This window comes from Miscanthus floridulus, chromosome 10 (genome assembly GCF_019320115.1).
Source record: "Miscanthus floridulus cultivar M001 chromosome 10, ASM1932011v1, whole genome shotgun sequence".
In the NCBI taxonomy this organism is placed as follows: domain Eukaryota; kingdom Viridiplantae; phylum Streptophyta; class Magnoliopsida; order Poales; family Poaceae; genus Miscanthus; species Miscanthus floridulus.
This window is the reverse complement of record NC_089589.1, coordinates 71,093,790-71,165,878: the sequence shown is the minus strand read 5'-3', so window position 1 is coordinate 71,165,878 and position 72,089 is coordinate 71,093,790. Positions and strand designations below refer to the sequence as shown.

At 44.4% G+C, this 72,089-nt stretch overlaps 1 protein-coding gene and 1 long non-coding RNA gene across 3 annotated transcripts; both read right to left on the bottom strand.

Annotated features, from left to right (window-relative positions):
• Positions 1-41,147: 41,147 nt before the first annotated feature.
• On the bottom strand, positions 41,148-45,968 carry LOC136485581 (uncharacterized). Of its 2 annotated transcripts, none has more exons than XR_010766488.1 (3): positions 45,794-45,968; positions 45,500-45,607; positions 41,148-41,276 (listed from the first exon to the last, which is right to left on the bottom strand). It is a non-coding gene; the product is annotated as an uncharacterized lncRNA (long non-coding RNA). The 2 variants fall into 2 exon arrangements; XR_010766489.1 differs by lacking the exon at positions 41,148-41,276 and adding an exon at positions 44,679-44,867.
• A 2,454-nt stretch (positions 45,969-48,422) lies between these two features.
• LOC136486719 (la-related protein 6B-like) lies at positions 48,423-63,746 on the bottom strand. Its single transcript, XM_066483682.1, has 10 exons — positions 63,110-63,746; positions 60,314-60,395; positions 55,883-55,977; positions 55,602-55,673; positions 55,403-55,482; positions 55,197-55,293; positions 53,957-54,004; positions 53,810-53,878; positions 49,645-49,785; positions 48,423-49,159 (listed from the first exon to the last, which is right to left on the bottom strand). Exons 1-10 carry the CDS (start codon positions 63,467-63,469, stop codon positions 48,770-48,772), a joined length of 1,434 nt encoding a protein of 477 aa, XP_066339779.1. The 5' UTR covers positions 63,470-63,746; the 3' UTR covers positions 48,423-48,769.
• Positions 63,747-72,089: the final 8,343 nt, after the last annotated feature.

Here is a 72,089-nt window from a genome sequence, read left to right as displayed (position 1 = left end):
TCTGCTGATGAAGGGTTCGTCTCCCCTGGCCACCTTTTTGGCGCATCTAGAGATCTCTTTCAGGCGAGTTCGCTCGCTTGCTTCCACAAATTGAAGAGTCACGTACTGTCTTCCTTGGCAATTCAATCTAACGTTTTAAAACGAGGTTCCTTCAAACACAAACAAATTACATATACTCGTTAGGTAGTTCATTTCATATCATAACTTAGAATTGACCTGATTGTTAACAAAAAAGAAAGTGACAATTTCTTTAAAGTTTCAATAAATCTACAAAAAAAAAAATATCTACAATAACAAATAAACTCAATATGAAGTCATATTGTATGATGGAATTAATGAAACTTTTTATATTGAAGACTCGATGCAAGTTTTTATATACCTAGTAAAAAAGTTACAGAATTCTAACTTTGGACAAAACTAAAATAATCTATATATTTCCTAAAAGATGGAGTAGCCTATATAATAGAAAAGTAGTATCTTCGTTGTGGATTTATGTGATAGGGGTGACACTTCCATTATTTACTATAAAGTAGTTATCGAATTCTTTCTTTCCGGGCTTGATTATGGCCATCAAATTCCAAAACTAGAATTTTTTTGTCATAAAACTATCAAAATCAAAAAACTTTGGTCATAAGGCTAGTTTTAAAGGTAGTTTTGCCTATATATTTTTAAATAGTAGTAGTAGTAGTAATAAAGTAAGTGCATCTAGCCCTTTTGATGGGTTTTGGTAGATTCAATGACAATACAATTAAAGGTATAACAAGTTTAGAATTGGTACTATTGAATTTGGGGAAATCTAATTGAGGCATAGCAATATTGAATTGGAATCGGCTCTCATAGGGGACAGTATGGCTGAAATCGAATCCAGTAGGAAGAGTAGATAAATTTGCAGTCACGTTTTTGACCGAAGGTGGTTCGAGGGTGGTGACAACCCCCCAAACTATCACTCCGGTAGTGGTTGTCGTAGTCGTGGCCAACAGGCCCAAATGCCGCCTTCGAAGAGGACGCACCTAGACCTAGGTGGGCGGGCGACGGCATCTTGAGTGGCACAGATCCATCCTCGGGAGAGGCCTGAGAGAGGTTGAAGCAGTGGTTCAAATCGGCAACTTTTGTGTCGACTTGGGGCCGCAATCGCTCGAATTCGTCCTTGACCACCTTGAGATCCTCCATGGAGGCATGAACGTAGTTGAGGCGGCGATTCCCTCAGAGATCCCCTTCGAACGCTCCTCCAATTTGGTGAGAATCAAGGCGGATTGCTCCTCCACCTTCATGGTAACTTGTGGACACGTGTTGTGCTTGTTTTGCGCTAGGATCTAGACGACTAATACCAGATGTTACGGTACTAGGTCATGATACTATATGCCTAGAGTATATGAGGTCCGATGGATAAGAACTCAAGCCACAGCTCACCACCAACTTCGGCGCGTACCAAATCAAGTTTTTTTTTTTGAAAGGAATTTAGAATTCAATTTTGCTTCCTCTCCTCTCACAACTGTAACTACAAGTATATTCTAGATATAACTGGGCTTGGACTACTTGTTCTATTCTGGGCCGATGAATCGTTGGCTGGCCTTCTTGGCCCGCCTGCCTCTAGAGCTCTTTTCCGCTGCTTGCTTGCTGACAGCTCGAACCGTGACAGAATCCACACACTCCACCCCCCTCCTTCACAAGAAGGTTCAGTGCACCTGCATTATTCATGAATCAGGCAGTAGTAGGCCTTTGCCGGGAAAGCGCGCCAGGTGGTGGCCCGTCAGGCACGCCGCGCATCACCATCACGTACGCCACCGTGTCCGTGCTCCCGGACCCGGAGGAAGACGTCAGACGTCACCGCGCATTCTCCAGTCCAGCCGCCCGGCCGCGTTCTCGTATCTTACGATTTGGCAGGCAGGCAGCACGATCCCGTGGCTCGCGTGATTTGCCGGCGATCAGCGGGCCTGGTGGTGGTGGGACGACGGCGGCCGCCACCGGGACACGGCCACTGCCCACGGGTGTGCCTGCCTGCCAACGAGTCGAGGCCGAGACTTAAAAAAAAAAAGGAGAGACCGTGCAAACTGCAGGAGACAAGACCTCCGTACTACCGATCGGTTGGTTTTCTTCCGTAGAGAATATAGCTATATAACACATGTAGATAACGAAACCTAATAAAATAACATATATAGTAAATATTTCAATAATTAAATATATCAAAAATCAATAAAACCTTTAAATAAATAGTTTAAAATAATAAAAATACTCTGACCAATATATGAATAACTAAAGTACCTAAAATTAATATGACTAACCTTTACATATCATTAATAATTATAAAATTAATATAATGTTATTAGCCAGAAAGATAAGTTTTAAATAGTTTAAACTAGAAACATATCACCCGTGTTGCTGTGAGAATTGTGGGTGAATTACAATGAAATACACTAAATTACTTATATGAAGAAATAAACTATTATCAATTAATTGTAGTGGATGGTGTGACATATTAATGGTAATAATTAAATGTATGTGATAGTGGACCGCAAATGTTGACTGCTTGCATGTCGAGAAAAAAATAGCTAGTGGGGTTTAACATTATAAGAGATATAGATATAGATATAGATATATATATAGATATAGATGATGCATATAATTTATATATTAAAATTGATACCATTTACATTAGTAATTAGTCATAGATATAAGGTTTTACAGGGTACTTTATTATTTGACGATACAGATATATTGGATATTTCACATTTTTTTAATACGGAAGTGGAATCGGACATAGAAAATTAACAAAAAAAAAGTTATATCATAATCAAATACAAATGGATATTCATAGTAATATTAAAATAAATATGGATATCGGATCTTTCAAATCTTTTAATATTTTGCCTATTACATTCCTTCTCAATTAACCAGGGCCGAGGCCAAATTCCTCTAAGAGTTTGGTCAAGCGGTCGGCCTCATTTTTCCAAGTAAAATAGTTTGGGGATCTTGTAACACCCTCAGTGTTACATTATACAGTTTTTGCTAAAACGCTGCATGAGCATCATACTTATGTGTAAATGTGTGTAACATAAAGTATAAATCAATATACGGCATTTAAAACGTTCTTCTGAAACAAGAAACAAATGTAACGCTTCATGTCACTTAATATCGTTTAGTATTCTAAGCGAATTTTTATCGAACAAAAATGCTATAGAACGTTTATGCGAACTTTGATAAAGTTTGTAGTATGAACTTCGTAGGCGACGATGAAATGCGTGCGGTCGATGATGAGGTTCGCTAGCTAATATGTCAAGAAGCTCGGAATTGGAGTTCGACGCGAAACCGTTCGAGGTTTATTCATTTCGCGTTAAGTCTATAATTGGGTCGACGAAGCATGTTTGGTAATTTTTGTAGAGCGATCGGCTTAAGAAGTAGCGAGATGTCATGGCTTAGGTCGATAGCCCTACGTACCCTCTTGCGTATAGAAGAATTGGTTTGGCGTTTGGACCATAGGGTAGGATTTTTCAACAGCTTTAAAAAGCGTGCACATCACATAGTTTCAACCAAAGCAAGCGCTGGTCGCGATCACCGCCTCTGCCTAGCACCGCTACTGCCGCTGCTGGCCACCAGCGAGCACTGCCGAGCCGGCCGCATCGCCACTGTTGCGCTTGTGCGAGCACGCCACGCCCAGGCCGCCGCACTGGCCGGCCCGGCCACTGTCCTCACCCTACTGGCTGCACTACGTTGCTGCACTGGCACGCCATGTACACTCCCGCACCGACCACCGTCGCGCCTACGCGTGTACACCCGCGTGTTGGCCCTGTGCTACCGGCCTAGGTCTCTTGCTGTCGCGCGCTGGCACACGGCACGTGCGCGCGCTGGGCCTGGCCATGCCTGGCTACTCTGCTCCTCCTTCAGCGCATCCGCCCATGGCTGCTGCTCGCCATCGCGTCGCGTCGTGTCGCTTGCACTGCGCGTCGTCCAGCGCTGTCGTCCCGCTACTACTTCCGTTGACATCGGCTGTGTGCGCACGTGGGCTCGTCCTGCTTGCCTCGTTCTCACGCTTGCCTCGTTCTCACACTCGCGACGGTCCGCCATGGTCGCTAGAGCGGGCGCATGGGCAGAGCGTTGTGTGGTGCTTCGCCGTTTCAATTAGGTTGTGCCTTGAGTAATAGTTGACTTGGTTATCGCGCTCGTGCAGTGGTTTCACCGGTGGAGCCACGGGTCACTGGAGACGCCATCGCTGTGCTCGCTAGGAACCAGAGTCACCCCGTGTTCGTGGCCGGCCGTCTTGCCGAGCCTCGTGCCTTCGCCCAATCTATCCGTCACACCGCTGGTGAGGTCCTCTTGCTCCTAGGGTAACTGGTTGACTCAATTAGGGTCGGGGTTCGCCAGAGCGCGTAGCCATCCCCGGCAGACGTAGGTAGATGTTGTTTCCGTGGCCGACACGTTTGAAGGTAGTAGCGGACCAATTATGACTTCTACATTGTTTAACGCAGCCTGCAAATGGTCACCGTGTAGTAGTAGAGGCGTTCGAATAGGTGGATTCGCTGGCATCAGGCTACCGCGGCCAGACACCGCCGTGACACGTGGCCACGCCTGCGTGGTGCGCCATTCTGGGCATGTGTTATCTCAATCCGTTGCGTGTGGCACGAGGAAGCTCGTGGGGATACTGGTGTGTGCCGGAGTGGTCGGTGCTCGCTGGCGTTTGGCCGATGAGGTCGCGGCTCTGTTATGTCCGGCCAGGGACGTCGCGACGTGAATTTGAAGTAAACCAAGGGACTAAGTGCTAGAGTTAGTGAGAGGAGGGAATAGTGGAAAGGACTGCGTTGCCATTTGATGGGGATCCGAGGGCTCTTTTGCATGATGTGGCGCGTGCGTGGGTCTTTTCCCCCGTGGGCCGCTGGCGCGCGTGGGCTGTGCAAAGCTAGGCCGCGCCGGTGTGCTGCGTGAGTACGCATGCGGGAGTCGTGGGTTGGGCTGGAGCACTCACGTGGGCCGCAGAGTTAGAAATCAGTTTTCTTTTTTCTGTAAATTCGTGCATATTTATTCAATATTAGTTTGAGCTGAACTTTAATAAATTGCAGTAAATCATGTAGATGTCCAAAAATAGTAAAACCAATTTTGTTAGGTTCACAAAATTACCATCTACTTGTTAGTACAGTTAGATTACAGTTAGCTATGACGATGGTAGTTTCATAAATTCAAACTAAAGAGCATAGTAATATTGTAGGAATACTTGTGGAAAATTGGTGATAGCTATAACTATGAAAATTTTACAGTAGCCTCACTAGATTATTATGTACTTGTTGTAAATTTTGTAGCCCTAGAATAGGTTGATAAATAGAGTAGCCATTATCCTTGCTTTATCATATATAGCATTGTCGGTGTTTTGAACAAACACCGGCTAGTAAATTTATAATTGATGCGCATTAGGCTCGGATGATGCGCTAAAGGACACAACGTTTATACTGGTTTGGGCTGAATGTCCATACATCCAGTCTGTTGCTGCTCGTGTTATTAGCACCAAAAAAAGGTTCATAGTAGGGGGTGTAAACGATCCAGAGAGGGATGGGTCCCAAGTCTCTGATGGAATGGTCGAAAGGGTTGCCGAGAGCTTAGGTCGTTGCTCAGCTGTGTGTGAAGTGTCCTATGTCAAGAGTCGATCTAGTCTTTTTGTGAGTTATCCGTCAAAAGTCAGCCCCCTTAGTGGAGGGCCCTGCCCTCCCTTTTATAGACCAAGGGAGGAGCAGGGGTTATAGATGGGAGAAAGGAGAAAAACCAGAGGCCAAGAAGCCCCTCTGAAGGTGTTGAGCCCTCCTTTTCCACTGAGCTAGCCTTGCTGAAATGGCCAGACGGTGTCAGGGATTGGCACGTTTGCCGGGTGCCCGTCTCCTAGTGACACCATGCCCTTATCGGATCAGCAAGTGGCCACATCCTGTCCCGCCCCTCCGGGCGGCATGTCAGACAAGGGTGTTGACCTGTGGCCCTGTGGGGAGCGGATGGCGTGATTACAGTACGTCCATCACTGTAGATGGCGTGAGTCTCTTCCTAGACCACAGCGGTTATCGTATGCTTGTGTTAGTATCCGCGCCCGAGGGCTGATGATGGCGCCTACAACACTATGGGACAAAAGTTGGCGCCTTCCTATAGGTGTGCAGGGCATGGTCCTTGGTATGGCGGTTGACTTGAATGTCATATCGCACCCTGTGCTTGTCAGCATAAAGGTGTAGGGTGCAGTCATCAGACGAGGCAGAGCCAATCCTCAGACGTCGGGTGAGGCGGAGCCCGCTCCTAGACATCGGGCGAGGTGGAGCCAGCCCTCAGGAGTCGGGCGAGACAGAGCCAGCCCTCGAGGGTCAGGTGAGGTGGAGCCAGCCCTTGGGGGTCGGGCGAGGCAGAGCCACCCCTCGGGGGTCGGGCGAGGCGGAGCCACCCCTCGAGGGTCGAACGAGGCGGAGCCAATCTTCTGTTGTTTAGGCAAGAAGTGTAGTAGCGTTCTTATCTGACCGAAAGCGTCAACGTTCAATGGTTATTAGTTCCACCTTATTGGGTACCCCGGTATTAGGTCCCCGACAGTAGCCCCGAGCCCCCGGGTGATTCGAGCAAAATCGCTTGGGGGGTATTTTGATTTGCTAGAGGGTGCACGCGAGCACACCCATCGGGTGTAGCCCCCGAGCCCCTGGGTGATTCAGGTAGAATTGCCCGAGGGTGTTCTGGTTCGCCAGAGGGAGCGCGCGAGTGCACCCGATGGGTGTAGCCCCTAAGCCCCCGAGTGATTTGAGCAGAATCGCCCGGGGGGTATTTCGATTTGCCAAAGGGTGCGCGCGAGCGCACCCATCGGGTGTAGCCCCCGAGCCCCTGGGTGATTCAGGAAGAATTGCCCGAGGGGTGTTCTGGTTCGCCAGAGGGTGCGCGCGAGCGCACCCGATGGGTGTAGCCCCTGAGCCCCTGGGTGATTTGGGTAAAATCACCCGGGGGTGCTTCGGACCCTTCACGGGTAAGGCTACAAGACTCGGTTTTTGTCAACTGGATGGTTTAAGGCGACGTCACTTGCCTCAATGGCTTGAGTGACGTGCTTCATGAGCTTGCTAACAGGGATGTTCGGGCAAAATCTGATACCGTCGCTTTGCGACAAAGTCGGCAAAGCCCTCGGGTGGCATTCTGTTGCTCCTTGCCCTGCCTTCCAATAGATTCCCCCTTAATGGGGTTTCTATGGGCTCAACTAGGGGCTAGATTGAACTAGAAGGTTGAGATGACCCTATCCACCTCAATGCAGGTTGGGCAAAGGCCACTAAGGCTCATCTGCATTTTCTTCCCTGGCTCTTGTTCGACACGGGGCGGCCTTAGACCCTTCATGGGTCAGCCTTCGAACCTCGGTCTCTCGATCTTGGATCGATCGGCTCGAGCCCCCAAGCCCTTTAGGGTCTGATAGGGGTCGGCCGTGTGTTTCGCATGTTACCCCATCTTTGGTTTCCGCAATCAGAGGGGCTAAGTTGACGACACTTGCCTCGATGGCTCTAGTGTCGTGCTCAATGAGCTCGCTAATGGGTATGTTCGTGTGGAATTCAGATCCATCATTCGCTGACGGGGTTGGCAGAGCCCTTATGTGGCATTCCACTAGTTCTTAACCTACCTCCTGATAGATGCCTGAGCCGTTCGTTGGGCTCAAGTGGCCCGTTGGCCTCTCCTCGATGGAGATTCTATGGGTCTGGCTCGGGGTTAGAATTGAACAAGAAAGGTCGAGATGTCCCTATCCGCTTCTGAGCGAGGTCGGGCAAGGCCGCTGGGGCTCATCTCTATTTTTCTTCCATGGCTCTGTTTGACGCGAGCCCTTTGCAGGCCGGCCTTCGAACCTCAGTCGATCGCCGCTCATATTGAATGAGGCAGCTGCCGCTTCATGATGCGACCCGAAGCGTTGAGATGTAAGGATTTGCATATGCAATGTTTAGAGGTTTTGGATTTAGTGTATCACTTAATTGAAACAAAAGGTAACGTTACCTTGGTGATATGAGTGATGGGAAGCTCCTACCAGACATGTCCGTGCGGGGTCTGGGCCTGATGTCTGTGATGGGGTCGGCATAACCTGCATAAGCATCGCTATTTTTTGTTATTTTCTCTCAGCGGCAATCCAAGCCGCCCGATTGATTTAGTCGACCTGACAGCTTCTCCTCGAAGGAGGTTCTGTAGGGGGACCCCTCCAAACCCTTGTCAGGAAGGCGGGAGCCGAGGCTTGCGGTGTGGGGAACTATGAGTTCGATTTATGCTGGTGAACAAACGACACCGTAGCCGTCGAGGCGTAGGGTCTGGCGGTTCGTCCAGTTGTATTCAAAGTTTTATACCCACACACCGCGCTTTCGGTTTTAAATGTAAGGAGGGGTCAGGCGAAGAGGGTGATAGACACCCTCAATAGCCCCCTGAGCAATGTCCGTGCCTTTGCTATTGCTGGGGTCAGAGGCTCGGTAAAGAAATTAACACTCAAAGTAAGTAAACAGAGGTACTTATCTTTCAGCGGTCGTTCGTTCGTTGTTTTGCCTGGGCCGCCTGATCGACCCAGGAGGCCTATTGGGCTCCCTTTGGACGGGGGTTCTGTCGTTGGGTCATTCCATGGTCCTTCCTGGGGAAGCGGAGAGTTGCATGCATGTGAATTCAGAAGCTCCCTGGTTCTCGCGCCTGGGGTGCATTAGTGGCGGGCCACGCCCATGCGACGTTCTGTCTGACCAGGCGACATCTTGTCGACCAGAGCGTGTCCCGCCGGCTCCAGCGCATCCCCTCGGATTTCTGTCAGCATTGATTTCACATTTGCATTGAATAGGGGAAGGCAGAGAGTTTTTTGTCCCAACCTTTCACCTTTCCTCAACTGCTGAGCCCCTTCTTTAAATAGGGGGGGAAGAGGAGTTCTCGTCCCACCTCCTCGCTAGCCTTTGAGCCACCACCTCTTCTCCTTCCTTTCCACCAAATGCGGTGGTTCCTAAGTAAGAGAGGGTAATGCTTGGAAGAGAAGAACTCACAGATCCGCTCGTGAATCTGGAGCATGATGTCGAGCTGGAGGTTATCCAACATAGATGAGATGGTGCGGGTCGCCTATGCTGAGGAGGGGTCGCTGCTGCTGAAGGAGGAGGAGCGCTGGAGGGTGCCGAACGTCGTCGGTTTTGCTGTCGTGTGTTGCGGCCTTCCTTCGGCGGGAGGCGCCCCCCGCCCAGACACCATTGTTGGGGTTGTGGCTGATGACGATGGCGTAGTCCCTGGACACCCCGATGGAGGGGCACCACAGTCACCGGCGTGGTGCTCGACGTTGTAGATGACGACGCCTTCGAGGATCCCACGGAGCGGTAGGACGTCGCTAATGGAGAGCATGGCGCGGTGGTGGTAGTAGACGAACTAGCCCGTGTACATGCCCAGACATTGCCAATGGAGAGCATGGTGTGGTGGCCGTAGTAGATGAACTGGCCCTTGTACATGCCCAGACATTGCCGATGGAGAGTGTGGTGCGGCGGCCGCAGTAGTACTCATAGCAAAGCTAGGTAGAGACTGTAATTGAATAAGTTTGTGGGGGAGCCCCCGAGTGAACAGTCCTTTGAATTTTAAGAGTACATTAGTCCTTTTTGTGATGAAATCACTTTGTAAGTGGTGAATTTGTGCAAAAATGGATAAATTTTCATCTTTTGTTATGGCAAATAGCTTTTCAGCTTCCTCTTTTTGTAGAAGAGGTTTCAATGTCTTCCAACCCTTCCCATGGCTCAAGTTGCAAAAAACTAGGAGTGCGAACAAATTTTCATCTTTTGTTACGGCAAACAGCTTTTTAGCTTCCTCTTTTTGTAGAAGAGGTTTCGATGCCTTCCGACCCTTCCCATGGTTCAAGTTGCAAAAAACTAGGAGTGCAAGTGAATTAGTTCTGATTACGCTGGTGAGCAAAGAGGTTGTAGCCACTGGGGCGTGGGTCTCCCGTAGTCCTACCAGTTGTACTCAGAATTTGTTCCCGGAATCTTAGTCCTTAGGACTTGTTATGAGAAGAACGAAAAACTTAAAGAATGTTTGCAAAGATAACACAGGAAGTGTTTGCAAGATAAACGTACTTGTATCATTTGTATCAGCCCCCGAGTGAGGTTCGGCCCCTCGTAATTTGTAGGGGTCGGATGTCACTAAAGATCGGGGATTCGTAAAGACAAAAACTGATAAGAAAAAGCATGTGTTTATTTAAGGGTAAAAACGACATAGCTGTTCAATGTTCTAGGCGTTGGTGAATACATCGCCGTTGATGGTTTTCAACTTGTAGGCGCCTGGGTGGAGTACTTCCACGACAACATACGGCCCCTCCCAGGGTGGGGAGAGCTTGTGGCTGTCCTTGTTGCTCTACACGAGGCGGAGGACAAGGTCCCCGATGTTGAAGGCTTGGTCCCACACCCGTCGGCTGTGGTACCAACGCAACGCCTGCTGGTACTTGGCCAAATGGAGGAGGGTGATGTCGTGGGCTTCGTCTAGCTGGTCCATGGCGTCTTGGTGGGATGCCTTGGCCCCGTGTTCATCATATGCTCTGATTCTTGGTGCTCCATAGTCAAGGTCCGTTGGGAGAACGGCCTCAGAACCATAGACCATGAAGAAACGTGTGTAGCCGGTGGCCTAGCTAGGAGTTGTCCTTAGGCTCTAGAGCACCGTCGGGAGCTCGGTGACCCAGCGCGCGCCGAACTTGTTCAACCAGTTGAAGATCCTAGGCTTGAGGCCCTGTAGGAGCATGCCGGTTGCACGCACGACCTACCTGTTTGTTCGGGGGTGCGCGACGGCCGCTCAATCGATCTAGATGTGTTGTTCATCGCAGAATCGAATGAATTTCCTATTGGTGAACTGCGTGCCATTGTCTATGATGATGGAGTTTGGTACTCCAAAGCGGTGGATGATGTTGAGGAAGAACAGCACAGCTTGCTCGGATTTGATCGTGGAGATCGATCGAGCTTCGATCCATTTCGTAAACTTGTCTATGGTGACAAGCAGGTGGGTGAAACCCCCGGGTGCCTTTTTGAGTGGCCCAACTAGGTCGAGCCCCCAAACCACAAAGGGCCACTTGATGGGGATCATCTAGAGTGCCTAGGCCAGGAGGTGAGTCTGTCGAGCATAGTACTGACACCCTTCGTAGGTGCGTACGATTTGCTCGGCATTGACTACTGCAGTGGGTCAGTAGAAGCCCTATCGGAATGCATTTCCAACCAGGGTCCTCGGCACGGCATGGTGACCGCAAACCTCACCGTGGATGTCGCTCAGCAAAAGTCTTCATTATTCGCTGGGGATGCAGAGCTGCAGGATCCCCATGTGGCTCCATCTGTAGAGTTCACCCTCTATAAGAAAGAAAGACTTGGTGCGACGTGCGAGCCGTCGAGCTTCCGTCTTGTTCATTGGCAGTGTGTCATAGAGGAGGTAGTTGAGGTAGGGCGTTCTCTAGTTGTTCAGAGGGTTGGGCTCTCCAGTTGGATCCTCTTCAAGCTCCATGACATCGGGGTTGGGCGGAGCAGTCGATGGTTCAGCCCTCGAGGCCGGATCAGATGGGCCAACTTCAGCCCGTTCCAACCCTTCGTAGCGCATCGAGGGTTTGTGTTGGTCACTGGCGAAGACGCCCGTTGGCATCGGCTCTCATCCGGACACCGCCTTCGCGAGTGCGTCGGCTGCCTCGTTGAGGCACCTCGGGACATGATTAAGTTCGAGGCCATCAGACTTCTTGGCAGTATGTAGCCATCTTAGCGTCGTGGCAGCTAGACTCCTTCATGACTTGGTTCACGACTAGCTAATTGTCACCCTGAATGTCGAGGCATCGGATGCCCAGCTCGATGGCGATGCGTAGGCCATTAATGAGTGCCTCGTATTCGGCCACATTATTTAATGAGGGAAAATGGAGCCGAACCATGTACCTCATACGGATCCCGAGGGGTGATACGAAGACCAGCCCTATGCCAGCGCCCTTCTTCATCAGTGACCCATCGAAGTACATCATCCAGCACTCTTGATCGATGACCGCCAGTGGCATCTAGACCTCGGTCCACTTCATGATGAAGTCAGCCAGCACCTGGGACTTGATTACCATTCGAGGGCATATGCGATGCCTTGATCCATCAGCTCGAGTGCCCACTTTGTGGTTCTTCCTATGGTGTCCTGGCTATGGACAACCTCACCGAGGGGGAACGATGTCACGACGGTCATAGGGTGTGACTCGAAGTAATGGCGTAGCTTCCTCTTAGTGATGAGGATGGCGTATAGGAGTTTCTGGATTTGGGAGTAGCAGATTTTGGAGTCAGATAGTACCTCACTGATGAAGTACACCGGGCGCTAAACCTTGAGGGTGTGCCCCTCTTCTTCCCATTCTACCACCAGGGAGGCGCTGACCACTTGCGTGGTGGATGCTATGTACTGCAGGAGGGATTCTCCATCGCTTGGAGGAACTAGGACTGGGGGTTTTGTTAGAAGCAGCTTGACCATGTCAAGCGCCTCCTGGGCCTCGGCTGTCCACTCAAAGCGGTCGGCTTTCTTTAGGAGTCGATAAAGGGGAGTCCTTGTTCGCCGAGGCGCAAGATGAATCGGCTGAGGGCAGCGAGGCACCCTGTGATCTGCTGAACCCCTTTTATGTTCTGGATCGGGCCCATCTTTGTGATGGCTGAGATTTTCTCTAGGTTAGCTTCGATGCTACGCTCGGAGACGATGAAGCCAAGCAGCATGCCCCTCGGGACCCCGAAAACACACTTCTCGGGATTGAGTTTGATGCCATTTGCCTAGAGTTTCGCAAAGATTTGTTCAAGATCGACGATGAGGTGGCTAGCCCATTTGCACTTGACTACGATGTCGTCGACGTAGGCCTCAACGGTCCACCCGATGAGGTCCTCGAAGTAGTTGAGCATGCAGCACTGGTAAGTTGCCCCAGCGTTCTTTAGATCGAATGGCATTGAGATGTAGCAGAATGATTCGAAGGGGGTGATAAAAGACGTCGTGAGCTGGTCGGACTCTCTCATTGTGATTTGGTGGTAGCCAGAGTACGCGTCAAGGAAGCAAAGGGTTTTGCACCCTGAGGTAGAATCGACTATTTGGTCTATGCATGGTAAAGGAAATAGGTCCTTTGGGCATGCCTTGTTGAGACCCGTGTAGTCAACACACATCATCTATTTTCCACTCTTCTTTCGTACAAGAATGGGGTTTGCTAACCACTCTGGGTGGTGTACTTCCCTGATGAATCCGGTGGCCAACAGTTTTGCTATCTCTTCACTAATGGCCCTACGCTTTTCCTCGTCGAAGCGGTGCAGGTGTTACCTCTCTGGCTTGGAGCCTGGTGGATTTTCAAGGTATGCTCGGTGACCTCCCTTGGGATGCCTGGCATATCCGAGGGTTTCCACGCAAATATGTCTTTGTTGTCGCAGAGGAAGTCGATGAGCACGCTTTCCTATTTGGAGGAGAGTGCGGTACCAATGCATACCATTTTACCCTCGGAGCTGCTAGGGTCTATTAGGACCTCCTTGGAGCCCTCTACCAATTCAAATGACCTGGTTGATTTCCTCGCGTTGGGCGCCTCTTCAGCGACCTCCTCCTTGAGGGCGGTGAGTTCCCCGGAGGCGATGATTGTTGTGGCGTGGCCATAGCACTCGACCTCGTGCTCGTAGGCCCACTAGAAGGAGGTGCCGATGGTGATGACCTCGTGTGGGCCTAGCATCTTTAGCTTGAGGTATGTGTAGTTGGGGATGGCCATGAACTTCACGTAGCATGGTCATCCCAAGATGGTGTGGAAGGTTCTAGGGAACCCTACTACCTCGAAGGTGAGGGTCTTAGTCCTATAATTGGACTGATCCCCAAAGGTAATGGGTAGATTAATCTATCCGAGTGGCATGGCCTGCTTTCTAGGGACAACGCCATGGAAAGGCGCTCGGATTGGGTAGAGGTGCATTCGGTCGATGCCCATTATGTTGAGCGTCTTTGTGTACATGATGTTGAGGCCGCTGCCTCCGTCCATCAGAACTTTGGTGAGGTGCTTTGGGCTGACGATCGGGTCATCGACAAGTGGATACCTTCTCGGGTGTGGGATGGCATCCGGATGGTCAGCCTGATCGAAGGTTATGGTGGACTCCAACCACCGGAGAAAGAGAGGTGTGGCTGGTTGGGCTATGTAGACATGGCGGTGTGCGACCTTCTGATGACGTTTGGAGTCATAGGCCGTTGATCCTCCAAAGATCATGAGGCAGCCATCCAACATTGGAAAGTTGTTGTCCTTCTCCTCGGCGTCATCGGCAGTGGGGGCAGGTTCCTTCCCCTGCTCCCCCTTGTTGGCGCTTCCAGCCAAGAACTTCTGTATGAGGCCGCAGTCCTTGAGCAACTATTTTACGAGAAAGGCATGGTTCGAGCATGACCCTTCGAGCATTTTTTGAAGTGATTCAGAGTGCCCTCCATAGGCTTCCAACCACCCTTACGGTCGGCAGCGGCCACAAGCGAGTTGTCGTACCGTTGCTTCTTATTCTTCCTTTTGGCGAAATGGTTGGAGGCGCCTTCGTTGGCACCCTCATCTCGCCTCGCCTTGCTGTTGGAATGGTCAAAGATTGCTCCGACCGCCTCTTCTCCTGAGGCGTGGCTGGTGGCGATGTCTAGGAGCTCCTTGGTGGTCCGTGAGCCCTTGCATCCTAGCTTGTGAACCAAAGACTCACAGGTTGTCCTAGATAGGAAGGCTCCTATCATGTCGACGTCGGCGACGTTAGGGAGCTCGTTGCACTGTCGGGAGAAGCGTCGGATATACCCGTGGAGGGTTTTGCTGGCCTTCTAGCGACAGTTCTTGAGGTCCTAGGGGTTCCTAGGACGTTTTTACGTGCCCTGGAAGTTCCCCACAAAGATCTCCCTTAGGTCCGCCCAACCCTGGATGGCATCGGACGGAAGGTGCTCCAACTATGCTCGTGCCGAATCGGTGAGAAACAGTGGAAGGTTGCGGATAATGAAGTTGTCATTATCAGCTGTTTACACCAAAATTAGGAAGGAGAGTCACAGAGATCTAGAAGCTCCCAGGATCATATCATCAAGGGATTAGTTGCGGGCAGATTAGAAACAGCTGATTCAGACACGAAATCTAGGAATCGGCTTTCTTCGAACAGCGCCAGCAGATAACGACAAGGCTACAATCAACACCAGGATGAAAACATGTTGGACTCTACAAAAAGGGAAAGATTAGAGTCCAAGTTATCTTAAATTAGGAATATTTTCATTTTTATGCCAAAGTCTGTAATAAATCATGCTAAAATAGGATTCATGTTTAGGCACCGGGTATAAATACCAAACCCTGGCTATTGTAAGAAATAACCAATCAATCAAATACAAGTCAATTACTTTTTTTGGCTTCAGCCACCCCTCAGGAGTAGGAGTAGAGTAGATCTCGACGAGTTCTTTGGCAAGTATGGCTGCATTGATCCAATTGACCTCTACTGCTTGTTGTAAGTACCGTCATGGTTTATACCTCTGTTCGTATGGCTGCATCGATCCGGTCGACCCCCACTATGGCTATGGTATAAGCTAGTTATCAACTCTTGCCTAATTCAAGTATGGCATGTGTGATTCTGCCTCACACCCCACTGCTTGAATTAGATCGAGGTCAAGTTATTAGCTCTACCTTTGAATGGTAGTCTTTGGTAGATTCATTAAGTTACCGATATTGCTTATTGCTTTCATTGTTTATCTAATTACAGCAATATCACTCTGCCCGATTGAGATTGATCTAGATCGGCTTTATATCTCATTTAACCCAACATTTCCTAATCTTAAACTAATCTAATCTATATCTTAAACGATGAGTTATGTTTTATTGGCTGTTTTATATCAATCTTAATCATGCATAGCGTGCGGTTAAGGCATGTTCGATCTTGAGTAGATCTATTGGTTAGCGAGAACCGTTCCATGGCCTGTCATCACGGCCTATGGGATTCTGCCTCACCCCACTATTGGCACCATTGAGTGGGGATCATTAGTTAGTAGATCCATTCCTGAGAAGGCATGACCTTAACTGTGTGCTATGTCTGAATCGGCTATTTAGCCGATATCGAATGCTTTCATGAACAGTTCACATCACGAGATCGTTGAAGTAGAGATAAGTTAAAAAATGTGTTAGCCCCATGATCTTGTTATTGTATTATGGCCTGCATGATTCTGCCTCATGCCCCACTGATATTAGTAATGAGCTAGGGTCATCGAGTCTATTATTGTTTCTACGGCCTGCATGATTCTACCTCATGCCCCACTGGTCATGGCGATAGATGAGATCTAACATGTTCATTAGATTTATCTTTATTAGATGGTTGAGCGGTGTTGAATTGTTTCTTTACATAAATAGGAGTTCGGTTACTTGTAATCATTGGCTCAGTATAAACCAATCATCATCGATATCTTATTGCCATTGATTATTGTTTGCTTAAATGATATTTATTCTGAATGATAACCGATTCTTCTTCACACGACCCCATGAGCTCTAACTTATTCTCATAAATATACTAGGATCGGCTATTTAGCCGATTTCCTTTCATATCGGTTCTCATAGCTATATTTTCAGAACTGTCTGGTAACACCGGCAAGTTCCACCCTTAATTACTGATGAACTTTCTCTCCTTGTCAATTGCAGGGTCAAATTAACTGGCACGCCTTGAGAGGATTGCGCAGGACCGACCATCCCTGCGTTGAAGCTAGGCGGATCTACTCCATCGAGCGAACCCTTTCGGCTTGCTGCGTGTGTCCTCGGCACAGGACAAAATTGTATGTCGACACATGTTTCGGGCACGCTCGGTGGGACACCACAATTGTCATGGAAGTTTACAACAACGACAACATCCTTATAGTACATTATGAAGACCTACCTGATGAAGATAGGGATACCATCAACAAAGCTACGGAAGAATTTCAGAAGAACTGTTTACTGTCCTACACCAAAACACGTGACAGCACAATTATTCAAAAATTTCCACTACCAATAGTTCTACTACACGGACAGATAGATATAGTCGAAGCTAAAGAAAGGCGTTTCTTTACGGAAGCCATAGACAAATCTGTTAGTGATGCCCAATCAAGCCACAGTGAAGCTTTCGTTGACGCATTTCACAACACCATGAAAGAGGCAATTCATGGAATTCCAGTTAGTCAGGATGGGTCGACTTGTTACAACATTTTAGATCTATTGACTCAAGGGACTAATCAAGTCGACACCAGCCATCAAGAAGCAGCACCAGCTGGTAGTGGTGAAGTCCAGGCACTTCAAGGTTCATCTGAACAAACTCTAGGTGCTACTACGAATCAGATATAGTACAATCCTGGACCGTCAATACAGCATGTGCAATAGCCGATGGGGAAAGTCAGAACCAGATGATCAATTTTGGCACATCAGGCCACATACTGTCGTCGGCTCAGAAGATAGCACCATCCATTCAGAAGATTCGTAGAGATATAGATCCTTATGTCTATAATCAGAGACTTCAAGCAGCAAGCCAGCAAAGGATCCAACATATTGAGATTCCACAAGGCTATCATTATGGCATGGATTATAACACCCTCCACATGATACCAAATCCAGGATATCAAGGCACGTGGGATTTCAATCCATAGATGGGTCAGCAAGTACCGAGAAATCCAAATCCGCAAGCTGATGAGTTGCTGCTGAAGGTGACCGAGATGATGAAGAATCAGTTCGGCCTAAAGCCAAAAGGGCTGACCTTTTCATACAAATGCCCATATCCAGAGTGGTATGATTTGGTCGCTCTTCCTACAACTTATAGGCTCTTAGAATTTGCCAAGTTCACTAGTTAAGACGGTACAAGCACAATAGAACATGTCAGTCGGTATCTTACACAATTGGGCGAAGCGTCAGTAGAGGATGTCCATCGAGTTCGTTTCTTCTCCTTGTCCCTGTTAGGGCTAGCCTTCACTTGGTTCTCATCACTACCAGTCAACTCTATTGCCAATTGGGCTGACCTAGAGAAGAAGTTTCATACATATTTCTACACTAGGACTAGAGAGAAGAAAATAACTAATTTGACAACCATGAGACAGAGGACTAATGAATCAGGCACTGAGTTTCTTCAGAGATGCCGAGAGACTAAGAATTTGTGTTTCTCGTTGAGCTTGGCCGATGATCAGTTAGCTGTTTTAGCCATCCAAGGAATGCTGCTGATGTGGAAAGAGAAACTGCTGGGACAGGAATTTGACAACTTAGGTTAATTGGCATAATGAGTGGCAACACTTAATAGCCAATTCCAAAGCATACATAGAGATACCTAATTCCAGAAGAGTACCTCAGTGGCCAAAGCTTACGATCCATATTCAGTCAATGATGGCTATGAAGATGAAGAAGAAGAGGTTGCTGCAGCTGAATGGAATTAGGACAAGAAGACAGTGATGGTGTCAAATACTTGGGGAAGAGGAGTTGAGGAGAGTTATGACTTTGATGTTATCAAATCGGACAAGCTCTTCAATTTCTTGCTTGAGAAGGGGCAGATCAAGTTGCCCGATGGTCATGTCATGTTGCCCCCTGATCAATTGAAGAACAAGAAGTTCTGCAAATTCCATAACACTACTTCTTATTCCACTAATGAGTGCAGAATCTTTAGGCAGCATATATAGAGAACTATTCAGCAAGGGTGGCTCAAATTCGATACACCTCAAAAGATGAAAGTCAATGATAATCCTTTCCTAGGAGATCAGAACATGGTTGATGCTGGGCTATTTAAAGAAAAAAAACTAAGGTTCTAACATCGGCCAAATCAAAAGAAGCTAGAATAGTTGACCCCAAGATGCAAATATCGGTTGATGAGTACAAAGAGATTAGAAGACGCCGTGCCGAACAAAAGAGCCGATACGAGCAGGGGGAGACGTCAAAAGCAGAGACATCAAAGCTATGGGTCATGTCTTAGATTCTGTTGAATAAATGGCAGCGGCAGAAGAAAAAGGATTATCAGCATTGGTTAAAAGATCAAACATACCAGCATCAATTAGAAGAAGAGAAGTATGAAAGGGAACAAGCTGAATTACATTGGAATTGTCCCTTCTTTAGACATTGCTGGAATAAAGGTTTGAAGTTGCCTACCAGACACGAATGTCCAGAATGTAGCAATCAATATTGGGAGTATAGGCAATCTTGAACCAACCGCCGGTCTATCCATGCTTAAGATGCATATCATTATAACAATATGGATCGACGCTTAAAAAACAAAAGTGTTCATGATTGGTTGGGGAAAAGAGTCATTGGACATAACTGGGCTAATCATGAAGAGGAAGGCATTGAAAGAATACACACATGGCAGGAAGGCTAGTGGTGCCTAGGAGATTTGACGAGAAGCCAAAAGAGAAGGTGCAGCGCCTAAGGAATAAAGAGTTGGAACAGGCTCAAGTATCCGATAAAACTCAAGTATAGCGCACCAAGCAGATAGCTGATAAGAGGCAACCATCGGCTAATATCCAAATGACTTTTCTATTGCCATCAGAGTTCAGAGCTCCGGCAAATCAAGAAGTTTATTCAGATTTTGATGAATCGAAGTATGAAGAGATGGTTGCCAAGTTGACAGTCATGCAGCAAGCGATATTTGACAGACCAGTCAAACATTGGCACTTGAAGGTGCTGTATATGAAAGGTTTTGTTGATGGGAAGCCAATGAACAAGATGTTGGTGGATGGAGGTGCATCTATCAATCTTATGCCTTATACTACTTTTTGTAAGCTTGGCAAAGGACCAGAAGATCTATTGGAAACCGACATGATGCTCAGAGACTTCAGAGGTAACACATCTAAGACCTGGGGGGCAATAAACGTCAAACTGATAATCGGGAGTAAAACTCTGCTCACTATATTCTTCGTTATCGATGGGAAAGGATCATACAGTTTACTCCTTGGTCGTGATTGGATTCATGCGAATTGCTGCATACCATCGACCATGCATCAGTGTTTGATTCAATGGTGTGGAGATGATGTCGAACTAGTTCATGCTGATGAGTCCGTAAGCATCACGACAGCCAATCCAGTCTTTTGGGAACTAGGAGATTTCGAGTGTTTTTTTGGCAAGACATGGGAAGGAGGCTTCATTAAAATCAGCAATGAAATCCAACAGTCGATGCAAGTGATCGGCTCTAAGAGTTTGTTTTAGTAGATAAGTCATAGCTTCATGTCAGCCGTTGGATCAAAGGAAAATGAGTATTAAGTCTTGGAGATGGGTTTAGGCCGACGTATGTGAAGGCTGAGTTAAAGCGTAAGTGCGATTCAGAGTTAATGGATTTCTTAAGAGAAGTTCTATTTCACTTAATAGGATGCTTGACCTAGGTTGATTACTCATCTGACCTTTTATATTAAAAATTCTACTGGACGTTATCCTGGCGTCTGAGCAACATTCGATAGCCGATTTATTCTCTGCTCTAATAGCCGGTACCGTAAGGGTATCGCCTCTAGTTTAAAAATGAAAATCTTCAAAGGCAATAAAAGCCAATACGATATGTATCGCCTATAGAGCAAAAAACAAAAGATAGAAACATTCATAGTCATACACAAAGGCATTGCATTGAAGCACAATCATAAAAGAACAGGAGTCGTCATTCATTGGTTTATCCTAAATGCAAACTAATCGAAGACCTTGCTCACCACATCTTGAGCGGGTGTAATGTCCATGATGGCCTCTACCACTACGGTGAAATCTTCTATCAGATCTTCATGTCCCTCAGGGCCATTGTCGGCCAGGAAGCCAACCTCCATGGTATGGAGATCATGCCCGGTTTGGACCTGTGCCACAGTTAGCGCCACCGCCACGCCATGACGAACACCATGGAGAGCAATCTCTTGGATGCGGGCCAGAATGTCTTGGAGACGAACATCAATGGAGGACCCCCTTGCATTAACGATGTCCGCGACCGCATTCGCCGCCGATTGAAGAGATTCCAGTTGCATCGTTTGAGCTAGCAATTACAGAAGAATATCAAGGCAAAGGCAACAGAAACCAGGATGGAAACATTCATGAAGCTCATCTTACCTACTACCACGGCATCAGACTTAGCCAGCCACGCTCGAATGGTGTTGGTCTCCTCCTCCGCTGCATTAAGAGCAGCCTAGAGGACTCCCAAATGAATCTCTAGCTGACCATTGTTCAAAATCGCCTTGGAATAGCGGTCCTCGGCCGCCCTCCATTCTCAAAAGAAGCGCCAGGCATCATCACCATCATATGAGTTGGAAGAACCCCACGATGAAGCCAGCACAAAAGATGTAGTGTCAGCGGGATTATCAGTCCTGGAAAAGGAGTGAAGGCTGTCATTCACAATGAGCTTATAGGCAAGTCAGAGCAGACCATCATCGTGAACAAGGGTTGCCAATCTTACCTTATGCACTGGGAACGCTGGTTCATCGGCATGTCTTCCACCGGGATTTCCTCTGCCGCGCGCTTGCCTTGATTACCTTCGCCGGCCATGAGGAATGAGTGAATCTGCAGAAAAGAGGAGTGGAACCACTACAAGGTTTTGGCAGACAGAAGGAAGTGAAGGAACGGTTGCAGATAGAGAGGCGTTTGAAGCTGAAGCCCTCGTTTGGTATTTGAAGACATGAAGCGAAGAGGCGGACGCCTCGGGACGTGTAAAAGGCAACAACAATTAATGGAAGGCGAAGCACCACTTCACTAGTGCCGATGGAAATATAGCACTGAGCAACTGAAAGGCAGGAAATCGAAGGGTTCTCTTAATAAAAGCCGTGTTTTCAGACTTTGTTAAACCGAAGGGCCTGGATCGGCTATATCAAATCGGCTCTTTAGCCGAAAAAGCAAGCATAAGCAAAAGTAATGTGCATAGTGCCAAGACAGGAAAATTATCTGCTAAATGTCGTCTATTACAAACTACGGGCCGAGGAAAACCCTAACTACTATGTCATCGGCCAAGGTATTAAAAGCTATAGAATTGGCAGCACTCATGAAATCCTCGACCAAGCGCTCCTACTCCCCAGGGTATGCTGCATCTAGAAAACCATGGGGAATAAGCTGAAGATTTTGGCCTGAACGAGCTTGGGCGGTGGCTAATGCCGTGGCAGCGCCATGACGGATGCCATGGAGAGCAACCTCCCTAACATGATTCAGAATGTCATGCAAATGAACCACTAGAATGGCGCCCCTAGCATTGACAAATCCTACCGCATGATCCGTAGCTGATCGAAGGCTCTCTAGTTGAGCAGATAGATCTAAAAGATTCAAAGGGGAGGTGATCAGAGTCTCAGAGACAAAATTGAAAAGAAACAGAGGTTACGACAGGTATCTCACCCACAATTCTGGCCTCGACCTTGGCCAACCTATCCTCCACTGAATCGACCATAGGAGGTGATCGACATCGAACCATGGCCAGTGCCAATTCTGCGAGGGATAGACACTCAGCGAGACTCTAGCCATATCGATCAATGGAGGCAAGCATATCATCATTATCAATCTGCCTCATCTGATGGCAAAGGGGCTGGCGTCAAGTCATTGACGAGGAAAGCCTTGAAGGTCGAACGGAGTCGGTCCTGTTCCCCGAGGCAGCAGAGGCATCATGGGATATACCCTCCTGATAATGAAGGCGCTGATGCGATGATGCAGATCCAATGAAGACCTTCTCAGGAAACCTCTTGCTGTTCTCCATGATCTCTGACCTAGGGAAAGCAGGAACTATGCTAAGGGTGCAGAAGATTTGGGGCAAAGTGAGTTATCCTTAGATCAACTACCAAGACCCGTTTATATAGCCCAGGAAGGCGAGAAGATAGATTTCGCCAGGGGTGTGAGTTTGGAATCAGAAACGGAAGCGGAACGGCACTCCAGAAGTTTAGGAGACGGATAACCGAAGGGTAACAAATTTAAACTTATCGTTTCCCCAAACTACGAAGCATCGTGGGACGGATACAAAGAATCTACATTGACTAAAGATCTACCCACCAAGGCCTCTTTGGATTGAAGGGAGTCTAGATCCCCATAAGGCCAAGGGTCATCGTGAACCAAGTCACATCGGCCCATCGATGAGATTGTGCAAGAGAAAGGGAAGAGCCACCTGCCTAGCAGATACCCAGCTAATTCCTTGGTGATTGGGAAACCGCTAGAAAGAAGCTTATGGCTTTCCCGATAGGCATTTGATGGAACAAACAAGGGGAAGATGTCCACATATTCTAGCCTTCACAAAACACTAAAATAGCTTTGTGAGCATGGAGAGAAGACTCAGGTGATATCACAAGAATTCTTCTAACCACGATGGCTGATCTTCTTGCTAAATGAAACGCTAGAATAAGTGACATAATTACCCCATGCACAAGAATTCTTCTAACCGCTCAAGATCTACATAGCAAAGGGATAAACCATGGAGGATCCAGTGGGATAGGAGACACCCGAGGAAGCAGATAAAAGCGAAACATGGCTAAATTGTTGAATTTGCTTTCACCAGGGTCGGATAGCCATTTTATAGCCGGCTTGGGAGGATGAGTCCAAACGCCCATGGAGCAATAATGCTCTAAAAAAGTTTTGAAGCAGGGGCTCATGGTTTGATATGGACGGCGATGAATGGTAGACCACAAGATTCCTTACCCGTGACTACAGGCCTATCGGGAGCATAGACATGGTAATTTTGGAACAAAGTTTCTTTTGTCCCAAAATTGGGGGGCATGTGTTTACACCAAAATTTGGAAGGAGAGTCACACAGACCCAGAAGCTCCTAGGATTGTATCATCAAGGGATCAGTTGCGGGCGGATTAGAAACAGTTGATTTAGACGCAAAATCTAGGAATCGGCTTTCTTCGGACAGCGCTAGCAGATAACGACAAGGCTACGATCAACGCCAGGACAAAAACATGTTGGACTCTACAAAAAGGGAAAGATTAGAGTTCAAGTTATCTTAAATTAGGAATATTTTCATTTTTATGCCAAAGTCTGTAACAAATTGTGCTCAAATAGGATTCATGTTTAGGCTCTGGGTATAAATACCAAACCCCGGCTATTGTAAGAAACAACCAATCAATCAAATACAAGTCAATTACTTTTTTTTTGCTCTGGCCACCCCTTAGGAGTAGGAGTAGAGTAGATCTTGGCGAGTTCTTTAGCAAGTACAGCTGCATCGATCCGGTCGACCTCCACTGCTTGTTGTAAGTACCGTCATGGTTTATACCTCTGTTCGTATGGCTACATCGATCCGGTCGACCCCCACTGCGGCTCTAGTATAAGCTAGTTATCGACTCTTGCCTAATTCAAGTATGGCCTGTGTGATTCTGCCTCATACCCCACTGCTTGAATTAGATCGAGGTCAAGTTATCGGCTCTACCTTTGAATGGCAGTCTTTGGTAGATTCATTAAGTTACCGATATTGCTTATTGCTTTCATTGTTTATCTAATTACAGAAATATCACTCTGCCCGATTGAGATTGATCTAGATCTGCCTTATATCTCATTTAACCCATCATTTGCTAATCTTAAACTGATCTAATCTACATCTTAAACTATGAGTTATGTTTTATTGGCTGTTTTATATCAATCTTAATTGTGCATAGCGTGCGGTTAAGGCATGTTCAATCTTGAGTAGATCTATTGGTTAGCGAGAATCGTTCCATGGCCCGTCATCATGGCCTGTGGGATTCTGCCTCTCACCCCACTATTGGCACCATGGAGTGGCGATCGTTAGTTGGTAGATCCGTTCCTGAGAAGGCATGACTTTAACTGTATGCTATGCCTGAATCGGCTGTTTAGCCGATATCGAATGCTTTCATGAATAGTTCACATCACAAGATCGTTGAAGTAGAGATAAGTTGAAAGATGTGTTAGCCCCATGATCTTGTTATTGTATTATGGCCTACATGATTCTGTATCATGCCCCACTGATATTAGTAATGAGTTAGGGTTGTCGAGTCTATTGTTGTTTCTACGGCCTGCATGATTCTGCCTCATGCCCCACTAGTCATGGCGCTAGATGAGATCTAACATGTTCATTAGATTTATCTTTATTAGATGGTTGAGCGGTGTTGAATTGTTTTTTTACATAAATAGGAGTTTGGTTACTTGTAATCATTGGCTCAGTATAAACCAATCATCATCGATATCTTATTGCCATTGATTAATGTATGCTTAAATGATATTTATTCTGAATGATAACCGATTCTTCTTCACACGACCCCTTGAGCTCTAACTGACTTATTCTCATGAATATACTGGGATCGGCTATTTAGCTGATTTCCTTCCATATCGGCTCTCATAGTTGTATTTTTGGAACTATCTGGTAACACCGGCAAGTTCCGCCCTTAATTACTGATGAACTTTCTCTCCTTGTCAATTGTAGGGTCAAATTGACTGGCATGCCTCGGGAGGATTGCACAGGACCGACCATCCCTGCGCTGAAGCTAGGCGGATCTGCTCCATCGAGCAGACCCTTTCGGCTTGCTACGTGTGTCCTCGGCACGGGACGAAATTATGTGTCGACATCCGCACCACCGGCTTGATAGGCAAGTCGATAGTCTTCAAGCCAAAGTTCGGGGTTTGTCTCCTCAGAGTACTTAGGGATGTTGGTAGGTGGTTGATACCTTGGTGGGAACGCAGCATTGAGGATGTGCTGGCCGATGGCCAGAGGGCCCAGTAGGTCGGGGCTCAGGCTCCAGTCCTCGTCGTTGTCGTAGCGTCCGCCGCGTCGAGGATGATAGCCGCGGTGGGCTCCTTCCCTTGGGTCACCATAGGTACGCCTGCACGCGTCACGGTTGTGGCCGAGACATTGATGTACCGGGATTGCAGCGCGCTGCCCGCCGCCTTGTGATGCTTGGTGGACCAATGTGTCCTTGGTGGGATGCACCGAGGGGGTACACTGGCTGGCATTGGGCTCATGTTGCCGAGACATTGAGCTCTCTGCCTGCTGTGCTGCCGCATGCTCAAGTAGCATGCGAATCTCATGGTGGACCCGACAATCCTCAGGCATTGCAGCCTCTGGAAGGCCATGAAGTAGGGCCATCGTGGCAGCGATGTTCTGGCTTGCACGAGCAAAGCGGGGAAGGGTTTCATCATCGGCGATGATCCTTCGGTTCATGTCGTGGGCCACAGCATGTGCGTGCCCTCCATCTCCGCGGCATCTAATCTCCTTGTCGATCTTTTCATACTTCTAAACAAGCTGTTGTCCGGCTTCGTCTATTTCTAGCTTTTGGGTTTTTAGCTGCTCCACCCCTATGTGAGGTGGGGACACTACTCCCCCTTCGGCTCCATCGCTGAGGTTGCCTGCCGAGGTGACCTCCTCCATGGAGGTGCTTTCGACTTGTCCCTCGGAGGTTTCCGCCATGAAGCATTCCCTAGAGGGATGATGGCTCCCGCTACCAGAGTTAGAATCAGAGTCTGACCTCGAGCCCTCTGCGAGGAGGCCGTGGAGGGATTCTATGACACTTTCGATCATCCCCATGAACTCGTTGTTCATGGGAAACGGGACCACGCGCTGGGCCACAAGGTGGCTTACGGTCGCCACGGCGTTGCAGAGACCGAACAGAAACACCGTCGAGGCACGCCGTGTGGAGCATTCCAGAGAGAGGGCGATGCGGCGTGAGGCCTCCCTAGATGGCTGGGGTCCAAGGGAGACGTCGGGCTAGCCCTCAAGCCTCCGGTAGCTGAAGTTGATGGAGGGGAGAGACTGGACAGCCACGTGGGCCAGCGCCAACTCTCCTCCAAGTGTGACAATGAAGTCTAGGTCACCAAAACACATGTGTGTGCCCGGGACCCAGCTAATTGCGTGGTTAGCCATCCAAGGCCTGATTTGGAACGCACAAAGGCCCCTACCTGGCGCGCCAACTGTCGGTGTTTCGAACAAACACCGGCTAGTAAATTTATAATTGATGCGTGTTAGGCCTGGATGATGTGCTAAAGGACACAAGATTTATACTGGTTTGGGCTAAATGTCCCTACGTCTAGTCTGTTGCTGCTCGTGTTATTAGCACCGAAAAAAGGTTCGTAGTAGGGGGTACAAACGATCAAGAGAGGGACGGGTCCCAAGTCTCTGATGGAATGGTCGAAAGGGTTGCCGAGAGCTTAGGTCGCTGCTCAACTGTGTGTGAAGTGTCATGTGTCAAGAGTCGATCTGGTCTTTTTGTGAGTTGTCCGTCAAAAGTCGGTCCCCTTAGTGGGGGCCCTGCCCTCCCTTTTATAGACCAAGGGGGGAGTAGGGGTTACAGATGGGAGAAAGGGGAAAACCAGAGGCCAAGAAGCCCCTCCAAAGGTGTTGAGCCCTCCCTTTCCACTGAGCCAGCCTTGCTAAAATGGCCAGATGGTGTTAGGGATTGGCACGTTCGCTGGGTGCCCGTGTCCTGGCGACGCCACGCCCTTACCGGATCAGCAAGTGGCCACGTCCCGTCCCGCCCCTCCGGGTGGCGTGTTAGACAAGGGTGTTGACCTGTGGCCCTATGGGGAGCGGATGGCGCGGTGACAGTACGTCTGTCACTGTAGATGGCATGAGTCTCTTCCTGGACCATAGTGGTTGTCGTATGCCTATGTTAGTATCCACGCCCGAGGGCTGATGGCGGCGCCTACAACACTGTGGGACAAAAGTCGGCGCTTTCCTACAGGCGTGCAGGGCATGGTCTTTGGTATGGTGGTTGACTCGAATGTCCTGTCGTACCCTGTGCTTGTCAGCATGAAGGTGCAGGGTGCAGTCATCGGACGAGGCGGAGCCAGTCCTCAGACATTGGGTGAGGCAAAGCTTGCTCCCAGACGCCGGGCGAGGTGGAGCCAGCCCTTGGGGGTCGGGCGAGGCAGAGCCAGCCCTCGGGGGTCAGGCGAGGTGGAGCCACCCCTCGGGGGTCGGACAAGGCGGAGCCAATCTTCCGTCGTCCGGGCAAGAAGCATAGTAGCGTTCTTGTCTGACCGGAAGCGTGAACGTTCGATGGTTATTAGTTCCACCTTATTGGGTACCCCGGTATTAGGTCCCCGACAAGCGTAAATCAGCATTAGGAGTAAGAATACCTGTAGTTAGACAAGCGTACTTCAAACTTGTTATCGGTAACAATATATAGCTTAGTACTGTGGTCGGTAGCACTAGTTTAGTAGTTAAACATATGTACTTTTATTTTAAGAGTTGTTGTTGTTATATTACTAAGCATTGCACCATTATTTCATGCATATAGATCACGAGCTGGTAGACTTCGTGCTCATCGACGAACAGGAGTACGATGAAGTGATTGAGGAGTACGAGGAGGAGATCCTCGTGTAGAAGGGAGCCCCAGAACCTTTTGGTGCTGACCTTACTGACCCGTCGTCTGCCCAAGGCACACCCCGATGCATAACCCTTATTTTAAATGATCACTGAATATATATATGATGTGTATTTATGTTACAGGCATTTTATGAAAACCACATGCATAAATATATCTACCTATGAGTCCTACTAGTATAGGGCGAGTAGCCGCTATGCTCAGGATATCGGTAGCGTGAGTAATCTGCCTTTACTCACAAGTAGGTGATAAATATGATCACTCCTGGTAAAATGTGGTAAAGGTAAATGGTGACCGGGAAGGGATATGGTTTGGGTATTGGTGGGTGTAAGGGGTTGTGTCCTGAGGCCAACAGGGCATAGCTCGGTTACACTTTTTTTCCTGTCTATGTCGATTAAGGACCGATCGTTGCATATGGCTCTAGGCAAGTCACAGATCTATTGTCCCAAGCACATACTTGGGTATGGGTGTAGGAAAGACTAGTTGCTCTCTTGTCGTGGATCCGACTCTTTCCGGACCGACTGGTTGGAGACGGAGATGGTGGAGGTCCTTGCACCACACTAAGTCCTAGAGTCAGGAGTGGGGGCTTGGAGTCCAAGTTTGGACAGGGACCTAGACATCTAGGATAGGAGAGTGATGGGTTGGTTTTGCTTGTGCCTGGGGTACAAGTGGGGCATGTGTCTTCGGGGCACCCAGCTGGGGGCATTGATTCGTGAATCGCCAGCATTCCGGTACGGCTTGTCTGTGGTTTAGCACCGTAGTAAGAACTGAAAGTTGAAAGGAGAAGAAATAGAACTGATTGTTCAACTCTTGCTTGAAAGTAGAACATGTGCTTATATAGACTGGGTAGCTAATAACTTAATGCGGCTTATAATAATAACATAAGTAAGGACTCACTATTAGTATTGCTTTCTGCCCAAAAGAAACTAGCAAACCATAATGCTTATCATATTTCTTGGAGTCAGAAAATTATTCTCACTAGTCGGATAAGTCTTGCGAGTACATTGTACTCAGGGTTTATTTACCCCTGTTGCAGGTGATACATGAGAAGTACTTTTTTGTGGAGGATTCTTCTTGTGGGCTCAGACGGAATCCTCGTTCCTATCACTAGATGTTTATTTAAATTCCGTTGTTTATCATTCCGCACTCTAACATTTGGTAATGTAATAATGTATTTTTTTAAGAACTTCTGATGTATGAAATGGGCCTGTATTGTAACTCGTTCTCATTATTGGATCCTTAGGAAAAATATGGATCTTTTAGGTTCTCCCTTGGGCTGTGCCCGACGGAAACCGCTCGCTGTAGTATGTTTTCGGGGTGTTTAGTGTATGATGGAGACGAGCACCTCCATAAGCGTGCTATTTCGGACGGTTCTGCCACAGATCTTTCCACCACCAATTGAATATTTTACTTTGTTAGTCAAACCAACAACTAGTTTTAAGCCAACGGACTAGCCAACCATAACCAATTTAGACTAATTTTAGTCTTATTAAGTAGTAACTAGCCCTAGCTTATCTAAACAAGTCCTAATTTTCGCTTATTAAACTATGCATACAAGTTTAGTTGCTAGGATAAATTTAATTTAGGATTACAGTAAGCATGGGTTAAGACCCAAACCATAGGGCCTAGTTTTCATTACCTTTCTTGATCAGGTTCGGTTGAGCTCTTGTTAGGAAAATACTGTAGATATGATTTTTTTTTTGGATCGGACAAGTTTGTTTTTGTCAATTATTTATCGAGTATGAAACTATGCATCCAAGCTTTAAGGGTTGTTTGGTAGCGCTCTGCGAGCTGCTTCACGAGCTGCAACCAAACGCGTTCTCGTCGAACCGCTTCTCTATTGAATCCCTAGGAAATATGATGAATGAAACCACGAGAGAGATTGGGAGCTGAAAATAATGACTTCCCCTCACTCCTCTATCCAGGCGCGTGGACGCTCCCAAAACTACCCCTCTTCCGTACGGGCATGTCGTGAGGCGAGAGGACGGAGGCGCCACGACGGAGGTGTACGGATGCGCTGGAGCAGGCAGGGCACACGAGACAGGGGCGTTAGAGGCGGGCAGGACATGGGGGCTAGTCGACGAGTGACGACGCATGGTCTCCTTTGTGCGAGTGCATGGGCGCGCAAAGGCACTAGGGCTCGGTGCTGTGGGCGCGGGCACGCAAAGACACTAGGGCTCGGTGCTGCAGGAGCACGGGCACACCAAGGTGTGTGGGCACGAGCGCATCAAGGGTTGTGGGGGCATGGGCACTGGGACGTCGAGGTGGGGTCAGGGGCGAGGAAGAAAGGGTCAGAGGCGAGGAAAGATGAAGAAAAAGAAAGAAAACGTCGGGATAACACAGGAAAGGAAGAAACGGCAGAGGAACATGAGGAAAAATAAAGGGGAAAAAGAAAAAGGCTAAGAACATCGTGGATATTTCATCGTTCCTATATATCATGAAAAGTTGTTTTAACTAACTTTTTCTAAAATAATTTCAGCTACATAAGTGAAGCTGCTCCTCAAGCAAAGCCAAAAAAAACTTCACTAAAAAATAAGCACAACTGTACCAAACAAAACCTTAGTTATTGAAGTACTAAATTTAACCGATGCTTAAAGTACATGTATCTTCGAGAAGCTTATTTATTACTTAGAAAATGGTGGCCCATACTCTTGATGCGTCAACACACGACGCCATGATATCAGGATCCACTTACCACTAGGCAGAGACAGATTTAATTAAGTTCGGTGCTGTCTTGTTCGATGGGATGGGGAAACCCCCACATGGCCACAAAATTTTCACCTCAAACTATAATATTAAATCTTGCAGCATATGCAGAAGTATTAAATATAGATAAAAAAAACTAATTACACAGTTTAGTTGAAAATCGCGAGATGAATATTTTAAGACTAATTAGTCCATGATTAGCCATAAGTGCTACAGTAACTAACATGTGCTAATGATGTATTAATTAGGCTTAATAAATTTGTCTCGTAGTTTCCAGGCGAGCTATGTAATTAATTTTTTTATTTATATCCGAAAATCTTTTCCAACATCTCCCGAAACATCCGATGTGACATCCAAAAATTTTTATTTCGCGAACTAAACGCAACCTAAGAGCAGCGATTGCCTGAGTGCGTCTAGGATAGATAGATCAGAGACACGTCATACAATCATCATATCACATCGCAAATAGATTTAGGCCTGATTTAGATTCATCGAGTAAAATTTTAAGGTGTCACGTCAGATATTATATAGATGTCGAGTATTCAGATACTAATAAAAAAATAAATTGTAGAATTCGTCAGTAAACCACGATTGAGACGAATTTATTAAACCTAATTAATCTATTATTAACACATGTGTACTGTAGCATTTTATTATCAAATTATGAACTAATTAGATTTAAAAGATTTGTTTCGCCAATTAATCACAAACTGTGCAATTAATTAATTTTTTAGTATATATTTAATATTTTATGTATTTATCTAAACATTCAATGTGACAGGGTGTAAAATTTTAGGGCGAGAACTAAACCAAGGCTGAATCAATCATCTCTCTCCATCGGATTCTCGATTCCCAGATGACTCATATCATATCTATGCGTCCGATGCAAAGAACCTCCCGTTTCCAAAGAGAGGAACACAGGAGTACATGTAGTTTGATCAAAGCTTACTTAATGCATCATGGACTTTTGAGCCAGGGAATAATCATGATTAAGCAATTCTTGATTTTTTACTTCTGTTTCCCGCAATTTCTGCAATAATAAAGTTCAGCCAGCCAAAATGGCAACCGCTGTAAAAAAGGGAAATCGTGATTTTTTTTATAGATAATGCAAAAGCAGCGCAACAAACTGAACTAGACAGCTACTAGAGCAAAATAAGTACTCCCTTCCATTCAAAATTATAAAACATTTTTTTAGATACACAGTTTTTGTTATACATAGATATAAACTATGTCTAGATATATACATAATAATAAAGAAAAATCAAAATATCTTATAATTTAAAATAGAGGGAGGAGTATTTTGCAAAAGATAATGTTGCATAGGTTCTACGGCTATGCTACATTCAAATGTACAAGGAATCTAGTTGGGCAGTGTAACACCTCGGTGTTAAGCGTGCATTACCATTTTATCCCATGAGCATAATCGTCATCACCTCATGCATAAGCATCATTCATGCATTTCATTTAGAAAGAAATGAAGTATCATTTCATGTGATGCTTAAGTGATTGAAATTCATTTATGGTTCAAACAATGTGAAATGTCATGCTCATGTTTGGATGACATGATTACTTATTTTGATCACTAAATTAACTTGAAAATATTTAGGATGCAATTTGGAGCAAAGTTCATATTTAAATTTTTACCAAATTTTGCCTTTAAAAATAATTCTCCAAAATTAGGGTTTTTAGTTAATATTGATTTTATTTTGTAATTCAAAATCTATTTGGAATTGGACTTTGGTCATAAAAGCAAAGTTGTAGATCTTGAAAAATGGAACAACTTTCATTTTTACACCAACTTTTGAAACTGCTTTGAAATAGTTCAAAATTTCATTTGAATGAAAAAGGAATTGAAAAGAAATTGAAAAAGAACATTTTTCATTAAATGGGCCGCAGCCTCGCCTTCGGCCCAGCTCGCTCGCCCGGCCTGCCCCCGCACACCGCGCCCGTTCCCGCGCGCCGCGCCTGGCCGACGCAGAGCGCGCACACCGCATGGCCGCCATGCGCCGGCGACGCACGCCGTGCGGCAGCCCCGGCCTGCCCCGCGCCCTCCTGTCGCGCCTTCACCTGCCCGACCGCGCTGCGCTCCTCCTCACTCCTCCACTTCACTCTCTCGCTCGCTCAGCAGCAGCAACAGCAGCAGCGCACGCCCGCCTTCGCCACCGCGCGCCGCGCCTCGTCGGAAGTAGCTCGCCCGGTCGTCCCAGCTCGCCGTCGACCTCTCCATCTCGCCAGCAGCATCACCTCCACTTTTCGCAACCGGTGCTCACGCCAATTCGCTGGGGTAAGTCTTCTCCGGCCGGTAATTCCTCGCCAGAGTAAGCTCTTCCTTGCCGGAGCTTGGTTCCGCACGGACAGCCCGCCTCCGCTCCACCTCTCTCCTTCTCTTCGCACGCATGAGCACCGCACGAGCTCGGTGAAGCTCCCACGCCACATCTCGCGACCCTTCTCGGTCGGAGATGGCCGGCCGTCGGTGAGCCACGCCACCGCTCTGCCATGCACCCCGCCGAGCTTCATTCCGAACTCCTCTCGTGCCTTCTCTTGGTGCACCACGTCCGCCTCGTCGCGGGTGAGCTGCTGGTGGTGACCGCACCGCCGGCTAGCTCACCGTCGGTGAACGCCGGCCGGTCAGCGGCGGATCTGCTCGGCTCCGGCTGACGTGTGGGCCCGGTTTGACCAAGGGTCCCGCCTGGCAGCCCCTCTGGGTGCACTGCACCGGGTGCACCTAGTGGTTTTGGGTCGGTGGAATTTCAGTGTTAAAGAAAATGATTTCAGAAATTGATTTAAAAAGCTTGTAAAATATATATCTCCAGTTATATTGCTCCAAAAATGGTGAAACAAATTTTGTTGTGCTTCTTGTCACCAGATCTACATGATAAAAATATTGCATGTCATTCTTGAGATACTTTTCTATGGAGTTTTATTTAAATATTGAAATTGTTGTTTTCTTGAGAAAGTCATAATAAATCATAGAAAGATTAGAAAAATATGATTCCAAGTTTGTTACTCTTCTTGTGTAATGTACTTCCTGTGAAAAATATATTCCATGCATGTCCTGTAGAAAAATTGTGAGGTGTAGTTCAAGTGCCTTTAATGACTGATTTTTGTTATTTTTGCTAGAGAGCAAAATTTGTATAAAACATGCATGTGATAATTTTTGTACAGTGATTATTTACTATTTAGAACCTAGGAAAAATACTAAATCTGTTGTTTGACACTTTTCACAGTACAAAGTATTTTCATGTTCATAATTATGCCATAGCTTGTCATTTTTGTGTAGGCTATTCTACTTATCCAAATGCCATAAAAATTTAATGGTAGACTACTTAGGGAAGTACTGTGCTATGGTAATTTTCTAAGATTTTTCTATGCTATAAAATGGATGATGCTATTCAAACCTATTATTAATTAGGGTTTAATCAAATGTTGCTTTATGCATGATTAAGAAATTAGTGAAGCTTTGGTGAATCTTTGAAGCATTTAATGAGATGTGTTGACTTAGCATATTAGTAGTAGAAAAGAATGCAGTAGATGACATGTGCTTGTAGTACATGTTCTTGGATGATGTTGACTACCTTGCATCCAAGCATATTCATTGTGTTCATTTCATCCGATGCACCTTTTGCATAAGCACTTACGCACCTGCATCATACAGGATCGCAAACCGAGAGCCCAGTCGTCATACCCGAGGAGCCCGAGGAGCAGCTCGAGGTGCAGCCGCAGGAAGTGACCAAAGCAGACGAGAAGGACGTTGAGGAACTTTCTGAGTGCCCCGATCACCGCCCAAGCTCCTTCAAGAGAGGCAAGCCCCAGAGCATTTTTCTCCCCGGTTTGCAATTATTAATTAAATGCTTTACTTTAATTGATGTATTACGTTCAGGAGTTATTTGTAACCGTTGCTGCATTATACCTTGTCTACCTTTGTTATACTATATCCTTGTTACCCTGGTATCCGTAGTCGAGTCAATCCTTAGCTGGCTTAGACCGGTAGAAGTCGAGTGATTTCCTGTCACCTGTGAGCTATAGGTGGTTACCCGGATCTGCTTGGATAACTATGTAGTCATGGTATAACTAAGTGTTAATTTGAAGTTGAGACCGAATGGAGACTTACAAGGTTTTGGACTGTAGTGCTTTCCGTCTGTGTCGATTAAGGATCGACCGTTGTTGGGCCTCGAGTCATATTGAACGCATGCCTTACATTTAGCAGGCCGAATAAAGTACCTTTCGACCGTGAAGCTAGGAGATTATTCGGGCCGAGTAGATTGCCCGCAGCGCACTGTACCAGAGTAGGTGTGGTAGGACACGGGGGCACGATGATAAGACCAAAGGGCAGTCGGTCGGCCCCCGGGTACATGTGGTTCCTAGCAAACTCGAGATTTTCCTAGATAGTTAACTCGGTGACCGATACCTCACTTTAGCGGGTGAGTGAGGTTTGTGTAAGGAATAAATCACCAGCTGGTTAGGAATCGATTCGAATCGCCATCGCTCATGGATAGTGAGCACTTGACTTGAGTGACTTCATCGTAGTAATGTTGATGGAACACTTGGACAGTTATAATGAATATGACATTATGGAAGATTGTTAATGATCATTGGTTATCATTATTTGCTTAATCACATGCTTGCTCTAGTATAGGTGCAAATGTAGTCGACAGGTTAATAATAGTTAACTTGACAATAATGCTTCTGGAAAGGTTCTTGAAATACTAAAAATGCCTCTTTTTGCAAATGAGTCAGCTACCCTACTATAAAGCCCTTCATATCCTTGGTGTCACTTTATTTTCGGTTATGTCGGGTAAGTCTAACTGAGTACCTTCTCGTACTCAGGGTTTTATTCCCACTTGTTGTAGATGGGCAGATATATTACGGCTACTATATCAACTGCCTTTATCCTACGATGGGTGATGCTTAGGACCATGGGCATGGTCATTCCTTATATCTCGTTTGATGCTTTTGTTGGAGATGATCATTAGCTGGCACTATATTTGAACTCCGTGTGAGTGTGTGTGGTTTTGAACAAATGGCTTCCGCTACTTCTATTTGAACTTGTTTTGTAATAACTATGTTTAAACTCTGATGTATCTGTGATGCAAACTTTTTTGTAATATGTGATGGTGACCGCTAAACTTATTACGATCTTGGCTGGTATGTGAGTTGGTTTGAAATCCTTCGTGATTTCACGGACTACTGGGTTATACGGGCTTAAGTTTGCTAAATCGTCTGCTCTGGTGGATGATTTTCTTACTTAATTTTGTATAATTAGTCGGTTCTGTTACAGCTGACATTAGAGCATGGTTTAGCGTGTTACTGTTTACAAGTGTATTTAAAACAAAAAGACATTTGAAGAACGTGATTTCTAAACTAAAAAGTGTGCCAGTGGTCATATCCTTTATGCCCAGTTAAGGACTCTAGGTGGCTTAATTAAGTACTGACTTAGGGTTCTTACATCATATTTCTCTTTCGTTGCTCATACGGCATGCTATTGTATGAGTGCCACTTGTTTGAGTGGTAGTGTATGGATCATTTGCCTCTACGCCTCGGTAAGTGTGAGTTGTGAGAGCATGATCGGATACACCACCGATCTAGGGTGAATGCTTATATGATGCTGGAGTAATTATATGTTCTACGCATGTTTTACAAAGGTATCTCATGTGTGGGTATTCTGTCTGTTGAGGCAATACCATCAATAGGACGATGGTTTGGGTAGTTACTACCATTGTATACATATCTGGGGATTCGTGTAGAGTGTGTAGATAAAATTTACTGCTTTTATGCATTCATTGGGAATTGGGCTGAAATGAATCTTCTGCAGGTACATAACAATGTTATCATGTAGAACGTATTAGATATGTATTTGAGAGATCGTTTGTATGCCACCGAATTTGTCGCTAGAAATTATTTATTTCATAAGTTTGTGAGAACGTACGGCACGTACATACATCATATTACTTGTGCATTTCATTCATGTCATGCATTCCTCCCCTTATAAATTGATTATCTCATTTTGATAAAAGTTGCATCACCTAAAATATGTTCCCATGGAGTAATAAAAGAAATTTTACTATAGATGGCCCGCACGAAGCAGACTGCCCGTAAGTCCACCGGAGGAAGAGCACCTCGACGTCTGTTGGCCCTAAGGGAGCACCGCACCACGGACACCTTCTTGAGCGAGTTTGGCATGCCGACCTTGCTTTGGAGAGTGCTCCATGATGTGGGGTACCCAGAGGGTCAAGAGCCGGTGTACTCTTGGAATGAGAGCCAGTTAGCAGAGGATGGACTTGCAGTGGTAGAGATCATAGTTCCTACTCTTGGTGATGCTCCAAAGTGGGATGGTTGGCATTTGGAGTTTGAGGGTCACACTGCTGTTGAGGGTGCAGAGGGAGCAGCTTTCCGTGTCATTAGGGACATCATGAGCAGATCTCCCAGTGAGCTTGCAGCAGCTCTAGCTGGCACCTTTCCTAGGGATGATCCTCGTGATGCTATTTGGGTTCAGCCTTAGGGAAGTGCTTTGGTTAGAGGACCAGCTAAGGGACAGGCTAGCGACAACCATGCTATGAGTGCTATGTTTGCCGCTATCAGAGTTTATCAGGGTCTTGAGTGTACCTACTGGACTTTGACTGGCTTACGTGGTCATGATCAGCTCAAGGTAAGAAAGCAGAAGAAGAAGCAGGCACGTGCTATAGCTAGTTTGTAGGAGCAGTTGGCTGATATGAGCTTACAGTGGGACTAGGCGGTAGAGAGAGGTGATAGAGCTATGCAGCGGGTGCATACGTTGACTCAGGCCAACAACAATGCAGACCGCATGATTGGACAGTTGGTTCAGGAAAGGAATGAAGCCTAGGACGAAAGGGACCTTCTGCTGTAGAGGGTCGATGAGCTAGAGGAGTACAACGTCAACCTGCACGAGGAGTTTCACGCACTCTACAATGGGGTTGGCCCATATGCTCCTCCAGACGCTGCTAGCATGGACATCGATGACGACGACAAGGACAAGCCTGTAGTTTCACCTGGGGGCAATGGTGACGTCTCCAACCCCGACGATGGCCCCAAGGAGTAGGCTAGTTGCCTTGCGCTAGTGTTTAGGTCCTATCGCGATGACCTTTCTTTTGTTGGCATGTAACCTAATGTATCTTGCTTCGAACTTATGAGACATGGCATGTGATTGGAACTTGGCAAGTAATGCGATATCTGAACGCATAAAAGTCCAGTGTATGTATGCTGGCAATTTGGTTGTATGGACGCGATGTCTACATTTGAAGTAATTTAATTAGTGATGTTGTTTTAATTGGGATGCGATTATTGTGCCTCTGTTTTATTGTATGAATTTATTCTCTCTAGTAAATTCAGTATGGCATAATTTTTCCTTCACTCGCGATTATTACAGCTTCACTCAATCATTACTTATTGCTAAAATATGCAGATGGCAAATACTCACCGTACCACTTATGAGGCCGCTGAGACTGGTGCTAATGGTGCTGGGACCGGTGGTGGTGGTGGAAACCACGTCAACAACAATGAGCCCTCCCATGAACCACATTTGCCACCTCCTCCGCTGCTCACCCTAGAGGTGTTCTTCGCACAGTTGCTCGGGAGTTAGCTCAACACGGAACAATCCCAAAAGAACATAGAGGATTTTCTACGTACCATCGCCAACAATGTTCAGCGCAGTAACAATCAGGGTGGTGACATTGGGGTGAATCAGTATAGCAGCTTCAAAGATTTTATGGACACCAGGCCACCAATATTCAAGGAAGCAATAGAACCACTCGATGCTGAAGAATGGATCAACACTATGGAAGATAAATTCCGTGTGTTGAGGATGACTGAGGTATTAAAAACTGAGTATGCTGCACATCAGTTGCAAGGACCAGCGGGAATGTGGTGGAAGCACCATCGCACCACCTTCCCTCCAAATGCTCAGATTACGTGGAGAGAGTTCGCTAAGGCCTTCCGTGGAGTTTATATTCCACCCGGGTTGACCGAGATGAAGTTGGGAGAGTTTTTGGCGTTGAATCAGGGCACCAAAACCGTGACGTAATATTTGCATGCCTTCAACAACTTGTGTCGTTATGCTCCCGACATGGTTGACACCGATGCTAAGAGAATCACCAGTTTCAAAAGAGGACTCAATCCAAAGATGATGAAGCATGTGGGTACCAACACCCGCGCCAGATTCAATGACTTTATCAGTGATTGTCTGAAGCAGGAAAAGAACAACAATGCCAGTACCGTAGCCAAGACTCGCAAGAGAGCCCTAGAAGGTGGTCTGTCCCAAGCAAGAGCACCTGCGGGAGGTCATCCTCCCTATCATCCATCTGCACCTGGCGCTAGGTTCAGGCCACCTCAGTAGAGAGGTCAGAATTTCAAGGGACCACAGAAGCCTTACAAGATGGCAGTGTAGTCCAACAAGGCAGCCGCAATTGCGATATAGGGCAGTTCCAAGGGAGCTATGGGATCTGCTAGTACAGTAAGGGGACCCTGCTACAATTGTGATCAACCCAGCCACTTCTCAAGATTCTATCCTTATCTGCCCAAGAAGAAGCAGCAGACCTATAATGCTCGGGTGCATAGTACGATTGTGGATGAGATTCCTGAGGGAGAGCCCATAACCGCTGGTAAGTTTCCTGTCAACCAAAACCCTGTAGTTGTTCTATTTAATTCTGGATCATCGTATTCTTTTATGAGTCAAGCATTTGCACAGAAACATGAACAACTATGCATAGAATTGGGTTATGGTTACCGTATAAGTTCAGCAAGGGCTGATGTTTTGACCAATTGGATGGTTCAAGGGGCAACCCTTAAATTAGGTAGCAGAAAGTTTTGAGTGAACTTGATAGTTATGCCTAGACTAGTACTAGATGTCATTATAGGGATGAATTGGATGAAGGATTGGGGAGCAGTTATAGATACAGGAAGTCGGGTACTTACCCTTAAGGATCCCCTAGGTGAGGGTACTTTTCAAGTACCATTGCCTCGGAGAATAGACCTTATAAGTTTAACATGTGCTACTAAAGTTATTCCTATTCATCAGATTTTGGTAGTGTGTGAGTTTCTGGATGTATTCCCAGATGAGCTACCTGGTCTTCCACCAGATAGGGATATTGAGTTTGGAATTGAGTTAATCCCTGGAACAGCTCTGATTTCAAGGAGACCCTATCAGATGCCTCCGAATGAATTAGTTGAGCTAAAGAAGCAACTAGAAGAGTTATCGAAAAAGGGGTTTATCCGGCCAAGCAAGTCTAAATGGGGATGTCCCGCCTTGTTTGTGAAGAAGAAGAAAGAGGGTACGTTGAGAATGTGCGTGGATTATAGGCCACTTAATGATGTAACCATCAAGAATAAGTATCCCTTGCCTCATATTGATGTTCTATTTGACCAATTAGCCAAGGCTAAGGTGTTCTCCAAGATAGATTTGAGATCCGGTTATCATCAGATCAAGATTAGGCCCCAAGATATACCAAAAACCGCATTTTCCACCAGATACGGGTTGTATGAGTATCTTGTCATGTCCTTTGTCTTGACAAATGCTCCTGCATACTTTATGTTTTTTATGAATACAGTTTTCATGCTAGAATTGGATAAGTTCGTGGTTGTGTTCATTGATGACATTCTGGTGTACTCCGAGAATGAGAAGGATCATGAAGAGCATCTAAGAATTGTCTTGACCAGACTTAGAGATCATAAGCTATATGCTAAGTTTAGCAAGTGCAAATTCTGGTTGAAGAAAGTTCCTTTCCTTGGTCACATTCTGTCGGAAAATGGAGTTTCAGTCGACCCAAGTAAGGTGCAAGAGGTTATGGATTGGAAGGCACCGACCACAGTTCCTGAGATTAGAAGTTTCTTAGGATTAGCTGGTTACTATCGTCGTTTCATACCAGACTTCTTGAAGATTGCCAAGCCAATGACAAGCCTGCTATAGAAAGATCACAAGTTCGTGTGGACAGAGGAGTGTGAAGCAGCTTTCCACACCTTGCGGAAACTATTGACCACTGCTCCTGTTCTAGCACAACCAGACATCGAGAAACCATTTGATGTGTTTTACGACGCATCGAAAACTGGTTTGGGCTGTGTTCTTATGCAAGAAGGGAGAGTCATTGCTTATGCCTCGCGTCAATTGAGAAAGCACGAGGGCAACTATCCGACACATGATCTTGAACTTGCTGCAGTTGTGCATGCCCTAAAAATTTGGAGACATTATCTACTTGGTAATGTGTGCAATATTTTCATAGATCACAAGAGTCTTAAGTACATCTTTACCCAACCAGAGCTGAACATGAGACAGCGAAGGTGGTTAGAATTGATCAAAGATTACAACTTGAATGTGCAGTATCATCCTGGAAAGGCCAATGTAGTGGCAGATGCTTTGAGTAGAAAGTCACATTGCTTGAATGTGCAGCCATTACTTGAAGATGGGTTCGATCTGATGCATCCTGCTATGTTACATAGTATTCAGATTAGTTGTTCCTTGGAGAGTAAGATAATAGAAGGCCAGAAAATAGACAAGGGAATATTCCACATCAAAGAGAAAATAAAAGAAAAGCCATCTAAGCACTTTAGAGTGGATGAACAGGGCGTGTTGTGGTTTGACGACCGTCTTGTGGTTCCCAAGGATCGAGAGCTTAGGAATAAACTCATGGATGAGGCTCACCTTTCTAAGCTATCTATCCATTCGAGAAGTAGTAAGATGTATCAAGAACTGAGACCTCGTTATTGGTGGACCAAGATGAAGAAAGAAGTTACAGCCTATGTTGCCAGATGTGACACGTGTTGTAGAGTGAAAGCTATTCATATGAAACCTGCCAGTTTGTTGCAACCTTTGTCCGTCCCTAGTTGGAAGTGGGATGATATAAGTATGGATTTTATCTCGGGTTTGCCCACTACTCAAAAGGGACATGATTCGATTTGGGTGATTGTGGATTGTCTTACCAAGACCGCTCATTTCTTACCTGTCAAGACAACTTATCGACCACCTCAATATGCTGAGAAGTATATTGCAGAAATTGTGAGGTTGCATGGTATACCAAAGACTATAGTATTTGATAGGGGGCCATAGTTCATGGCTCATTTTTGGGAACATTTACACAAAGGTTTGGGAACTAGTTTGATTCATAGTACCGCTTATCATCCTCAGATATATGGTTAGACTGAACAAGTGAATGCTATTCTAGAGGATATGTTAAGAGCATGTGTGTTGTCTTCTAGGGGTTCATGGGAGTCATGGTTACCATTAGCTGAGTTTGCTTACAATAATAGTTATCAAGAAAGCATCAAGATGGCTCCATTCGAAGCTTTGTATGGCAGAAAATGTAGAACACCCCTAAATTGGGTTGAGCCAGGAGAAAGAAGGTATTATGGTATTGACTTTGTAGAAGAGGCCGAGAAGAAAGTTCATATTATCCAACAAAATATGAAGGCAGCCCAATCGCATCAGAAAAGTTATGCAGACAGAAGAAGGAGACCCCTTGTGTTTGAAGTTGGTGACTATGTTTATTTGAAGGTCACGCCAATGAAGAAGAAACGGTTTGGAGTCCGGAGAAAGCTTGCTGCTAGATTCGTAGGACCATACAAGATCTTGAAAAGAAGAGGTCCAGTAGTGTATAAGGTAGAGTTACCAAAGACAATGAGTACCGTCTTTCCAGTTTTCCATGTATCGTAACTCAAGAAGTGTTTGCGTGTTCCGGAGGAAAGAATAGAACCTCGGGGCATCAAACTCAAATCAGATTTGGTGTATCGTGAGCAACCGGTCCATGTGTTAGACATTAAAGAACATGCTACTCAGAATAGTGTGGTAAAAACATACAAGATACAGTGGAATCATCATGATGAGGGAGATGCAACTTGGGAAACGAGAGAATATCTACAAAAAGCTTATGAAGATTTTTATAACAAATGGTTCATAACCCAAATCTCAGGACGAGATTTTTATAAGGGGGGAGGGCTGTAACACCTCAGTGTTAAGCGTGCATTACCATTTCATCCCATGAGCATAATCGTCATCACCTCATGCATAAGCATCATTCATGCATTTCATTTCGAAAGAAATGAAGTATCATTTCATGTGATGCTTAAGTGATTAAAATTCATTTATGGTTCAAACAATGTGAAATGCCATGCTCATGTTTGGATGCCATGATTACTTATTTTGATCACTAAATTAACTTGGAAATATTTAGGATGCAATTTGGAGCAAAGTTCATATTTAAATTTTTACCAAATTTTGCCTTTAAAAATAATTCTCCAAAATTAGGGTTTTGAGTTAATATTGATTTTATTTTGTAATTCAAAATCTATTTGGAATTGGACTTTGGTCATAAAAGCAAAGTTGTAGATCTTGAAAAATGGAACAACTTTCATTTTTACACCAACTTTTGAAACTAATTTGAAATAGTTCAAAATTTCATTTGAATGAAAAAGGATTTGAAAAAGAACATTTTTCATTAAATGGGCCGCAGCCTTGCCTTCGGCCCAGCTCGCAAAGCCGGCCCAGCTCGCTCGCCTGGCCTACCCCCACGCGCCACGCCTGGCCAACGCAGAGCGCACACGCCACGTGGCCGCCATGCACCGGCGATGCACGCCGCGTGGCAGCCCCGGCCTGCCCCGCGCCCTCTTGTCGCGCCTTCACCTGCCCGACCGCGTTGCGCTCCTCCTCACTCCTCCACTTTGCTCTCTCGCTCGCTCAGTAGCAGCAACAGCAGCAGCACACGCCTATCTTTGCCACCGCACGCTGCGCCTCGCCGGAAGTAGATCGCCCGGCTGTCCCAGCTCGTCGTCGACCTCTCCATCTCGCCAGCAGCATCACCTCCACTTTTCACAACCGGTGCTCACGCCAATTCGCTGGGGTAAGTCTTCTCCGACCGGTAATTCCTCACCGGAGTAAGCTCTTCCTCACCGGAGCTTGGCTCCACACGGACAGCCCGCCTCCGCTCCACCTCTCTCCTTCTCTTCGCACGTATGAGCACCGCACGAGCTCGGTGAAGCTCCCACGCCACATCTCACGCCCGTTCTCGGCCGGAGATGGTTGGCCGTCGGTGAGCCGCGCCACCGCTCCGCCATGCGCGTCGCCGAGCTTCATTCCGAACTCCTCCCATGCCTTCTCTTGGTGCACCGCGTCCGCCTCGTCGCGGGTGAGCTGCTGGTGGTGACCGCGCCGTCAGCTAGCTCACCGTCGGCGAACACCGGCCGGTCAGCGGCGGCCCTGCTCGGCTCCGGCTGACGCGTGGGCCCGGTTTGACCAAGGGTCCCGCCTGGCAGCCCCTCTGGGTGCACTGCACCGGGTGCACCTAGCGGTTTTGGGTCGGTGGAATTTCAGTGTTAAAGAAAATGATTTCAGAAATTAATTCAAAAAGCTTGTAAAATGTATATCTCCAGTTATATTACTCCAAAAATGGTGAAACAAATTTTGTTGTGCTTCTTGTCACTAGATCTACATGATAAAAATATTGCATGTCATTCTTGAGATACTTTTCTGTGGAGTTTTATTTAAATATTGAAATTGTTGTTTTCTTGAGAAAGTCATAATAAATCATTGAAAGATCAGAAAAATATGATTCTAAGTTTGTTACTCTTCTTGTATAATGTACTTCCTGTGAAAAATATATTCCATGCATGTCCTGTAGAAAAATTGTGAGGTGTAGTTTCGAAATGCACCGCCAGCACAACAAGCCACACAATGCCATCACAATTACAATGGTGTACGGAATATGTTCTATGTGACAATAGAATTTGATAAATTCTGTTCTATGGAGTATGGTCCAAATGACCAGCATACAAATCCACATCTTATCATCATCATCATCATCACACTACAAAAGAGCGAGTTTTTTTGAGGGGGCTCTCCCTCTCTAATAACTGTTCGATCTAGACGTCGTGCTATATGAGCCCTCCATCATCCGTGATATTACATGTAAGATGTAAGACTCCTCCTAAACCAAGATTCTTCCTAGACCCTAAAAAAGGAAAATAATAAAAAACTGAACACACGTAATTTTGTAAGACTCCTAAACCAAGATTCCTCCTAGACCCTGAAAAAGGAAAATAATAAAAATCTGAACACACATGATTTTGTTTGTTACGACAAAAAGATTTTGTTTGATACGGAAAAAAGGAAAATAGAAAACTAACATGTGAGGATGATGCGGAGCGAATTTTTTAAAGACTCCAACACCCATACAAGCGAAAAGCGAAATTATCTAGTTCGAGGACTCCGACACCCATATGGGCCAAAAAGACTCCAACTCCCATATGAGCCAAAAATATTAATGCAAAAATATGTTTATCCAAGCCACAAATTTCACCCATACGAGCCAAATTATCTTGTTCAAGGACTCAGACACCAATACGAGCCAAAAGGACTCTGACATCCATACAAACCAAAAATATTAATGCAAAACATGTTTCTAGGAGCCAAAAATATTAATGTGAAATGTGTTTGAACTCCATATTAATATTCCCATTGCATTTCAAATACTTTTCATAAACACGTGCATGTCGCACGGGCATATTTGCTAGTTTAAAAAACCAGTGACTACATACACCTCCATTTTACCGGATACATTGATTTGACAATAGCCATACAGCACGGCGCTTGATTACATGCATGTGCGCAAATCAGGAAAATAGCATGTATATGTATCAGAATTTTCAGAACACTTACTTCTTGGGAAGCTGAATCTTTTGAGCTCTGACAGCCGCGAATGCACGGGAAGGAGGACAGCAGCTTGGCCGGAACCCAACCAGCCTAACTATGAAACCAGGGGCGGACCTAGTAAAGGGCATGGTGGTACACTTGTAAACCCAATAAGTTTTGCAAAAAAATAAAAATAAAAATCGAAGTTAGTAGGCATGTATACAATTGTAATTAGAACAGATCCGAATACAAATAGCTTAACTTAGGGTTCGGTTGTTCGTCTTTTTCGCACAGCAGGAACGAAGGAGAGGATGCGCATACCTCGTGCGTGCTCGTCAGCGGCGAAGCACGCGACGAAGGCCTGGTAATTGAAGGGACCGACGAAGGCCTGGGCAGGGCGTCGGCGTCGGCGTCGGCGTCGGCAGATGCCTAGTTGCCCCACGCGAGAGAGAGCGCGCGCGCACGCTGGGGGAACGGCAGAACAAAAGCCTGAGAAGTGGCGACTGCATCCTGTTCCGAAAGGGCAGGATGAGAGTGTTTTTCTTTTCAATTTTACCATTTTCGTAAACCTTTTTACAAATAGATCCAGCGAAAAATAGATTCAAGTTAAATCCACGACGAGATATATGGCTCGGCATTGATCAACCTAAAGCTAACCCTATCCGACTTACTAGCCTCCGGACGTCGGGTGCTAGAGACGGTGCCTAGCACGTCGAGCTCGCGAGTGAGCGCACTAGCAGTGGACCCGGCCGTCTTGGACGTCGCCCACGCCGGCCTGGCCCACGCCGCCCCAAACATCGCCCGCGTCGCTAGCCGCTTTCCACGCGCATCTCATGTGCAATATCCGATCTACTTTTGAAACATCTAGATATAAAAGTTGCAACATAAAAAAAAGACAAATGAAACACTTAAACACAAGCGTCTGAAACACTTGCGAAAACGCTTGAAAAATATTTGAAAAACCACTACAAACATATGCAACATCTAGACGAAATACTTGCAAACATACGTATGAAACACCTGAAAACACTTGAAAACATATGCTTGCAACATGCATGTATATGCAACATCCATATCTACTTTTGCAACATCCAGATAAAACACTTGCAACATGCGTCTAGAACAGATGAAACATACACTTGGAACATACGTGTATAGCCATTACAACATGTGTAACATCCCGATCTACTTTTACAACATCGATATACAACACTTGCAACATATCTCTGAAACATCTGAAACACTTCAAACATACTCTCGTAACATGCGCTAGTCAGGAGGACGTCAACGCCCAGCGTACACCAAGGCACAAGCGCAGGCCTCCCCTTCCCGCCGACGTGTGAGGTTGATGGGGGTGCAGGTGCAGGCGCATGCCTCCCCTACCTCCTCTTCTATGATGGGTGAGGTGGATGGAGACGCAGCACGGGATGGTGGCGCGGACCGCGAAGCAGCTAGGGATGAGGCGCGGGTGCTGCATCACCGAGCTGGAGAAGGCCGCAACGGGCAGGTGCGTTGCCTGCGGCGAGCGACCCTTCACAGATACGCCGGAGAAGACGAGTAATTTTTTTTTGGACATACGGAGACAGAGTGCAGGAGTGCTCTGAAGCAGCCAGCGGAGTGCGGGGCCTCCAGAGGGACGGACGCCCGCGTCCTATCGTTACCGTAACCCTATCGTGTCAGCGTTAATCTGACCAATAGGTCAAATCTTGAAGTGCAGCAGGCAGCATACCCCGTACGATCGTACGAGCCAACAGATGTATACTTGTCTATTTAAGATTTTGTAAGATTTATTGAAAAATAAGTAGTATCAGTTTGACATAAATAGTATCGAGAAGTAGCTAAAGCCTGTCTTGCATTAGTATGCAATTTTGTTAATTCTTTAAAACCGGATCCTTACTGAATGAGGCTGGTATAAACTTACCTTTTTTACTATGGAGCAAGTCAATTTATCAGTGGTATTCAATGAATTAGCTTCTCAAGATGTACCACCAACATATCCTTTCTTCGAACGAAAAATGGTAAATGAGTTATTCCCTTATGAATTACTAGAAGATGTCCCACACGTTATTATATGGATCGTGGATAGATATCTCATTTTTCTTATATATTGAAAATAATAATTGCATTTAGTGGAAGTTGATGTGGATAGCTTACATTAACAAGTTAAAATTAATTAGGATAATGTGGCATTTAGTGAAAGTTAATGTAGATGGATTACATGTTGAGATAGAAGATCAATGATGTTACAACTATCGTGCGCTTTGCTGCGGGATCTTCAAAGTGAATCGTTGCCTCTCTCCTCCCTAGCTAGTAGCTACTATCTTTGATCTCTTGAGTGAATTTTGGGTCAGGTATGGTTCCAACCGTGCTTACGGCTTTATAGAAGCAGGACACGCCACATGGCTAGGAAGATGGAGAGGTTTCCACCAGTTTGGTAAAGTTGAATAGTTTGTATTGTTAACTGTAGTCTTTTTGTCTTCTGAGTGCTTTGGTGTAAATGCAATTTGATGTTTGAGCATAGTGATTTGGTGGGGTCCTTGTGATGATGTGGATAGCATGGGATAAGCTAGAATCTGTAGTAGGGTTTGGCTTTTCTAGTTACATTCACTGCGTTCAGCTGGTCATGTGTCAGCTTATTCTCTCTCACAAAATACTATTCAATCGTCCAAAATCAGTCGTGCTACAGTGTCCGCCTGTATCCATCTAGATGTACTATTTGTAGATATATAATAAAAGATATGTATTAAAAAAGCTAGGACTTATTTTTTGGTATATAAGTAGAATAGAGCATAGAACAAAGATATAGATTTAACATAGCTTAGCTTAGCCCTACTACAGGGAGTTGCCAGGCTCTGATAATTCAGTCGGTCAAGTGGGTAACGTTCACCGTTCTTCATCGACAAACTATTAATGGATAGTAATAAACAACAAAATGGTAAACGCATCGAAATGATCAATTTCCTGCAAACGGCTAAGAAACACAATCTTATTTTACAATGATTCAATTCTTTCCAGCTTTTTTAACATGAGTTTTTGCTTTTCAGTCTTTCTCCCAAAACTGCAAAAGGGGGGCAAAAATGAAACTACAAAATGGCCGCAATCGTACTAGTCGAAAACCAGTGTCTGCTGGTTTTGGAAGTACACACAGCACATGCAGAAATGTAATGGTTCCCATAAATTAGAAAGCAACCTCCGAGGACAGACTTCTAAAAGGCAAGTCTCTCAGCATATGTATCAACATGGCAAACAGCAACCCATTAGTCTCATCTCCCTATCAGTGGGCTTCGAATTCATTGTTCAAGGTTCAGACTCGGATACTCTGGGCGTCAATGTTTGCGGCTTCCCTCTGCCCATGGTGAATCCACGTGTGCCATCCGGCATGCGGGGACCTGGAGGCTGTTTGTTAGCCGCTGTGAGGGGCTGTGACTGAGTTGCCTCCTGCTGCTGCTCAATCTTGACTGGGTGGCCAGATGGTTGCTCAATCTTGACTGGGTGGCCAGATGGTGGGGTTCCCACTGGATGGGTAATACTCCTGTTACTGTGGTGGCTACTGTTTTGGTAGTGCTGATGGTGGTTCTGGTGGTGTTGATTGTTGTTCTGTTGATGGAAACCACGCCCACGGCCCCTTCCACCACGACCACGTCCCCTGCCACGTCCTCGTCCCATATCTCCAGTGCTATCCTCAGTCTGTAAGAAATCAAAATGATATAAGGTTTGTCACAAATAAACCTCTTTAGTGAGCTTTCAGGTATAACAACCAGACATTCAATAAATCAATCATTGAACCTTCTAATGAGAACCACAAACAATAAATCCTTGTACAATAATATATCGCTGATTCTGAACCAACTAACAAACCAATGGTCTAGAGAGTAGCAGGGATAAAAAGTGGTGGCAACCATCCAGTATAAACAGATGTGATATGTTCCACACGCATAAAACCGGTCAGCTGGAAAAGGCAAAGTACAGTGCTGAGGTCCATTTTTTTTTTCTGCATCTGGTGTTTTTTCAATCCTTAAAACCAAGAATAAGCATTCTCATGTTCTGCTTAAAGATACATGTACATAGTACCCATATTTGAAAATATTCTGGCAAAGGCAAAGCATAGCTGTTTCATTTTTTCTTTTCCACTATTAAAATAAATGAGACTAGAAAGTAAAAGGAAGTCATACCATGTGTTCTCCAGGCACATCTGACATTTGAGGTGTTCCTTCTAAATGTTTATCATTTGGTTGATCAGAAGTGGAGACATTCTCCTCCTCACCATACCCATCAGATTCATGCCCACCCTTTTTCCCTTTACCTCCCTTTGTCTGAATAGCCAAAAGCAGTCAGCAAATAAATTAGGAAATTGTTTTGCAATACAAAAACAAGTTAGGGAAAACATTTACTGTAGACATGATTGTCATGCAATAAACAAAAAAGTTCAGAACAGCGCAGTTTACAGATGCTAAACTTCAAATGATTTGATTATGATAGTTCACAAATGTTTGGTGAGGCATCAGGAGTCAGGTTACAGAAGAGCAGCCTCTTAGCCTATCCAGTTTACTTCCACTGATATCAGTACAGTACAAGGTCACCTTCCATGTGAGTTGCTGGAATTCCCATGTATTTGGGTCTGCCCCTCTCTCTTTGGAAGCTGACAAAGGAACAGGTGTGACCTATTATCGATCTGATTGCTCATCAGTTCCTAGGTTGGAAAGCTGAACTTCTAACAAAGGTGGCCGCGCAGATTTTAGTGCAATTTATTCACCTATAAGCTGATTTATCTTGATATGGCGGTAGACCTTCCACCTTGGGCAATCAAGGAAATAAATAAGATCAGGCAAAGGCGCGAAGCTTTCTTTGGAAAAGGCGGAAGGTCTGCCTGGCAGCGTTGCACAACGCATGTTGCACCCGCCCCCACCCTGCGTGCGCAAACTTGGCAGTCTTGGCATCTCAGCACTTCAGAACCTCAGTTGGGCCCTCCGAATTGTTGGAAATAATCCTGTGTCTAGGTGCATGCTTAGTGTCTAGGTTCATAGCATTTACTTTAGCTAAATTTCAGCATGGAGTAATAGGAAGTAATAGGCCGATTAGTTGGGTAATATTCTGCATTCATTAGAGGCTATCACAGCCTGATTTGTAGCCCACGTTGGCTATATTAGTAGAAGAGAAAACCAGAAAAGGCTAAGTCATTCCAGCAACCAAACCACTTGTGTTCGTGTGTTCTTGTGTGATACTGTGTTCCTGTGACTTGTTGGAGGCTTTAGGCCTGTCACGAATGAGGTGGCTCTGGCTGAAAAAAAAAACCAAGCCAAGTAGTCCATGGGTGGAATACTGGAATTCCCTATCCACGTACATCACTGTGTGAGGGGGGGCTTTTTTCTCTATGGTGGTCATCTCTGAAGTTGGTGATAGAGCATGTACTCTGTTTTGGAAGGATAGGTGACTTCATGGACAATGCATTGCTGACCTTCCTCCACACTTCAACGCTCTCATTCCTAAGAGGAGAGCAAATAAATAAACCGTCCTGGAAGATCTCACAAACCAGACTTGGATCTCGGATGTGCAAGGTGTGCTTTCAGTGCGTGCCATTGTTGAATTCCTTGAATTATGGGACATCCTGTCTAGTGTGGAACTACAACCTGGTGTTGATGATTCTCATATTTGGAAACTCAACACAAGTGGGCTTATGAAGGATTTTTCAAGGGAGCAGTGAGGTTGGAATCTTGGGAGAGGATCTGGAACACGTGGCACCGGGCAAATGTCACTTCTTCACGTGGCTTGTCACATTTAACAGGTGCTGGACTGTGGATATGCTGGCAAGGCATATGGTCTTCATCATCCCTCTCATTGCCTCCATTGCAACCAGGATGCAGAGACGATAAATTATCTTTTGGTGCACTGTGGTTTTGCATGAGATATTTGGTTTGGCCTGCTGCAGACAGTCGGTATGCAAAGCCTCTCACCTCAGCTGGGTGAGACATCCTTTGAAGGATGGTGTGATAGAGCCAGCAAGGTTGTTGCTGGTTTGGCAAGAAAAAGCCTGAACTCTATGTCATTTTAGGAGCATGGACACTCTGGATTCTGGAATCACAGGAATCACTGTGTTCAACAGAGTTTCTCCAACTCTAAATAGTAGTGCCTTATCTCTTGCCTTCGATAAACTGAGACTGGGGGGGTTGCAGGTGCAGAGGTATTTCTTAGCTGACTGGTCAGCTGCCCAGATGAGTGAATTCTAGGTCAGGGGTCACTGTTGTGTTTTTCCAGGTGATTTTGTAATCTTTGAAACCAAGGTGTGAGTGTGTGGTGTTGTATGGGGTTCTTTCCCCCCCTTCGTCTTCTTAATATAATAATGTGCAGCTCTCATGTGTGTTCGAGGGAAAAAGTTCACAAAAAGTTTGCCAACAGATCAGAATTCAAACAAAAATGGGAGTTCTTTCTTCTTTGTCGCAGTTAAAAGTTCAAAATGCGATAGATTGTGATTAAACAAGGTGGAATCAAATCAGTCATGCGCTGGTAAAGGCTAAAACATGCCCATGTTAAGACTAATAAGCTCAAAATTTCGATTCAGGTAAATGTCTCGACATACTTAAGTACTTAACACAAGATAGGTGGGTGGATGTCTATGCACAGTTGAACGGTAGTCAGTAGCGGACCTATGCCCCAGGCTGCTTATGCTGCAGCCTGGGTCGTAGACCAAAAAAAAAAATAACACTGCACACCTACATAAAAATGTAAGAAAAACAAGATTATCAAAAGCTTACGCATAATTTAACAGGGTTTGAGACCTGGTCCAAGCCAATCTGTGGCTCCACCACTTACAATAGTCTATTACTCTTTTACCAAAACAATGGTTTCATAAGCGATAATTGGATTAATAATTTTCTGTAGTAAAATCAGTAGCAAAAATTAAAAATAAAATAGACAGACATGACCGGACACAAAACAGCATGACACAACTCCTCAATTTATTCACACTAAAGTTAATCAAAAAAGTTCTTACCTGCACTTTTCAGTTGACCCCAGTAACTTGGTAAGGGGATAATAAGAAATCAAAATAATGAATATGTTCTTCATGGTTTTATGCATCTTCCTAAAGTGCATGTATGTAGAGAGGTAGGAAGATACTTCACACCCTTAGGGTTGGTTGACCTTGCATATATATAGCTGGAACTGGCTTGCAGTACAAGATATGTACAAGAAAGTCATGTACAACAGCTATCTCTAATACTAGTGCATAGAGTTCCACACACTATTTTTTTGGGAGGAGTCTATTTTTGGCCATCCAACTATCGTCCGTGTTTGGTTTTGCCAATTAAACTAAAAAACCAGGAATCTTTGACCATCCAACTATTGACACCATTCATATTTGACCATTCGGCTGTTTTTATGGGTGGTTTTGGTGACGTGAACGACAAGTGCCAGTCAGGCCCACATGTCAACCAAACCACATCAAAACTGCCGAATCGCCAAATATGAACAGTATCATTAGTTGGATGGTCAAAGATTCCTGGTTTTCTAGTTAATTGGCCAAAACAGTAAAACCAACTAGGACAATAGTTGGATGGCAAAAATAGACTTCTCCTATTTTTTAAGAAAAAATTGTGTTATAATGTATATAGCAGAGCAGTTCAAGAGAGCTTTCAAATTTCCAAATAAGTTTTCCTCATAACCCTATTGTTCTGATCCTGGCTTTGGCCTTTGGGCATTGGGCAGTTTCTGCTTCACTAAAAAGTAGATTCAAAATAAACCTATTTCTGGAAGACTCATCCAGGGCTTTGAAACTGCTACTCCCTCCGTCCCGTTAAGTTTGTCGCTGAAGGAATGGGCGTGCAAGCCGTGCATACCAAGACGAGAGAAGAAAGGCTAGCAAATCGTACGTGTTCGACAGATTCCAAGTTTTGTGCTGCAACATGCCTTCATTAAATGCTTACATCATGTCAATGCTACAGATACATTCACCATATCAAAACTAGCCACGACACTAGTACAGTAGTATTCACCGATTAAACAAATGGGCACAAATCGGCAAGCAGTGAAAAGTAGCTGGGTCTCTGTTGCTTTGCTTTCCTAGGTGTGGGCCCCTCGTTAGCTAGAACGACAATCTCAGTGGGACAACAGCCGGGTGCTTCAGCGACAAACTTAACGGGACAGAGGGAGTATATTGGTACGCATAGTAGTATAGCAGTTTCAAAGCCCCAGAGGATTTTTGTAATATGATTAGTTTGTAATATGACATCTTGAGGTAATATGCCAAGTTCCTGCTATCTTGATGTAAGCAGTTGAACAATAAACACCAATACAACACTAAGCCATCCCATGTGCAATTAATGAAGTTCAATGGAAGGTTACCATGCAAGTGCTTAACAATCGAACTCTAAGACCACTTCTCCAGTTCCTCTCATCATTAAGTTCCACAATCTGTAATTCATGAAATAATATAAGATAATGCATTTACAAAACAAATGTGATATTGAAACATTATATAAAAACGCATACCGCTCTAGCAGCATCTTCAATAGTATCATACTCAACAAAAGCATGAAGCTGCCATCAAAGAAAAGTTATTATTATTTTGGCAGGACATAACCGTCATGTGACAAGACTATGATGAAAAGGAAGACATAATTTGTCTATTGCATAAAATATAATGATTCATTTGAACCAAGTTTCATATCTTATTATTTGATATGTTTAGCAATTTGAAGCAGTGTTCCTATTTTTTCAGCACTAGCCTTTTACTTAAATATGGTGTCGATGTATGAAATTATGTTAGAAACTTCCAGATTTTGTTTTCATTTTTGGGTTTGTTTGGTAAACTGGTTCTTCATTCCTCTTAACATATGACAGGCATCTCTTAAAGCCCATTCAAGAAAAAATAAAATAAAAATATCAGAATATAAATGACTGATGAACCAACAACCCACAAACTAATATTTCCTTTATGTTCTCAGTGCAATATGTGTCAAATGTCAGGATCGGGGCTTGGTTTATGAAGCGTTAAAGAAAAGATGGTATTAGGTGCCTGCATTACTGAGGAGTGAGATGTGACTAGCGGCCATGAAGGTGGTGCAGCAGGGCAGAGAGGCGGCGCAAGAGGCTCGGAGTGACGGCTAACAGCAGAAGTGGGCTTGACCCTTCTTGCTTGATTAATCATGATACATATCCTCTATTCATATAGACATGGGATCTTATAGATTATCTGATTTTTCCTAACTACAAAAGGTAAAACTTCCTAGAAATACAATGACTCATGACAGCATGAAGGCCAGTGGTGGTTGCCCCAGGGTTGTCAGTTGTCACCACCCTCCTGGGCTGATACAGTTATGGGCATTAGACCCATAAATCCATTGTCTAGTGTCTCCAATGCAAGGACAAGATGTTGAGGAGCAAGTAGTAGGCTTTCTAAAATCCCATTAACCAATTATGCCAGTTAGACGCGTTACTACTTGAACAATGTTCTATTCTTTTTTACTTTCCTAGGGTGCAGCCGTGCAGGGTTCAGGGAAGATTCAACAGACCCTACCAAAAGTAGTTATTTATGGATAGCAGTACAAAACAGTTTTCAATTGCAGTATGATATTTAAGTATCAAAATCAGGAATAGCGATTACTTTGTTGGCAAAAAGCATATCTATTTCCAATTCAATGAACCCTATGAGACATATTTATTTACAGTAACTACTAGAGTTCATTTCCAGATAACATGATATTAAAGTACAAACAGAGAAGGTCATTACTTTGTTGGCAAAAAGCATATCTAGCTTTGCAGATCTGTTAGTAGCTGGACCAGTGCCATTTGGGGTCTGAGGATAGCAAGTTCTAATTGTCTTCACACTGGCAAATGACAAAACAAAATAAATTAGAAATAGAGTGTATGGTTCTTTCCATTTTCATGAGTAAATAGAAAGTGGTCCACTTGATATAGACCTACATTAGCGTTTACCTGCCAACAGCTGAAAAGAGCCTCATCAAATTCTGGTAACAATGATCATCTGGGAGATTTTCTGCAACAACAATTCGGGCCTACAAAACAGATGAGGTGTTCCTTATCTGACAGTCTAGCAAAGGTTTTCTTATAACTAGAGAATAATTCAATATTAATGGGGCTAGTGCCATTCAATGTACAAAGCATTGCTAGTCACCTGGAGTTCTTCTAAATCTGATTCTGTAAATGGTTGCTCACGTTTTACTCTTGTTCCATCATCACTGACCACCTGTATATATGCCCAAAATAATTAAAAAAATATTGTTGCGGACATAAGCAACATAGATTTCCAGAGGACATAACCAACAGTGAGGGTATGATGCCTCTAATCTTATGCCTATGACCTATGAAGTATTGAATTTAGTAAGAAACTTCAGAACACAATAGTGTATGTTAGGGTCAAGTGTAACTACCCAATTGGATTATCATGGAACTTACAAGCTTTGATGAAGTCCGAAGAGCAGAAGCAAGCATGGAGTTACTTTGCACTAAAGCCTTAATTTTCTTAAAGCCAGCAACAACTGATATTGGCACTACATTGAGTGAGAAAGCATATTAGTTTTCCCACTAAAAAGCATTTGTCCACTTCGATTATAAAAGTTAGATTTCTTCACATTAAGCACAAACAGCTTCCACAAAAGAAGTGGTTGAATAAAAAAATAGCATACTGAAGTCATGACCAAAAGGTCTTATTCTAAGACAACTCATTTCTGTAACATAAGGAGATTGAGGGCACTATTCTAATAAATACTGTAACCATTTTTCTTTTATTAATTTCGATAAAAGAAAATGTATAATAGATTGCACTTCAAAAAAGGGACTAGTTGTAGTACTAATGAAAATCAATTGATTCCAAGTTCACGGTAAGATGTTAACAAAAACAACCGAAAACCATTTGGTCCATGAACCAAATCTTTGAGTACACTGAATGGATCTTATCCTGATAAGATGCATCCAACCAAAAGTGCATCTATCAGAAAATTAGTGCAGTAGGAAAATGTCACAAATTAAACAGGATATAATCAATGTAAGTAATTGAACAATACTGTAACACCCCAAAATTTGCCACTTTTGAAAATAGAGTTAAAATGATTTAATTTGGAATTTTGTGCTCATGAAATATAGGGAAATAAAATTTTTCATTAAATTAAAATTCATCATAAGGTTTAGCAACATGTTTGTGCATACATGCCCTTGCATTTGATGTATTTGATTGAGTAGATTTGATTGAAAATTTAAAATGGTTTTAAATAGTTTCTGTAAATGAAATTAAAAATGGCTTTGAAGAAAAAGAAAAGAAAGAAAAAGAGAATTTGAAAATAAAAGTATTTTTTTAAAAAAAAAGTTGTAAATTTTATTTTTGAGAACTTACCCAAAATTGTTCATTTTTATTTGAATTTAAAAATGTATTTTAAACCGTATTCCAATTTGATTTGATTCATATTTGAATTCGGTTTGAAAATGAAAAAGGAATTTCTTTTATTTCTCCCTCCTTGGTTTTTTGCCCCAGCCGGCCTACTTCTCTCCCGCGGCCCACTCTTCCTCCTCACTTCTGTAGCCCAGCGCCACGGCCTGTTCTGTTGTCTGTGCTGGCCCGTTTTCCCCGCCTTGGCTTCGGCCCACTCCTGCGCGCTGGTCCATCTCTTCCTTCCGCGCCGTGGCCCAGCTGCCCACGCCACTCTTTCCCTCTCTTCTCTCTATTCGGCCGCAGGCCCAGTTCGCCGAGACCCGTTCAGCAACAGCTGCGCCCGCGCGGCCTGCTCTCCTTGGTTCACTGACAGCCCGGTTCCCCCGCCTTGTCTCACCGACCGCCCGGGCCCGCTCGTCAGCTCTGCCTCCTACCTCTGCTCGTCGTCGAAACGGACTCGCACAGAGGCCGTGTCCGCCCCGCCCACGTCTCCTTCCGTTGCCATGCCTGTCAAGCTGAACGGCCCTTAAATAGCAGCCTCCCGGTGCCGTGCGTCCCCCACCGTGCACTAGATCGAACCATAGCGCCGCCAGGAGCCCTAGTCTCGCAGTCCCGCATCCGCCGAAGGAGCCTGACGTCGCTGAGCCGCCTAGTTGGTTCTCTGTCAAGGTAAGATCATCTACGAGCTTCGCATTGGATTCTAAAGCGCACAGAGCCCCTTAATCCTCTCTCTCCCGCTCTGTTCTGGCTTATTCCGCGTAGCCGATGCTTCGTAGCCGCCATAACCCGTCGCCCACCCTCTCTGCTCTGCAATAACCGCTGCAAAATGCATAGATGAGTTCGCCGTGGCCTTAATTAGCTTCCCGAGCCAAATCCCAGTGCAATTATGGCCGTAGTGCTTTTGTCCAATAGCTCCGGCGAGCAATCGATCGACGCTGGCGAAGTCGTCGCCGAGAAATCCCTGTTCTGGCAAGTATTCCCCTCCCAATCAATTTCAACCGCCCGATCTGAGATCTGTGGCCCAGATTAGAAGATACCTTTTCATTCGCACTTTTATTAAAGAGCCCCACCAGTTCCCTGTTTTCAAACCCGCGGTCCATTGCGCAATCCACATATTACGCCTTGCTCCTTTAAAAAGCGTATTTTGCTCGGTTGACTTCAAAAATACGTTTTCACTTATTTACAGATTTGCCACTGATTTTGTTTTAGCCATAACTTCTCCGTTTTAACTCCGATTTGATCCGTTCAAATCATGTTAGGTTCGTAATTTCATAATCTACATGTTCATACTACTGTTAAGTATGTTTTCAACTTTTGAAATTCGAGGTTAGATTTAATCTATTATTTTAATAGAGGAAATCTTGTTTAATTCATATTTTCTACGTTTTAACTCCGTTTTGACCCATTCAAGTTGCATTAGATTCATAGCAACGAGATCTACGCGTTAGTAACAATGTCTATCATATTACTATTTCTAGAATTTCATGGTTTAAATCATATTTTGATTAATAATTATTCAACTGGATTTTATAGATAAAATAAGATTTGTTTTACTTTAGTTTTATAATTCAAATCTAAATCTGACTAAATTCAATTTATATAAGCTTTTATATAGTTAAAATAAATGAAGCCTATAGTTTTCTTTTCCGCGTATAAAGCAGATCTATCTGTAGATGTATCTTTTTCACCGAAGCACCGATTAGCGTGCCTCTCGCGTCTGTGTGTTCGTAGTGAAACGTAGATTCGTTTTACAAACTTTTCATCTTGATTCTATGTTTGGTGTACTGTTCTGATTTAGATCTATTGTTTGCTTCGTGTATGATTGTACGGATGTTTGTGTGGTGCTTTATGATTACGTTCAATTGGTGAGATATACGTGGTGAACAAGAAGAAGAAGAGCGTTGAAGATTAAAACTTACCGAAGGATCGGTGTTTAAGGCAAGTATAGCATGGGATCATCTTTGTTGTCCTAATTATCTTTAATCATTTAATTCATGTTGCATGTGTCTACCTTAACTACGACTAAGGATTTCCTAGTGTTTTGTTACCTTGTGCCTTGTTACGGAGGTATTGCATTGGGTAGTATGATGCTAGTGCTCAATTAAAGACCATGATCTTGTAACTTGACTAATGGTATATGCAATAAACACTAAAAGATGCTTTTTGGCAACAGGGAACAAGGGGGCTAGAGCATTGGGCTGTTTTAATGGTGCTCAAGATTCCTCTCCCTAAGGACTTATCTGTAAGTGATCTTTCGGGACTTACAGTACAGCTGTGAGGGCTACATGGCTCTGACTTTAGCTCAGTATGAGGACCTTTTCTAGCTTGTTAGAGGTTACCTTTATTGGCGTAAGAATGGCTTGCCGAATCGGGTATAGGACAACCTCTGTCCCCTTGTGTATAGGCTACGTGTCATTGTGCCATCGGGAAGGGAGGTTCCTACATCTGTTTGCCGAGTGAATCTAATGGTCCTAATTTGTTAGACGAACCTTTGAAAGGCTTCATAGTGAACCCTGCCGACCTTCCTTGGTAGTGGGTCAAGAGGCTGATCACCTCGGGCGAAAGGGTAAATCACGACTCACAGTGAAAGTGTACAACCTCTACAGAGTGTAAAACTGGTATATCAGCCGTGCTCACGGTCACGAGCTGCCTTGGAACATTTACGGAATAGATGATGAACACTAATGATATGGATGATGAAGATGCTCACTAATGGTTAACTGTTTATGCTATTCATTATTCATGTTTACCTGATCATGTGTTTATGGGCTTGTGATGAACTTGTTGCCACCCCAATTGCTAAAAGATGACTCATTAAAAGTTAATCGCAGTTAACCAGTGTCAGCCTTTTGAGCCTCATGAACCCCATGTTATATTTGTTGAGTACGACATGTACTTACGCTTGCTTTACTTTTTAAATCCTTGAACAAATCCCGGATGGGTACCAGATTGCTAGAGTTTGGAGGAATTAGGCTTGTGATCAACCAGTTAGTTGTCCCTGTGGATTGGAGTCTTTACCCGAAGATCGGAGTTGTCATTTCGCTGATTGCTATCTAAGGTTATATTCTCTATACTAAGTACGTTATATATTGAGCATTGTCTATTGATATTACCCTTATTTGTAGCTATATGTGATATTTGACTTCCTGGGCTCACATATGGTGTGTATCTGGTTTTGTTCTTAAAACCGGGTGCTACAAATACCCTTCATATATACAAATATTAAACCTCCAGACTATGTCAATATCACCTTTCAAAGCCTACTATGATTCTGACCATCACCTTAAAATAGAAAGTCATTAAAAATGACTTGGTTTCTAATGATGGAAAGAAGCTATAAATTTTAAATAATGATATTTTTTCAAAAAGAAAAAACATAAATTCAACAACTGGTATCAATGTGATAACATCATATGTGCACATCAAAATAAAGTAGCTTCAGAAGCAAGCATGCGACTCACCATATCCTTCAGGATCCTTTGAAATAAACCTCATCAAATGTTCAGTGGTGGCCAGGTTTATATCACTGAAATAATACTCCACCTACAAGGTCAGATTTTGAGAAATCAGAAAACACAAAAACAAAAACAAAAAAGATGTAATTTTACAACACATAATAAGATGCAACAATTTGTCTTTGTCTGGATTTTCTAGGCCACTACCAGTCACAAGACTACAAAATTTAATAGATCAAATTAAAATTCAACACTGGCTGAACTAAAAACATAAAATGAAGCACCATCAGACTGGAACTACAGAGTACCAATGGTAGTTGATATTTGCTAACCAACAGAAGAATAGCATCCTCGTATTCAACTTAATTTTAGTTTACCCAATGTGCACTAAGAACCATTTTATCAACATGAATACATGATCAAGGCCCAAAAAACTCCAAGTACAATTTTGCTGCATCTCATAAAACAATTTTGCACTAAAGTAAGCATGTCAACAACTTTTCTCCAACTTAAACGGCCAAGACGACTGCTATAATGCTTTTGCAGTACAATTGGTGCATCCCATGAACAATTGCTTACTAGAAATGCTAACAAAAAAAAGATGAACTACAATATAACACAAAACTGTGAAGTATAATATAACACAAAACCATGAAGTACACTAATAGCACAAAATCATGGAACCAAATATGACATTATGATTTGGTTCAAATAACATAATTAAATAAACAGAGCTCTAGGGCCTGAAAAATTATAATTTAATGAAACAAACAAACTAATAGCTGAATAAAATGGAATTCGAAGTTAGCAAACTTGAATACAAATTAAAATATCGAATAGGGGTTGCTCAACCAAATAGAGCAAACCATTGCCACCCGAAAATTCCCATAATAATGTATTAAATAAGCCTAGAGTAGTTCAACATCACAAACAATCCAGCCTCCTATAGTCCTATATAAGTTCACAATTTGAAAATTTCAATTTAATTAGCACATTAACACTATAAACCCACATTTCAGCAGCATGGAATACATTAGATCCTAATGGGAGTTGATACTAGAACTACAGATCATACTCTAAACATGGACGTCAAGTTCTTTCGCCGTCAACATGCATTCAAATGAATAAAAATATCTACCCTCTGGATGTCATGGGTCACCACACCATGGGCTGGCTTAGCCCAGCAAACCTAAAGACGGCACTGCTGCCAGAAGGGTTGCACGCATCCTTTCCTTTTTTTTTCATCAATTTTACCCCATCGGCAAGATACCTTTTGATATCATGAGTTGGTTTTTTGCTTCTTTAAGGAAAGTTGAGACTGTTAGCTATTAAAGCTAGGAAAGTAGACTATTAGGAAAGGGTGGACCCAATCTATAAGGATTCAATTTATTAGTTGCTTGGGAGTCAAGTTAGGTCTCCATAGGAGAAGCCATGTACCCGGGGTTTTTTTTTTTAAATTCCATGTACCCATTTTGGATCAAACAAGAAAAGAGATTCAACCTCCTCTACTTATCTCCTCCAAGTGGCACCACCATTCCTCCCCCTACCTTCCCTGTGCATGCCATTGCCACCACCATCACCAGTGACAACTTCCATCGCCTGTTAACTTCTTTCAGCTACAATCTATGCTGCTTCCTGCCCACCAATATAGCCCCTGATACTGGATCTTTGAACAATCAATCCAGTACCAAAGATTAGGGAGTCAAAGCTCACTTTTTCTTCACTGCCATTACCCAACAGAAGGATCAGTTAAGTCTAACTGCTTAACCCATCAAAATCAAATCAATCCTCAAAGGTATAAATTTGAGAAGTTAAATTTCTTGCATCATTATTACAACGGTAGTGGTGCAGTCCCTCTCAACCATGGTTCTTAAGGTGGTAAGGTGAGGTGAGGCGTGGCGACCTACCCCCTCACAATGATAAGGCGAGGTGAGGCGACACCTTACCATCCTAGGCTTAAATGAGTTATTGAAGTAGATCACATAAAAAAGAATAGATCCTGAAACCACGATGTATCCTTGTTACCTGATTTCTCAAACATGATCTATTAACATCCAAACACAGGAAAGGTAGGAATTCAATTCATTAGCTTAAACTAAAAAATGAACCAAAATTACCCTACCATCATTACTTAGAGAGATGAGGAAATTACCATGAAACATTATCCATCTTAACAGATACTACAAGTACACATAGCAAAATACCAGAATTTTGACAAGTTCGATTGCTAGTGGCTCCATTCAGGGGCGGAGCAGGCAATGGAATCGCCGGAGTCAGTTCCACTAATCATCACTTAAATATACTAGTAAACAGTGAATTTGCATAGGATATTAGGATTTTCCACATTTATACATGTCAGCTGATCCCAGTAAGTTCATGTAGCTCTGCCCCTTGCTCCATTTCACCACAACTAAATAAAATGTGTGCCTCAACTAATAAATAACATGTGCACTACGCAGCTCCTAGCCTCCTACACTACCATTAGCACAACAAAAGCAGGCAGTTCAATCTGAACAATGCTTGCCTTTCTGTTCAATGCAAACACATCTAAAGTGGCCAAAGTAGCAAATAGATTTTCATGGCATGTGTCCAGCATATCTGCGAGACTAAAAGATGTACTCCACATTAAGCAAATTTAATTCCTCGTGAGACTACTGGGAAGCACATCGGATGACGCAGACAGCTTGTGGGACTATAAAAATGTCGCAAATTGAGCAAATTCTATTCCTGATCTAGTGATCTAATTGCACCTATCGTATCAGGGATCACCAGGAACGACGACGGAGAGGAGCATCCACCCACCTGCTTCCTGATCTTGGGCACGGGGTCGTCGAAGCTCCCGTCCCTCGGCGTCTGCTCAGCCTCGGCGTCCTGCTCGGCGGGGGGACCGAACCTGGCACCCCCACCGGTGGCAACCGCCGCATAGTACTCGAACGGGGGCGGCGGAGGCGGGGGTGCTGCGACGAAGAACGCCGCGGGAGGAGGAGGCGGCGCGAACAGACGCACCACCGCCTGCGGCGGAGGGGGCGGGGGCACCGCGGCAGCGCGCGGCACGAACTCCGGCGCCTGCGCGTTGAGGCGGCTGGCGGAGCCGGTCCGCGGGAGACCCCCCGGCCGCTCGTCCGTCGCCGAAGGCGGGTCCGCAGCGTCCTGCTGCGACATCAGGGCAGGGCTAGGGTTTGGGTGCCACCACCACCAGGAGCAGCAGCAGCAACAGTACCAGAGCGGAAGTAGGTGCAGTAGCAGGGAGTGATAGTGGAGCGCCGCAGCTAGTTAGTAGGCTGTTAGGGTAAGGCGCGGCGAAGGAGGTTTTCTCGAAGCTCGCGGGCGCCGGCGAGGTCGGGTATTTATACGCGCAGGTCTCTACTTCACCGCGGGGATCGGTCTCGGTCGGCGCCGCGGCACGCTCCGCCTCCTCCCGGATCGGAGCAGGAGGTGGACGCTCTGAAGGCTGCGTGGACCCGGTGTATGGTGCGGTGGGTTTGTCCGTTGGTGGGGCGTCCGATATTTTGTTGCGAGCGGATTGCGTTCTACGTACGGTGTATGGGCCCGGTGTACGGAAGGTGAGGGAGCATTGAGGTCGACTCGGGTGTGGAGCCCGGATGGCAGTGAGTAGCAAGATTAGATCGTGGGCCGGGACTGTCGTTTCAGTGGACGGTGCCTGGTAGATATACCACCACGTGCGTAGTTTCTCTCGTGCCCTGGCCGGTCCCACCATAAAAAACCCGCAGTTCTTAGCTTTGTCCTAGAATAAATTATTAAAGCATTTATTTAAGTTTGATAAACTTATATAGTTATATGAAAGGATAATAATATCCAGCGTATGAAATAAGTATCATTTAATTTACCATAAAACATATTTGGATATTTTGTTTATTCTAAGTTGTAATAAATGTTGATAATAGTTTACACAAATTTAATATAATTTGAGATGGTTTGATTTAAAGTAAACCTAGAATGCCAACATCTTCATCACACTATAAAATTAATTTATATAAGGTTAAAAGAGCTTTAATAAGGAATAACTTATATATGAAAAAACTAGGAGAAGCCTTTCTATCATATTTACGCTACACACATAATGGATTTATAGATTATAGATGTGTATTTATGTACAGGTCAAATAACACGACAAACCTGTGGAAAAAAAAACTTTCAAAGAAGAACCCGCGATAAAAAGTTGCACCATTAGGAATGGATATTTGTCTTCTAATAGACTTGGTGTTTAGTTGGTGGCTATTGTTTCTATGCCGCTCTTTGAGTGTAAGCTGTTTTTCATCCGTGTTTGTTTTTTAATAATAGATGGTTATATCTACCTAATACTAAAGAGCCAAAAAATTTTGCCACTAATAATTTTTCATCCAACCTAATTATCTGTCTCATTTCCGTGTTCGGCTCGTGATGCCCCTATGTCTTTTTTTCTGGTAACACGGCAGTGTTCCGTTTCCACGTCATTTTCGTATTTGTGTTTCTATGTCCTGCTGGCAGTTCCATATATCTCGGTTTTTTTTCGTATTAACACCGTGGAGTTTCCTTACCGCAATTCAAAAAAAAAGTTCCAGAGTATTAGTTTTTTCCGGTAGCCAACTCTCTTTCCGTGACTTTTTCCGTTTTTACTTCTTTTTTTAATATCTATTGTTTTTCTTATAAACATAAATAATAAACCCATTACTATGTGTCTTTGAACTCTGGACCCGTCTATAACACCTAATAAACAAATATTCCACCACTAAGTTGCAAGTTGTTGATGAAGATTATATATAAACAGCTCTCTTTCCGTGACCTTTTTTCGTTTTTTCTTCTTTTTTTTTAATATCTCTTGTTTTTCTTATAAACATAAATAATAAATCCATTATTATGGGTCTTTGAACTCTAGACCCTTCTGTAACCCCTAATAAACAAATATTCCACCACTAAGTTGCAAGTTGTTGATGAAGATTATATATAAAACTTATTTATTATTAAAGCCTCGATCAACTGATGGTCCAACTAATCAAATCGTGAACTAAAATCTTCATCAGGTTGTTATCTACTCTAATTAAAATAAATGTATCTCCAAGTTGTAGACATACACAACTCCAATCCTCGACGAGGGTTGCCATATGGAAATTGAGAGAGAGGTCTCCAACAACTTACTTCTTGCTGACTTAATCAAATATTACAATTATGTATTTTTATGGGTTCCAAAAGAAATCATAAAGCTCGATATCTAATTCTACCAACACATGCATAGTATGAAAATTAAAATTGCGATATATTTACAAGTACGGCCCCGTTTTGCACCGGCTTCTGAAGCTGTTTGCCAGCCAACCCAGCCGAACAACATGGGAGGGAGCGCGCTAGGCGGCCAGTGTCATGAGTGCGGCCATCGGGGAGGGCGCGAGGACCGCCAACATCGGTGAGCGTGATGGAGATGGCAAGGTGCCACGGCTTAGGGAACGGCGGGCGGCCACCGGATGAGAGAGAGGCCACGAGAAGAGAAGGAGATGGAAAAATAGAAGGGAAAGAGAAGGGCATAATAGTCATTTTAAAGTTTAGGAATTGTTTTGTCTAACACGTTAAGCTATTTCGTTAAATGGAGTCTAAAAACAGCTCTAGCTCCACCTGTGGAGCTGCTTGTGGAGCCGAAGCAAAAGAAATGATTTTCACTGGTGAAGTTGTATTTTAATTCGATGGAGATTTAATAGTATATTGTTGTATTATTGTCGATGTGAACTTATTATGTTATGGATGTCATTGTCATTGTAAAAAAATTATAGATTTTAAAATTTATAGAAAAATATAAAAAATAAATAATGTAACATTCTTGGCCTGGTTTTTAATAAACGTTTGGTAGCTTTTTTCCCGTTGCAACGTATGGATATATTTGCTAGTATGTATAATTTATGAAGAGACCAGAACAAAATCATTTTTTTTCTAAAAAAACATAAAAGAAAAATGGCGTACCTAATCTTCAATAGAAATATGATATGGGCCACCGCTCGCTAGGAAGAAATTTGAAAGTAAAACAATACTGATCAACAGTCCAACAGCAGCCAAAAGCAGCCCACCTACATCTTCTAGCCCACCTACAGTACATCCACTTGGCTAACCGCGATGAGAGGTGCTCGACAGGTCTCATAATTATCACATAATTTAAAAAAAAAAGGAATTTGTCAAAAAAAATCTTGTTGAATAATGCCAAATCAAATATAAAAATAAATCTTATGCTATTGTAACACCCTAAAATTTGCTTCTTTTTGACATAGAGATGAAATGATTTAGTTATGTATTTTGTGTTCATGAAAACATAGGTAAAAATAATAAATTTTCATTAAATTAAAATTTATCATAAGGTAGCAACATGTTTGAGCATACATGCCGTTGCATTTGATTTATTGTGATGAGTGGTTTTGATCGAAAACTCAAAAGAGAATTCAAAACTCATTTGAAAATTTCTTTGGAAATTTAGAAAAAGAAAAAGAAAAAGGAATTTCACTTCTCTCCCTCTCTCACCCTGACTTTTGGCCCAAAGGCCCAGTTCCCTCACCCAATCCCGGCCTGCTCCCGCTTCTTCCCCGTGGCCCAACTAGCGGCCTGCTCCTCCTCGTCGATTCCCTCACTCTCCCGCAGGCCCAGCTAAACAGGCCGGCCCAGCAATGCGCGGACGCCGCCCTCTCCCTCACCCTATCACTGATAGGTAGGTCCGCTCTGTCAGTGTCATCTCCTACCTCACTCGTCTTCCTTCTCTCGTCTCCACGTCAGATTCTATCGAGGAGTCTGTCACCGCGCCGACTCGTGATTGGCGTGCGCCCCACGCCGAGGGCCCTCATAAATACCGAGCCTGCACAACGCCACCTCCCTATCCCTCATTAGCGTCAGCACCGCCTCCATCCCGAACCCTAGCGTAGCCACCTACTAGCCCTAGCCGCACCTCTGCTCCATCGAATCTCGCTGAGTTGGGAGCCAACGTCGCCGTGGCTGTGCACGCTGTTTGAAGCCTCGCAACCATTCGCGGCCTGCTGTCGAGTTTTGCGCTAAGGTTTCGAAGCTCTTGAGCCCTTATCTCCTCTTTCTCTCGCTCTCGTGTGGTCCCTAATCACCGCCGAACTGTCGTAGGGAGCCACCTTCTGCCCCACCGTGTCCTGCATCGTCTTCAAGCCATATCCATCCAAGAAAATCGCCTAGGTGAGCTCGTTGTAGTCTCCTCTGTCTTCCCATGCTTTTCCAGTTGAAAATCGAGGCCTCTACGACGTTTTCATCCAACTCCGGTGAGCATCTCACTACTGGTAATGGAGTCCACCACTGAAAGGTCCTAATGGCTAGAGGGGGGTAAATAGCCTATTAAAAATTTCTACAACAACACTTAACAAACCAGTTAAACAATTATAAGGCGAAGCGAGTGTTACGCTAGCCTACTAAAAATACAAGCCATCTATCACAATTCTAGTATAGATAATATCTATCCACACAAAAGCGATGACACTACCCTAAGTTAGTGTGCTCTCAAAAGCTAACTAAAGAGCCACACCAACCAAGCAATTAAGCTCTCATAACTAGGTACACTAAAGAGCTTGACAACTAGTTTGCGGTAAAGTAAAAAGAGTAAGCAAGATAGTTATACCGCCATGTAGATGAATGAGCCAATCAATCACAAGGATGAATAACAATGAAGACCAATCACCTCGGAATTAATGATAAACACAATAATTTTTTACCGAGGTTCACTTGCTTGCCGACAAGCTAGTCCTCGTTGTAGCGATTCACTCACTTGGAGGCTTACGCGCTAATTGGCTTCACACACCAAACCCTCGATAGGGTGCCGCACAACCAACACAAGATGAGGATCACACAAGCCACGAGCAATCCACTAGAGTACCTTTTGGATCTCCACCGAGGAAAGGTCAAGAACCCATCACAATCACCACGATCGGAGCCGGAGACAATCACCACCCTCCGCTCGACGATCCTCGCTGCTCTAAGCCGTCTAGGTGGAGGCAACCACCAAGAGTAACAAGCGAATCCCGCATCAAAATATGAACACCAAGTGCCTTTAGATGCAAACACTCAAGCAACGCACTTGGATTCTCTCCCAATCTCACAAAGATGATGAATCAATGATGGAGATGAGTGGAAGGGCTATGGCTAAGCTCATAAGGTTGCTATGTCAATGCAAATGGCCAAGAGAGTGAGCTTGAGCTGGCTATGGGGCTTAAATAGAAGCTCTCACAAAATAAAGTCGTTGTACCCCTTCATCGGGTACAACACGGGGTGACCGGACGCTCCGATCATATTGATCGGACGCTGGACCTCAGCGTCCGGTCACGCGATGCGTGCCACGTGTCCCCTCTCTTCAAATGATGAGCACCCGATCTCAATGGTCAAGTGACGACCGGACGCTGTAGCTCAAAGTGACCGGACGCTGGACCTCAGCGTCCGGTCGTTTCTACTAAGCATCCAGAAATGATTTTTCACAACCGAACGCGTCCGGTCATGCTTGACCTGACACGCCCAATGTCCGGTCACTCGGTGACTCCTCTGTGCATGACCATGTTAGTGTGACCGGACGCAGCCAGCCAATGTCCGGTCGATGACCGATGTTATGCTTCTTCTGTTGCTACTGACCGAACGCGCCGGTCCTTCAAAGACCAGCGTCCGGTCACTTACAGTGACCTCCATCTTTTCTGTCTAGGGTGTCGGTGGCACCGTTGGACTGTCCACACTCTATGGGTGGACACTCCACCGGTAAAGTTCCTAACCCTTGCTCAAATATGCCAACCACCAAGTGTATCACCTTTTGCACATGTTTTAGCATATTTTCACAAACATTTTTCAAGGGTGTTAGCACTCCACTAGATCCTAAATACATATGCAATGAGTTAGAGCATCTAGTGGCACTTTGATAACCGCATTCCGATATGAGTTTCACCCCTCTTAATAGTACGGTTGTCGAACCTAAATGTGATCACACTCTCTAAGTGTCTTGATCACCAAAATAAAATAGCTCCTACCATTTATACCTTTGCCTTGAGCCTTTTGTTTTTGTTTTTCTTCTTTTCAAGTCCAAGCACTTGATCATCACCATGGCATTACCATTATCATGTCATGATCTTCATTTGCTTCACCACTTGGAGTGTGCTACCTATATCATGATCACTTGATAAACTAGGTTAGCACTTAGGGTTCCATCAATTCACAAAAACCAAACTAGAGCTTTTAATCTTCCCCTTTTTGGTAATTGATGACAACCCTTTCACAAAGATATAAATTGAAATTCAATTAAATCTATGTTGCTTGTCCAAGCATTTTTACCATGTGTAAAAGGATATGGACAAGTTTCATGAACCCTAAATGGTAGCAATTGCTCCCTCTACATATGTGCTAAGAGTTTTGATTGTAGCTTGCACATATGCTTAGATAGGAAATATAGGAGACAATGTCTACCAAATGATGCTAAGGTATAAACGATGGACCTTTGAAGCGTGATACCAATCGGAGTGCACCAATATACCATCCTTAGCGCCATGGTTATCTTGATACCACTTGGAAACACTTGGAAATGAAATCACTAGATAACCTATGCATGCTAGATTTTCATTTCATCATTCAAACCGATAATTAGCATACACCACACAAGCATGAATATTGAAATTTAAAACTTGTGTCATGCAAGCAAACATATGAAATGCACATTCAAATGCACCATACAAGTTCATGAGCTTGCTCCCCTACTTGTGTGCTCAAAATTTTAATTGATCCCTTTCTTTTGTCATATCTCTCCCCCTATTTCAAATTCTCCTCCTTTGTTGTCTTATATCTTTGTTTTTCTCCCCATGTACTAATATCTTTGTTTTTCTCCTCCTTTGTCATCAATGACCACAAAGGTTTTAAAAAATGTAGATAGGTTGAGATTATCAATGTCAATCAATGGGGTGAAGATCATTTTCCCAAATTTGGTTCAATCTAGATCATTTGCCAAAGATATTTAACTCAGTTTGATCCAAGGACAAGCTTCTTCACACCTCCAAATAAGGGTTATCTTGTACCATATTAAGTTAAACACTTAGAGCTCATTTTCTAGATCAAATACTAGGTTTACAAGCCCACAAACATGTCATATGCTACCACTAGATCAAAATAAGCATAGAAGCAATAGTGGTACCATATAATCATCAACTTCATTTGATTTTCATGAATGAGCCAATTTAATGTGAGAGATGACTAGATGCACTAAACATGTCCTTAGCAAGGATGTATGCCATACCAATCAACTTTTACCTTGGATTGCTCGAAGGAGAGGCATGTCATATAAATGGGGGGGGGGGGGTGCATCAACGCATATTTGAGAAATCCAATATGTTCAACTCATTCCTTAGCTTGCAAAACCTTTTCTCATCCAATAGCTTGGTGAATATATTGGTAAGTTGATCTTCAGTGCCTACACTCTCAATGCTAATTTCCCCTTTTTGTTGGTAATCTCTTATGAAATGGTGGCGGATATCAATATGCTTTGTTCTTGCATGTTGAACCGGATTGTTGGTTAACTTGATTGTACTCTCATTGTTACATAGCAATGGCACTTTCTTAAACTTGATTTCAAAGTCACTCAAAGTGGCCTTCATTCAAAGTATTTGTGCACAACAACTACCGGCGGATATGTATTTGGCTTCGGCGGTTGATAATGCAACACTATTTTGCTTCTTTGATGACCATGAAACAAGTGATCTTTCCAACAATTGACATATGCCCGAGGTGCTCTTCCTTTCAACCTTGCATCCCGCATAATCCGAGTCAGAGTAACCAACTAGCTCAAACTTTGTTCCTTTGGGATACCATAAACCAATATTTTGTGTATGCTTCAAGTACCTCAATATTCTCTTAGTAGCCTTCAAATGACTTTCTCTTGGTGAGGCTTAAAATCTTGCACACATGCATACACTAAACATGACATCCGGTCTTGATGCAGTCACATAGAGTAGGCTTCCAATCATAGACCGATACAATTTTTGATCCACCATATTTCCACTTGCATCACTATCCAAGTTGCCATTTGTTCCCATTGGTGTGCTAATGGCTTTACTATCACTCATATCAAACTTCTTGATCATGTCCTTGATATACTTGCCTTGACTCACAAATGTACCATTCTTCAATTGTTTGATTTGAAGACCAAGGAAGTAACTTAACTCTCCAATCATGGACATCTCAAACTCATTAGCCATCATCTTTCCAAACTCATCACAAAAGTCTTGATTTGTTGATCCAAATATGATGTCATCAACATAGATTTGCAACACAAATAAATTTTTTACAATCTTCTTGATGAAAAGAGTGGTGTCAACCTTGCCCATCATGAACCCTTTAGAGAGTAGAAAATCCCTTAATCTCTCATACCATGCTCTAGGTGCTTGCTTTAAGCCATACAATGCCTTCTTCAACTTGTACACATGGTTAGGCTTCTTGTCATCTTCAAAACTGAGAGGTTGCTTAACATATACTTCTTCATTGATGTAACCATTGAGAAATGCACTCTTAACATCCATTTGATAGAGCTTGATGTTGTGGGCACAAGCATAGGCTAGCAAGATTCTTATTGCTTCCAATCTAGCAACCGAGGTACATGTTTCTCCAAAGTCAAGATCTTCAACTTATGTATAGCCTTGTGCTACCAATCTTGCTTTGTTCCTTACCACTATCCCATCTTGATCTTGCTTATTTCTAAAGATCCATTTGGTTCCAATCACATTATGTCCCTTTGGTCTCTCTACTAATTCCCATGCTTGATTTCTTGTGAAGTTATTTA

What these genes read in the sequence shown, in the direction of transcription:
- LOC136486719 (XM_066483682.1), bottom strand. Translation starts at nt 63,469, where the DNA reads ATGTCGCAGCAGGACGCTGCGGACCCGCCTTCGGCGACGGACGAGCGG. An exon ending in CAGATTTAGAAGAACTCCAG is followed by an intron (nt 55,483 to 55,601) that starts GTGACTAGCAAT and finishes TCTGTTTTGTAG; the next exon opens with GCCCGAATTGTTGTTGCAGA. An exon ending in TTGAAGATGCTGCTAGAGCG is followed by an intron (nt 53,879 to 53,956) that starts GTATGCGTTTTT and finishes CATGAATTACAG; the next exon opens with ATTGTGGAACTTAATGATGA.